Genomic DNA, 72,089 nt, shown 5'->3' with positions numbered 1-72,089 from the left:
TACTCTTCGAGGTAATGTAAAGCAGCTTCTTATTAGTTACTCTAGGCCTTATAAAGCTGTTTCCCCTGATACAATAAGCAGATGGATTAAGGCTGCATTGGTTGATGCTGGAATTGACACTTCGAAGTACAGTGCACACAGCACTCGATTAGCATCTACATCTGCAGCAAAAGCAAACAACATATCTATCGCCACAATTATGAAAAGTGCGGGGTGGTCCCAGGAGTCCACATTTACTAAGTTTTACAACAAACCAGTGGAACCTCGTGAGTTTTTCGGAACTGAGCTCCTTAAAGCTATATGTAGGGACACCTAAGATAGTGTCTTATATTTGTATGTTTTGATGGCTAGGAGAGAATGGTATTAAAGCAGGTTAATATTGCTATAAATCATTATGTTTAAGTTCGCACTCACACTGCTTTAAAATCTCACGTGACACCGAAGCGACTAATGACCAATGACGAAACAGAATACCTAAATTAAACGAGGCTTACCTGTAAGGTGAAGTTTGATTGGGATCTTGTGAGTCATTGGTCGGGAGCAAAGGAGTCATGTGCCCACCCATTTGTTATTAACCCACCCATGATTGGGTGTAAGTGCTCACTTCTGTTAAAGACTGATCTTCCCAGGCTCGTGCGCCTTCTCATATGACTCCTTCGCTCCCGACCAATGACTCACAGAATCCCAATCAAACTTCACCTTACAGGTAAGCCTCGTTCAATTTAGGTATTTTATCTGCACATGCAAACAGAAGCCACTGCGTTCAGATAAACTGTTGAAATGCCTCAACCCATTTTGTCAAGATAGAAAGTTTTTTCATTTGCCCTGCTTATACTTCAAGCGGATGCTGAACAATGCCATGACAACTTGGGAATGTATGGTGTGTAAATCAGGATAAAAAACTGAACAAAGGTTGTTAATGACTCTTTCAATACATCTGATGATAGTGTTGTGATAACTGGTGTTTCAAAATGCTCTTCAGAAAAGTCAGCATCATTTGCAAAGCTGAATGATGGGCATTACCAATTGATTTCATCACCCAATGGATGGCTTGACTGTGATATTATCCATGAAGTACATGTTTGTCTAAGAAACATTAATCCAGATGTGGAGGGCTTTCAGAGACCAAATTTGGGCCTTGTTAGAAACTTCAATCAGGTTATTGGGGAATTTATTCAGATTCTGCATACTGGTAATGCCCACTGGGTATGTGTAAGCTCAGTAGGGTGTGAAGATGGCACTGTCAACTTGTATGACAGTTTGTATCATAACATTATTCTAAATGAAGTACAAGAGCAGGTACTCAATGTTGTTGGACGTTCAAATTTGACTAGCATTCAAGTTGTCCCTGTGCAACAACAGACAAATAGCAGTGACTATGGAGTATTTGCTGCCACCTTTGCTGCATGTCTTGCTTATGGTATACACCCTGAAACAATGCAATTTGATGTCCCTAAAATGAGAAACCATTTATATCAGTCTTTAAAATCTGGTGTATTGAAAATCTTTCCTAAATTTTAGACTATTTAAGGTACATCTACAGTTAAAACTTTTTGAAGAGAAAGAACACCCACTTTATTATAGCGAAAATAAAATAGTTGCCCGATGCAATGTACCTGCATATTTGAATGCCCAAGATGGAGGGTAGGGACCCAGTCTACGTTGAATCGATCCCAATCTTTCGCAGCTTCTCCTAAAACGGCTGCAGACCCCATCGCGTTCTTAAATATCATCAGTTAAGTCATCTCTACTTATCGTACAGATCCACATTCTTCTTCGCTCAGAGGTAACTTCTTCGGTGTACTCTCCTTGACTTTAACAGGTGGGACACGAAAAAACCTTACTTTTTCGACGTTAGACCACTTTTTCCCTGTTTTGTTCCCACAGCTAATGATAAGCCAAAGGACCGTGATAAAGAAAATATAAATATTACACTATTGATTTCTCAAAATCGTAAAATGTGCTCCAGATGTTTCCTGTCACAATATTCACAGCTGATTATCATGGAACACCAACATGGCGGATGAAGTCGGTTACCATAACGATAAAGAAATTTGGTCACGTGAGTGAAAACACTCTATTCAGAGATAAATATTTTGAAGAATTAGCATATCCTGGTATATTCCATGGTCAGAAAAGATCAGAAGATAAAGATAGACTTGTTAGTGACATTTGTAAATCTGAGTTAAGACTGTATGATAGAAGAGCTGCCATGTGTGTTGATATTCTTCAAAACAAAGAAACTTCAAATGAAAATTATTTTAGGGAAATCGAAAATTGCACTTAGAAAGTGTAAAAGGGAAGTCAGCAGATCAATAAATGCAGGAGTTGTCAAGATGGCCGTTTTCATCGTCTGCGGCTTTCAGTCGAATTTTGCGAATAGCTCTTTAATTCTGTTTTGTGTTCTGTGTTTCTACCTACATAAATATGGGAGTGAGCGTCTTACAAGAAAAGTCCTGGAAGAAATCCTTGATATGAAGCTGTTACCACTTAAAGCAACAATTGAAGAGTTAACCAACAAGATGGCTGAATTTCGTAAATTCATCGATGAAGCAAACACGAAATAGGAAGAAACCAACACTCGTACGTCTGGCATCGAAAAGGTTTTAGTACCATCACCACCGAAAACAAAGCCTTAAATAACACAATACTTCAACTGGAAGGGAAAATGACTAACTTAAAGAAAACTTGTGACGAGCTCAAGCAGTATTCAAGGCGGGAGTGCCTTGAGATCCATGGCATCCCTGTGCCACCGAAAGAAAGGGATATCATATAAAATACCAATGAACTAGTCCTCAAAATCGGAGATAAGATGGGTTTTTCAGTCAGTCCTGAGGATATTTCGGTAAGTCATCGTATCCCAACTAGCCAGAAATATCAGGGACAGTGATCTGCTCCTGCTATTATAGTCAAATTCGCATGGCGTGATACAAAGGAGTTGTTTTATCGTGGGCGAAAAGAGCTGAGAGGTTTGAAAACTAAAGATCTTGGCTTCGCAGTCGCGAATACTATCTTTAAAAATGATAATCCAACTGAAACAAACAAAGAACTCTTTAAGGCCACACTTAAAGTAAAGAAAGATTACGATATGATTACATCTGGAATTAAAATGGGAAGATCTGCGGAAGGACCGAGACAGTTCAGCTATCCTCATAAAAAGTGGAGATCTAGACAAGTTGAAGAGATAAGTACAAATAATGTTATGCCCCCATATTCTGTTCTAAATTCATAGGGCCCAACTGCCGTTCCAACCAGAATGAACTGACTGATAAAGTTACTGAACTTAAGAATTTACCACCTTTGAATGTAATTTGCCCTGTTTCCGCTATTCCACAACTCACAAATATTGATGTGGATCATAATATGCCTTCGGATCAGAACTTTAACTATTAAACTACACATGACTTCCATTCCAATTATGATATAAATGACTTCTCAACACACTTGAAGTAATTTGCTGCTTTAAACTGCAATATTAGAAGTCCGCAGGGTAATCTTGAGAATCTCCTTCATATGTTATCTGAATTGCAATTCCCTTTTTCAGTGATAAAGCTTTCAGAAATTAAATTTAAGGTTGATAAGCATACCATAACAAATGTTAATATTCCAGGCTATGATTTTATTTCACAGCCAAGCCTCTCTTAAATGCAGGAGGTGTTGACTTCTATGTAAAAAATAATTTAACTTTCACTCTTCTATCAGAATTGTCAGTTGCAAAAGTAGATTTTGAAGCTCTCTGGAGAGTGATTAATTGTGATGGTCAATCTAATCTAATCTGCGGAGTTATATAAAGACACCCAAATGGTAATTTGGAAAATTTTATGGATTATATCAACAAGATAATTGAAAAGATACATCTTCAAAATAAGTTCTCGCTTATAATGGGTGACTTCAATATCGATCTCTTGAATTCTTGCAAAAAATCAGATGATTTTAGTAATACTCTTGCTTCCCTCTTTTACCAACCCCACGTTTTACAACCCACTAGGATAACCGATCACACTGCTATTCTTATTGATAATATCTTCTTTAATTCTATCGAGCACTTTACTATTAGTGGGAATATAGTTTATGATCTTACTGATCGTTTGGCTAATTTCATTATTCTGAGTAATCTGGATGCTCTCCCTTCTAATATAAAAGTATATAAAAGAGACTACTCAAATTCTAACCAATCAACCTTAATCAATGAGACGCAGTCTATGGACTGGCATAGGTCAATTCCACGTTGCAGACGTGACATTTAGAGGCAAAATTTGGGTATTAAATGTCTCCTAAAGTCAGATCCACACTATTTGAATTGAAATGAGTCATGTCATAAAATTACCCCTGAAGTACCTCTTTTATTTTGCCTGAAAACATTTTGACTATTTCTTAGAGATCCAGAGAGAATAATTTTTCAAAGTGTGTTGCGGATGTGACTCTTAAAACAACCATTGATTTGAATTGCTTTTGCTTACTTCAAATTTCCTGTGAATTGAAAACCTTTTAAAAAACTGCATATACTAACTAAATGCAATAGTAATTGTGCTTCATAAATCTGAAAATATATTATAGAAATTACTTGTTACCATGGATTTATTAACAAAAATGTTGTGTTGCGGACGTGACCAAAATTTGTTGCGGACATGACATTTTGGGGATGTTCAGGAAAGAGCTTTTCATTCACCCCTAATAACGTTCAGAGTAATATGCAACTGAAGTAAAAATGCTATTTTTATTACTTTTATCTGTAAATTGGGAAATAAATAACAAATAATATATATAAAGAATAAAAATGTTGTGTTGTGGACATGACCAAAATTTGTTGCGGAGGTGACATTTTGGGGATGTTCAGGAAAGAGCTTTTCATTCACCACTAATGACATTCAGAGTAATGCCACTGAAGTAAAAATGCTGTTTTTATAGCTTTTATCTGTAAATTGGGAAATAAATAACAAATAAAATATAAAAGCTTTGATAATCTAGGTCATTTTGTACGTCAAAGGGCATTTATATATTTTTGGAAAATTGTAAAAAAGTGATAGCCTTGCACATATCATAATATGTCTATGATTATCATTTTCTGTCATGAAATATTAACATATCTTCTCATGTTTGAAAATTTTATGAGGTTTTCTGGGTTTTTACAAATGTGTCATGTCCGCAAAGGTCACGTCCGCAACCTGATATCTCTTAAATACTTGACAAATTTGAGCAAGCTGGGGTGTCAAAATTATCATAATACTTGACAATAAGGGCAGCATAAATAAGACCTGAAACAGTTGAGAACCTACATAGAAATTAAATAAATGTTGCTCTGAATCATACCCTGGAGGTCACGTCCGCAACACTTTTTATGTCTTTGTACGTCTGAGGCATTAAATGTTTGAGAATTTTTTCTTTTGGCATTCAAAGGCTCATCCTAGTGGGTAGTTAAGATCTCAAAATCTGATTCATGGCAATCAATTTCTTTGAGATATAGTAATTTAGATATTGGTATGTAAAATGGCTTATTCGGTTAATAAAAACCCTAAAAGACAATGGCATCACACAACCTGCGCGTGGCCACTACTGCCAATCTAGATTTGGATTCTTATAGAACTATGTAAAATCTTTCATTAAAAGTAAGTTTGGCTCTCATATTTTGAATTTGAAAATCGGTCAAATTTTCATGTCTCATGTGGAATAGCCCCATAGTATTTTTACTTCTGATTCCAATCCATTTGATATGTTCTGGTCATTCTATTCCATAATTTCTGAAATAGTAGATAAATACATCCTCTGAATAAATTATCTAAGAAAGAATTAAAATTTCAGTCCAAGCCATGGATAACCCAAGGATTAAAAGTATCTAATTATTAAGTAAAAAATAAATTTTATAAAAAACATTCAAAGACCAAATCTTGTTACTTTAATTCACTTTAAGTTTAAACTTTATAGGAATAAATTAAATCATCTATTAAAACTGAGCAAAAAACAATATTACAGTGATTATTTTCTTAAAAACATTAAAGATAGTAAAAAAATTGGAATGGTATTAAACAAATTATCCATTTTAAGCCTCCAACTAGTCATAGAACTCACTACAGAAAATAATGTCATAACTGATCGTTATATGAATGCTGATATGTTCAATAACTTTTTTGCTAACATTGGCAAGGACCTTGCTTGCTTAATACCAAATGTTGAAATGTCGCCTTTAGAGTATTTAAAAACTCCTTCCTATAATGGTTTTTTATTTCACTTACAACAGCACAGGAAATTGAATCTGAAATCACTAAACTGAAATCTAGCAAAGCCACTGGTCCCTGATGGTGACCTTGTTACTGATTTTATTGATCAGATAATTAATTGTCAATGGTCAGAAGATAATCGTGAACTACAGAAACTAGTGAACAGGCAACTTTACAGGCATTCTCACACCTGTGGGAAGAAATCAAAGAATGAATGTCGATTTAATTACCCACAACCTCCTATGAGAGCAACTGAAATTGTTTATCCTTTAGAAGAAGACATGCCACAAAATAAAATAAAGCAGCATAAAGGCACTTGGAAATCAATCAAGAAGCAATTAAATGATTTCACAGGAGGTCAATGTATAACTTTTGAGGAACTTTTTCTCAAATTAGAAGTTACCGAAAATGACTATCGATGAGATGTGAGGTCATCGGTAAATGCTCCAGTTGCATTTTTAAAAATCACGAGATATTGTTAAGAAAATTGGAGTTCAATGGCTTACGTGGGATTGCAAACCAGTGGTTTAGTACATATCTTACAAATCGTTTGCAAACAGTCACCATAAATGGTGTAACTTCTACCTCTGTCAATATTTCATGTGGTGTTCCTCAGGGGTCAGTGCTTGGACCAATTCTCTTCTTGTTATATATTAATGACTTTCACCATTGCTCTAAATTTTTTATTTCCATTCATTTGCTGATGATACTAATTTATTTTGCAAACACAAAAATCTCACTTCTCTATAGGCAAGTATTAATAATGAACTCTCCAATGTTAATTCCTGGCTATGTGCAAATAAACTTTCTCTCAATAGAGAAAAGACTTGAAATTTTTCATCTTCCCCAAACGAAAGTAACATTCAACTTCAACTGAACTTTAAATGAGAAAAAGTTGCAACATTATTCCTGTATTAAATATTTACGAATTTTAATTGATACAAATTTATCCTGGAAACCTAAAATTGCATGTATTGTAAAGAAAACTAAAAGAAGTGTAGGGATCTTGTCTAAGCTTGGCCATTATGTTAACATTGATATTCTTACTAAGCTCTACTACTCTTCAATCCACCCAGTTCTGATTTATGGTATAATTATCTGGGGTACAGGCAGCCCAAGCTCACTACTAGAAAAGCGGACGTGACTCTTAGAGTGTTGCGCAACATTAAAATTTATAAAGGTTTGTATGGGATGTTATCGGTTTGCCTTAAAAGAGAGAAAAAAATGTCTTGTTTTGAGATAAGATGGACTTACCTTATTGCCTTGTTGTTTTCTTTGTTGATTACCAGAGTCTCAGGCCATTTTGAAGCGTTTTCGGCGAGTTCGCGCTATTTTGGTGTATTTTGGTGTACAGTATTTGAACACTAAAATAGCACGAACTCGCCGAAAACGCTTCAAAATGGCCTGAGACGCTGGTAATCAACAAAGAAAATAACAAGGCAATACGGTAAGTCCATTTTATTTCAAAACAAGACATTTTTTTCTCTCCTTTAAGGCAAACCGATAACATCCCTTACAAACCTTCATAAATATAAAACGTTGCGCCACACTGTAGGGGTCACGTCTGCTTTTCTAGTAGTGAGCTTGGACTGATACATATTCAACTACACTTCAGCCTATATACATTTTACAGAAAAAAAGCAGTGCAAATCATAACTTTTTCCTCATTGATGAACATTCAACTCTGGTATTTAGATTGTTGGCAATTATGAAGCTCTCTGATCTTGTTACATTTCATATTGCACTTTTTATGCATAAATTTCATAACGAGTTATTACCTTCCTATTTTGATAGCTTCTTTAATTCAGTTATTAGTATCCATAAGTACAATACACGAAGTGCTGTAAATCAATCTTATTACCTGCCTCGAGCTAGAACTATGGAATTTTTAATATTCGCTTTTCAAGGACCAAAAGTATGGAACTCTCTTGGGCAAGATATAAAGTCAACCCCTTTCAGCAAATTTACAAATAATTTTAAAATGAATTAGTGTGCCAATATTATTGTCACCCTGGTTTTCTGAATTCCCCAGAGTAATCAGTTTCTTCCAAGCTATTCCTGTGATTTATTTGTTGCTCTAGGCGTTTTTGTTTTATTATAATCGTTCAGGATTTCATTTCTAATATATACATAATTATATATAATATTTTTTCCATGACTTGACTTGTAAATTTCGTTTATTCATAATTATTTTTAGTTTAATTCTGTGTGTGTGTGTCCCGACCTTAATATTATAATTCATTCTATGTAATTTGGCTTCCTAGCCTTGTTAGCCTTCTAGTTATTTTAGGAAGCCAACACCCTCTTAGTTTTAATTTTTTATTTAATGTCAATTTAATCTTCTCAAGAATAAGGGCGAATAAAGTTGTTGTTGTTGTTGTTGTGGCTGAAAGATAAAGGTGCCATAGAGCAATTGATTCATCTAGATGAAGGATTTCAATTTCTGAGAGCACTAAGAGGTTCACCACCATAATTATTTTGAGAAGGCAAAGAAAGACTTGTTTGCAATGATAAGACACCCAGGACCACCCTCTTTGTTCTGTATATTTTCCGCTGCAGAAACGCAATGGATTCATTTCCTAAGAATACTTGGTTAGGTAGTTGATCGCAGAGAATACACCATCACAGAGCTTGAAAATGTGAAGTAGGATGAAAAGTGCAGGTTAATTTAAAGTGACCCAGAAACAAGTGCCAGACTTTCTGATTGTCAGATAAGCCATTTTCTGACCAGTTTTCTCTACAGTAATGCTTAATCATTAGGAAACCTCTCTGACTGGTTCTACAAAGTGGAATACCAGCAACAAGGTTCGCCTCGCATTCACATGCTTATATGGCTGAAGGAGGCACCAGTATTTGGAGTTGATGATGATGATCTTGATACTGATTTTATTGATCAGATAATTAATTGTCAATGGTCAGATGATAATCCTGAACTACAGAAACTAGTGAACAGGCAAATTCACAGGAATTCTCACATCTGTAAGAAGAAGTAAAAGAATGAATGTCGATTTAAGTACCCGCAACCTATTATGAGAGCAAGTGAAATTGGCTCTCTTGCCGAACGTTTTTTGCCTCTATAACTCCAATAAGTAAGCTTATCCAGTGGACAAACATCATTTAGAAAATTGAAGAGCATCTTAAATTGACCACTCGAAAGACCAGTCAAATGTTTTATAGCGTTTGAGTCATTTATAGCAATTTCATATGAAACAGTACTGACCATAGTGACATGATGAATAACATTACTTGAGAGCTTGGTCTTTAACTCATTTGTTGTTAACAGCATCTCGATCTTCGACTTCAGCTCTGCACTCGACGCAGTTTGTGTGCTCTTGTCCTTCGTTGGTAACTCCTCTCCTCTAAAATAATTTAAATTGGCGTCACTTTGGAATAAATGATCAGTTGTTTCTCCTACAGAGTCGATTTTGAGTTGTTTTCTTGCCTTCTTCACTTCTGGTTCGTATGGTTGCTGTTTTAGCGCCTTTCACTTACCTCGTAACTTAAGGTCAATTTCTTTCTTGGACAAATTCACCTTTAAAGGGTCAGAAAACTTATCAGTCGGTCCTTTCCCACCTGGCCAGTGTACTGCACAAATGTATGTATTATAATTAACATTTTCCACAATGAAATTCTCTCTACAGCACGCATTGACCCATCGTTGACCCCTTCGGCTTTGGGCAAGGTATGACTGCTATCTGCACATTTTTTATCATTTCTTTCAAACAATCTGGTAATCTTTCAGGATACCTTGAGTCGTTGTTACATTTTCCCCAACAAAAATGCCTAGTTGCGACCATTTCTTCTTTAAAAGCAAATATTAGAGCAAAATCAGGTTCTCGATAGTCGTCACGTTCCACAAACCTTCTCCTAGTGTTTGTACTAAATTGGCGGGGTGTCCAAACGTCGCAAATCTATTTTTTGACTGTTCGCACAGCGCTATTCTTTGCCTCAAGTGCATATGAAGTCTCGTGAAAGGCTGATTAATACCGGGCCTCTCTTCATCAATTGAATTCCCTCAGTAACTACATGGCATTTCTACAACAATTACAAAATGATGCATTAAATTGGAGAAGATTTGGCTGCCTCTATCAAGAGGATTGCACAGAATAATGAAAAACCACCTCAGAAAACATCAAGCACCAACTGATGCAGCATCTATCATCAACTCTCCTCCATTGAATGAAGTTCACTCAGAACTACCATCAAGAGGATTGTACAGACTGATAAAACACCAATTCAGAAAACATCAAGCACCAACTGAAGTAGTCTCTGCCATCAGCTCTCCCCCAATGAATGAAGGCCAGTAAGAACTGGACAAAGGAGGAATTTTGATTTTTTACTTCAAGTAACAGGTACTCAATATGACAGAAGAGCCTCCTGCATACCTATATTGTACAGATTTCCAGTGGGTTTCACACCTGTCTGAGCTACTTCCCACAAATATCGTCAATCTTTTTAAGGAATCACCTACCAACCACAACTTGAGAAATTCAGACTTCTTTTATTCATAGGATAAATTCTGTAAAATTTTGGAAGCACTCATTAAGATACTTTGGGCCTTTCCTTTGGTCAAAATTATTGATTAAGAACAGAGCCAGAACTTCCTTGTCAACATTTAAAGTAAAAATCAGGAGGGAGAATCTGACTACATTAATTACTTTGGATATATCAACAAAGTTGAAATGGTAAATTGGCCACCGTAACGATTACAAAAGCTGACGTTTCGAGCGTTAGCCCTTCATCGGAGCGAATAGAGGAATTGTGGGTTGTGTGTGCTTTTAAAGGCAGAAAATGGAGTTACGTTATTGGTGGGAACCTGGCAACGAGTATAGACAAATTAACATATTGTGAAAATTTCATTGTAAGCTATATATTTATGCACCCCTTATGTATTTGTAAACCTGTACTAAATATCTCGGTGTGATTTTTAGATTTTATTGTAATTTTTAGTGTCCCCGATTAGTAGACCACAATAATAAATTTATTGACTAACTTGATTTCTGTTGACAACAATGTTTCAGGAAACCACTCTTTGCTGCAATGGATGCTTGCATGCAGGATGTAAAGGAGAGTGGATGATCAAACATAATCTCAAGATCAAGGACATAAAGTCTGAGCTTCTTCTTATTGGTACTCAAACACGGTTGAAGAAGGTGGCTATTGACAACTTGGCTGTAGGAGACTCTTGTACATCCCCCAGTACAGACACAATTAGAAACTTGGATGCCTGGTTTAATACCAACTTTACAATTGGCACACATTTTACAAAAACTTGTAAAGCAGGTTTCTTTTAACTTTCTTAATATTAGCAGGATAACACAATTCTTAACTCAAGAAGTCACAGAGAATTTGATACATGCGTTGGTTACACACAGCCCTGACTATTGTAATTCTCTACTGTATAGATTATCTAACTGTCTTCTATCTAAGATGCAATGCATTCAAAATGCTGTCACAAGACCGGTATATAGAGCACCCAGATAGTCACAGTACTCCTTTGTTAACAGAACATCACTGGTTAAATGTTAAGCATAGAATTGACTTTAAGATAACCTTATAACCTAAAAGGCTGTTCATGGAACAGCAACAGAATATAATTAGAATTTAGTCTCTCAAAAACAGAACACAACAGAACTCCAAAACAATGCTATCAACACCATAAGCTATAAAGATCTTGCCAACTTTTAATGACCATTTTCCCTGCTGGTTAAAATACCTTTTAACCAGCAGGGAATCTCCATTCCACTGCAAATCTGCTTAGTGTCTCCCACGCCTGGATGTTTCAGTTCCAGTCCACCACAAGAGAGAACATACCACACTCAAGAAATTTGTGAAAAAAAAAGGAAAGGTTTCTTGTGTCCAGTACCCCTTCTCCTTACCGAATATCTGGCTACCAAGCTAGAAACAACCCAATGAACAAACTGTCGTTTGAAAAGGGCTAGATATTACAGAGATGGGCAGAGCATTTCAAAAAATTTCTGAATCACCCTTAAAACATCAACAATGAAGCCATAGACTCCCTACCACAGATAGAAACAAACAACAGTCTCGATTAACTTCCAACTGAAGATGAAATTTCCAAAGCTGTAAAGTAGCTCTCAACTGGCAAAGCCCTAAGGACTGCTGCAATACCAGCTAAGTTTTACAAAGACAGAGGGCCAATCATCATAAACAAGCTTACAGAACTCTTTCCGTCTGTGTGGGAAAAAGGAGAAGTGCCACAACAACCCAAGATGCCAATGTGGTCCACATCTACAAAAGAAATGGCAAACACAAGTCATGACAATCACCGGGGAATCTCCCTCCTGTCAACAGTAGGCAAGATACTCTCTTAAGTACTCCTCAACTGTCTCCTCCAGTATCTCAAAACTGGTAGGCTTCCAGAAAGACAGTGCAGATTCAGAGCTGAACATGGAACCACAGACATGATCTTCGCAACGCACCAATTCCAAGAGAAATGCCAAGAGCAGTTCAGCAACCTCTTAAAATTGTTACACATTTTAGTGACTCTGCATCATTTACTGTTCTCTTTATCATAGCTAGAGTTGTTGGTTGAGGATCCTTGTTTATTAAAAGGAACATTTCCTACATTTTATGAAAGACTTAGAGAAGAACTGTTAAAAAACATTTCTTAATCACTGTTAAAGATCACAATATAATTGCTACGAGCAAAGCAAGTATAGCCTACTATTTGTGCCAACCTAAAATTTTCAATGATTTTCCTAGGTTGTGACTTCAAAAAACATCATTCAAATCAACAAAAACTAATGCATGGTCAACCATCCAGTTTGTTTCTTTATGGAAATAATGCCCCTATGTGTGGCATAATACATTCGGTTGCTCAAGAGAAGCTTAGTTGCATGAGTTGTGGATCAAAGAGAGTGATAATTAAGTGAGTTGTGATGAATTTCTTTTGTATCCTTGACTGGTAAATATTAAGTGATACTGTTAATACAATTTTTTTACCATACTTCTTTTTATTTCAGCTTTGTATTGAATCAGTTTAGAAATATTTCTCAAGCTGTGCATGTCAAATGCAACCCTATTCATCCTTACAAATATTCACCAAGGTCACAGGCAGTTTAGTGATGTTTCTAGAGAAGATAAAGTTCCTCTATGGGTTCTTCTACACTTCTTTTGCTACTTTGTTCTTGTTTGTGTTCCCACAATCCCCACAGATACTACTTTGCACAACCTTTAATTCTTATTATATGCATGTCCTTACTCAGCATGTTATAGTTATTGTGTAAATACTTTCCTTCAGATCAAACCATCAACAACACAATACTTTGGCAAAAAAAAAAATGGAAAAGAGAAATACAGGTATGCAATGCTGTGATACTTCTGATTCTGTTTTTTTTTTTAATATGTATTTTCTCAAATATTCTTCTGTAATTACAATAACCTCAACAGTGAACAACCCTATTGACAACCCAAAGCCAAATTAAAATGATAGTCGATCAGATGATCTTGTGATACAAAACAATATCACAGAGACCAATCTCTCCTGATGAAAGTGACTTTCTAATATCAAAAGAGCTTGATTGCTCTGCAGCTCTTACAATGACATCTCTTCAAAAATTTGCACCAGATTATCTCCTCAATTTAAGAGCTGAAGACTAGCAGCTGTTTCTCCACCAAAGTGATCTGCACTCAGGTCAGCTGAAGAAGCATGAGGCGATAAATATACAAAACGAAACGGGGTCAATTAGGCTTGTCCTTTAGGAGGAATACATTAATACCTGGGAAGACATGTTCAAACACCTGAGGTTAAAGCTCTCACAGATAGATAGGTGTTTAACACTCCAAAGACTTACTGAATGATTTTGATGATATCATAGCTTCAAGGATAGTAACAGTTTGATGTAAAGTCGTGGGCATACAGCAAGCTACCAACAAAATTTCAAGTGTTTTAAGCAATAAAAAACTTATCCCTCAAACACTCAGATAACATAATGGGAGATTTCAAGTCACATGGTGTTTCAAAGTTAGAAAAATGTCCTGTAAAGTGGAATCCCCACTTACTGGTTCTCACTGAAAATAACCAAAAGCATTGATTCACTTTGCCATACCAACAGCTTCATCACCTTCTAGCCGTATTGGATCCAACTGGACACCAAACAATATCAAAGAAAACAGAGTATTGTTAAGCAGTATAATGACATTGAGTATAAAAGTCTTGTCAGTAGAATGATAAATTACCAACAAGGTGAGCTTTGATATCTTAGTGTAAAAGAGAAGGACTAATACACTCAATTTAGACATGCCTTTGTTTACATTTTCCAATCATGTTGCTGCACTCTTACTTCAGTGATTGTTTACATTGTAACAATAACTTTCTTGATGGACTTTAAGTCCTTTATTTTTGCACTGTTAGTTTAAATTCGTACAAAAGATAAATATGTGCACATTTGAATTGTTTTCAAGATTATAATGCAATTTTTAACCCAGAGACATTGTTACCCAATGTGATGACATTGAGTTTAATATAGTACCTTGCCAGCACAGTGATGAGTTAACCAACACCGTGACCTTTGATATGTAATCGAAAAAAAAAAAGGCACTGGGACATTCAATTTAGACAATTGTTTTCATTTCCCAATGTTACTGTGTTTATAGGCTGATAGTTTCGAAAGAAACTGTTTGGGGCGGCGTCTGTGGGAGTAACGAAATAATTTGGATATATCGACAAAGTTGAAATGGTAAATTGGCCACCGTAATGATTACAAAAGCTGACGTCTCGAGCGTTAGCCCTTCGTCGGGGCGAATAGAGGAATTGTGGGTTGTGTGTGCTTTTAAAGGCAGAAAATGGAGCTACGTTATTGGTGGGAACATGCTTAGGTCTGTAGAAAATGGAGCTACGTTATTGGTGAGAGCATGCTCCCACCATTAACGTAGCTCCATTTTCTGCCTTTAAAAGCACACACAACCCACAATTCCTCTATTCGCCCCGACGAAGGGCTAACGCTCGAGACGTCAACTTTTGTAATCATTACGGTGGCCAATTTACCATTTCAACTTTGTTGATATATCCAAAGTATTTCGTTACTCCCACCGACGCCGCCCCAAACAGTTTCTTTCGAAACTATCAGCCTATAAACACAGTAACATTGGGAAATGAAAACAATTGTCTAAATTGAATGTCCCAGTGCCTTTTTTTTTTCGATTACATATCAAAGGTCACGGTGTTGGTTAACTCATCACTGTGCTGGCAAGATACTATATTAAACTCAATGTCATCACATTGGGTAACAATGTCTCTGGGTTAAAAATTGCATTATAATCTTGAAAACAATTCAAATGTGCACATATTTATCTTTTGTACGAATTTAAACTAACAGTGCAAAAATAAATGACTTAAAGTCCATCAAGAAAGTTATTGTTACAATGTAAACAATCACTGAAGTAAGAGTACAGTAACATGATTGGAAAATTCAGGTCTGATTTTCGCTATTGCATAAATAGCGCTCTCTACTGCGAGGATCGTGCATCATACGTATCTACAACCGCAGTTCAAAATATATGAACTTCATATATTCATTGTATCTGATTTATCATCACGGGTTTATTACAAATCAACTTAACGGCCTGCTCCCAGTTGGCTTGTTAGCTCGATTGGTAGAGCGCTGCACTAGTATCGCAGAGGTCAGTGGTTCGAATCCCGTACAGGCCTGATTTTTTTTTTTTTTTTAGGTCTGATTTTCGCTATTACATAAATAGCGCTCTCTACTGCGAGGATCGTGCGTCATGCGTATCTACAATCGCAGTTCAAAACATATGAACTTCATATATTCATTGTATCAGATAAATATGTATAAGTTTGATTTCTTTTCCCCAAAATGATACAATTTTCATACCAAACAGAGAAATTGTTATCCAATAATTTATGATATTGAGTTAAAAAATCTTGTCAGTAGAGTGATGTAACTTTGGTAATATTTGCCAATGTTACTGTTTTTCTCAATCCATGTACTGCCACTTTCACCAGTTCATGTATGCTTATCTCTGAAGCTATTATTGTCATTTACACACTCAGGTCCAGCAAGCCCAGTGAATATAAGCCCAGTTTACAGTCCTCTGGTAATCCACCTTGCACTTGTTGACTTACCCATACAAATGCACAAGAGGTCTGTTTCCTGTAGTCTGCTGGATGTTGTTTAGGCAACACAAACTTCATTGCCCTGCACCAAACAGCCTACCACTAAGGACAACACTAAAAAGATCCAAGAGACCCTCGGAAAAATCTATGTGCGGATAGACTCCCTAATTGTTGTTCTTTGTAGCACCAGGGATACTCATTCACCAGATAAAGTTCAGGAGCCAGTTACTCCCAAGTTATTGTAAACACAGCTTTTAAAGCAATTGTATCATTTACACCTTCTTCAGAAGAGAAGGATCCAGAGCACAGCTGTTTGGGGCTGATGAAATCCATACCCTCCAATCTAATGCAATGACTTTGATAAACTTTGCATTTCAATCATCACAGCAAATTATCCAGCCCAATAAGCTCCAAGGCAGAAAAATTTTTCCAGTTGGTGACAAGAAGCTGCCAACTCCAGGAAAAATAGAGAAGATAAAAGAAATTGTCTTCCACTATTTTCTAACCCTGTTGAGCAAAACATTCCCATGAAATTTTGTGAAGTTAATCCAGAAAAAAAGATTCAGTGTTGTATTGAAACTTTTCTATTATATTTCAGACATTTTCCAAATTTAAAAAATAAACACTATTTTTATGCAAAGAGTAAGAAAGTGTGAAGAGCAGCAAGACCACCACATTATGTCTCACACACTGGAAAATAGACCTCGACCATTTTGATACTGAAACACAAATTGCAGTGGTTTGTTTACGACATGCATTTGCAAAATCATGCGTAAGTTGAGTCTCTTGTCTATCACTAAATGGAACAATAATAACAAACTAATACAGTCCTTAGATTTTTGGCTCAATGTGATGTCATTTTAGTACAACACTGACAAGATCCTACCATGTATAAGTTTGTTTGCAATATGTTACATCATGATAGTCGAGTCTGAGTGATTAGACCAACAAATTAGAGCTAACAAACATTTATTTATTAAGGTAAGTATATGAAGAGATAATTGGTTTCCCCCTGGAACTATGAAAGAATGGAACTCATTGCCTATCAATATTGTAAACATAGACAAATCTACATTATTTAAACAAGTACTTACATGTAGTTTACAATAATCTAATTTTAATTAGCACAATTTTTATCATTTATTCTTTAAGTTATTAATTACGTGTATTTTATATTTGTTAGATTTCTACTATTAATTATTATTTATCCCTCCCATACTCTTTTATTTTTTAAGTCTTGTTGTGATGGGTGCTCCCTTTGCAGGACTCCCCACTTGTAAATGTTGAAGAGTTCCATCAGAACTGGAGGTAAAACAAGCGACTAAACTTAAGCCACAATAGGCAATATCTAACTGTGCTTTGCTGGAGCTTGACCCTTGTTCAAACACAGGGGGCCCAGACAAGCAAGGAGTCTGGTTGTTTATTCGAAATATAAAGGAATGTATGGGAAAATATCAAAGAGTCTTCTTATCGTAAACTTATATCATGAAATGTCTGAGTTAAAGCTCAAAATAAATGTAAAACTACCTCACTTGCTGTGTATTGTCGTTTCTGTGGCTCTAAATGGCAAATATGAGCGATTTGGTGGGTTTTGCGTCGACAGTTACACTATACGTTAGTATAACAGTCGACGCAAAACCCACTAAATCGCTCAAATTCGTCATTTAGAGCCACAGAAACGACAATACGCGGCAAGTGAGGTAGGTTTACATTTATTTTGAGCTTTAACTCAGACATTTCATGATATAAGTTTACGATAAGAAGATTCTTTAATATTCTCCCATCATTCCTTTATATTTCGAATAAACAACCAGACTCGTCGCTTGTCTGGGCCCCCTCTGGTTCAAAATGGCGGATTTTACCGTGAAATGTATTCAAACAACGATATAATAGTACGCAACAGCCGATACTTTCAAAATCGAGGTTCATTCTTTAGGACTTCTTGTAATGAAATTGTACGATTTCCTCTCCTTTGTTACTGTATAATAAAAATAATTTATATTCTTCGTGTGCAACCACATGACAAAAATCGGTGACTTAATGATCGGTCGCCATGTTGGATGACAGGCTAAACAAAGAACATGGCGTTTGTGGCTTTGAACACGAGTTATTTCGAAATTTAAGAGGCACCAGCAAAGGAAAGATACAAAGAAAAAGTAAAAATATGTGGCTTTGATCCGTATTTGTTGGAGCCAGCCGATTACAAACAAGATTTGGCGTGTTTACCCGTAGTTGAATACCCAGATAGTTTAAATAGTGAATAGCAAACTATTTGGTACTTCAGACTTCATGGTATTCCAAAGAACAAATGAAAGCATACAAGAGCTTGGAAGCTTTCAATTTCTTTATATCTGGCTGGGTTGGACAATTACTAACTAAAGAAATCAAAGACTACGGAATACTCGTCCATGCGCGAGTCAATCATTCACAAAGAGCGGGAGAAACTGCTCTTAAACCTCAGTTTGTGAGCGAGAAGAATGGCGACGTTAACGTTCTCGCACACTGCAATTGTAAGGCAGGACTTTGCGAAGTATACTCGCATGTTGGCGCTATTCTTGGCTTGACCTTCACAGGAAAAAAAGTCAAAAATTCAACCCAGTTTTTACTTGGTTTAAACTGGACTTTGTTAAATCCGGCATCACATAATATCCATGTTTGGTTTTAATCTGTTTTTTTCCTGGTTTTTCAGTCAAGTAAGAAATTTCACAGATGTTTTCCCATCCTGGATACTGAAAAACCAGTTGCATGCTGGATTATGGGGAATCCAAGAAACTTCACTTGGTTTACTACTGGATTTCTTCTAAATCGTAATTTGGATAAGATCAAAACCAAGAGTGGATTTCACAACTCTCTTTTCCTTCAGTTAGCTTGTTAGCTCAATTGGTAAGAGCGCTGCACTAGTATCGCAGAGGTCAGTGGTTCGAATCCCGTACAGGCCTGATTTTTTTCAGGTCTGATTTTCGCTATTGCTTAAATAGCGCTATCTACTGCGAGGATCGTGCATCATACGTATCTAATACCGCAGTTCAAAATATATGAACTTCATATATTTCATTGTACTGAAGGAAAAGAGAGTTGTGAAATCCACTCTTGGTTTTGTGAAATCCACTCCTGGTGCAGCGCTCTTACCAATTGAGCTAACAAGCTGACTGTTAGCTTGTTAGCTCAATTGGTAAGAGCGCTGCACTAGTATCGCAGAGGTCAGTGGTTCGAATCCCGTACAGGCCTGATTTTTTTCAGGTCTGATTTTCGCTATTGCTTAAATAGCGCTATCTACTGCGAGGATCGTGCATCATACGTATCTAATACCGCAGTTCAAAATATATGAACTTCATATATTTCATTGTACTGATTTATCACTTTCACGGGGTTATTACGAATCAACTTAACGGCCTGCTCCCAGTCAGCTTGTTAGCTCAATTGGTAAGAGCGCTGCACTAGTATCGCAGAGGTCAGTGGTTCAAATCCCGTACAGGCCTGATTTTTTTCAGGTCTGATTTTCGCTATTGCTTAAATAGCGCTATCTACTGCGAGGATCGTGCATCATACGTCTCTTTTCCTTCTTATCCAGGATTGGTGATAACTATGGGTTTTCATAAATTCCGCTTTAGAAAAATACAGTTCTGGATATCTTGGTTCCTTATCTGGATTTCTTCCAAATCCTAACTCGGATAAGTTCAAAACCAGGAGTGGAATCCACTGATCTCATTTCTCTGTTATCCAGGATTGGTTATAACCATGGGTTTCCAGAAATCCTGCTTTAGAAATTTACAATTTTGGATACCTTGATTCCTTAACTGGATTTTTTTCTAAATCCAAACTCGGATACGATCAAAAACAGGAGTGGGTGTTTTTCCTTATTATCCAGGTTTGGTTATTAAATATGGTTTCTTAGAAATCCTGCTTTAGGAAAAATGCGCATCTTGATTTCCTTAACAGGACTTTTATGAATCCAAACTTAGACGGGATAAAAAAAAACCAGAGTACATATTGAAATATGGATTTTTTAAGGTATTTTGCTCTAGATAGATAAAAGCAAATCTGCAAATTTTGTTAATTTCCTGAATAATGAAAAGCAGCATTTCTGCATTAAGCCGTCTAATGATCAATTGATTGTTTAAGGACATGTTCCTTACACATCATCCTTGTTTTGCCAATCTGCAAAGGCTGGCTTTAATTTTATTCTAAAATCCAAAGTTAGAAATTGAGACAACCAAGAGGAAACTTCTAAATCAGTTTTCTTAAAGTAGTGCTGGTTTGATTGTAACAATATCTTGCTTTACAAAATGGAAATCTTGAAACGTGTTTCTGAAGAGTTCCTCCAAGTATTGTTCACCCATTCACCATTCGCAATGGACAAAAGGCTGTTGAAATGAATTGTCTCCTTCCTTTGTGGCCTCTTTTACCCAGAGTTGGTTAGCATTAAAATTAGGATGTTTTACATAAAAATAACCTCCCACAGTCGAGGTATGGTAGTTCACTTCTGTTATTAGTGCCCACCATGTCTCATCCTCCTCATTACCAATCACACACACAAAATCACATACATACATACATGGTTTATTTGATAAAGCAGGTTACTAGGTAGGCAAGACTAAAGTCCTCGGATGTGGACCTGCTAACTAATTTAAAACTTTTCACTTAATTAAGGAATCGAAATATGTACATATATATAGAAGTTAATAGAATACAATAATTAGTTCAAAAATATGTATAAATATCGTCCTTATTCGTAATTGATGAAGATTCCTTTGAATAAGATATACTGTTCAAGATCAGTTTGTTTTTCTTCAGTTTTTCTTTGAAAGCTTCAAGGCTGGACACCTCCTTTATGCTGTCCGGGAGGGTTTTCCAAGCAAGGGCAGCCCTATGTTTAAAGGTCAATCGTCCTGTTTCAGTTTTTGGTCTTGTTACATTTATGTTCAAGGATTTTCTAAGGCCATACATTTGGGCACTTTTTGTAACTAGTTTATTAAGTAGATCATTATTGAGCCCATGGAATGATTTGTAAGTTATTGATAGGATCCTTTTTGTGTAGAAGTGGGAAAGGGGAGACCAACCCTTTAGATTTCTCAAGTCATTTATGGTTGATTCCCTCGGTAGGTTATAGATTAGCCGCGCATCTCGTGCGTGAATACGCTCAAGTTTCTCCAGTAAGGCCGAAGAGCATGATCCCCAAACAGCAACTCCATATAGGATTATGGTCTTGAAATAGATAGTCTCCAAGGTGGACTTAGGTAAAAACTTAATTCTCTTCAAAACACCTAGCTTCTTGTTAAATGATTTACACACAATTTGAACATGGTCATTCCAGGATAATTGCCGGTCAATCGCTAGCCCAAGGCATTGTGCTGTGTCCGTAAATTTTAGGAAGTTTTGGCCACTCTTCAATTGTGGCAGTGGTCCAATGAAGGCACGCTTTGAGAGCAGTAATGCCTCGGATTTAATCTCATGAGTTGTCAGTCTGTTTGAGGTACACCACGAAAGGACTTGCTTCAGGATAGATTGTAAAATTACTATTATACTGTCAACATCCTTGCCAATAGTAAAGATGGTGGTGTCATCTGCGAACATAAATAACTCACCATCGGAGATGGCATCAGGAAAGTCATTCACATAGACAGAAAAAAGCTTTGGACCTAAAATGGAGCCTTGAGGAACTCCATACTTGATAAATCTGCGATTCGACTTGGTCCCTGATAGTTGTACAAATTGACGACGATTACTAAGGTAGCTGCAAAACCAGGACAGGAAGTTACCCGCAATACCCATTGCCTTTAGCTTTTCTTGGAGGATGGTGTGGTTAATCGAGTCAAACGCCTTGCGAAAATCAATGAATAAGATGCCAACTCTGAGGCCATTATCCAGGGCTTCTTTCCATGTTTCGGTGAGATGGAGTAGCAGACCTTCTGTTGAATAGTTTTCACGAAAGCCCCACTGATTATCGCTTCACAGGCCGAGAGATTTGATGTGAAGGTCAAGAGAGGTACTAACTATATCTTCCAAAATCTTCCCTGGGATGTTCAGCAGTGAGATAGGTCTAAAATTGTTGACATCGGTTGATCTACCTTTTTTGAAGATTGGATTGACTCGAGATAACTTCCAGTCTGTTGGGAATGTGGCATCATCAAAGCTTTTCTTAAATAGAGGCCGCAGACTATGAACGACTGGGTCACCAAGCAACTTGAGGTCCTTGGCCAAAACAAGGTCAGGGCCTGATGCTTTCCGCGGGTTAGCAGCCTTGTTGACTTTACTCTTGACCTCATCCCAATTTAGGTCAATAGAGGATGTAGTGGGTGTAACACGGTAAATGAACTTCTGTAGCAGTGAGCAATCCAAAGGCTCCAGGTTATTAGTGAGATCTTCACAGATGTTAATAAAAAAGTCACTGATGAATTCGGCTTTTGAAAAGTTGTCTGTAATGATTACATCGTTTTCGTCTATAATTGGTCCAATCGGCTTGGCTTTATGTTTTCTAAGGACCTGATTAGTTAGTTTCCAAAAGTCTTTTGGGTTCTTTGACTCGTTGAACTTGCTGTGCCAATAGCTGGACTCAGCATTCCTTAGAAGCTTTTTCACTTCATTTATCTTATTCCTGTATTGTAACCACTTTACTTGATCTCCTCCTGACGCCTTGGCATTTTTTCAATAATTTGTATCTAAGGTTCATTTGCTTCCTGATTGATGAGTTTATCCAAGGTAGGGATTTATCTTTCACTTTAACTTCTCTAACTGGGAGATTTCGGTTCAAAACATTGTTATATAGGTAGTTCCAGGTATACAAACTGTCGTCAATGTCATCAAATATACTAGCTATGTGCCAAGGAGCTTGGTCAAATTCAATTTGACGATATACTGGGACAATCACCTTGGGGAGGTTCACACTTTCTCTAAAGGGTTCTACCACAGCATACTTGTTCCCTGCAGTTTCTGGAAACAACATGATCTCTCGTTTGAGATCATTCAAACCTTATACACAAACACAAGAGCCTTCAGGTTGAATATATATAGTATCACTTATCGGATGCCTCAAAACAGTACCACCGGGATTAATAATGAACTGAAAAGTGTCACCAAGAACAACTGATCGGTAAACATCATTAACCTTCACCAAAAAGAATTTCTCAGTCTTTGAAAATATTTCAGACCCTCTTTGGAATGCAGCAACACAATCTCCTTTCCTGTAAAGCTTTCCACCCACTGGTTTGCAATGCATGGGGAGAAATACACTGTGGAAACTCTGAGCAGCCTCATCAACATCATCTGCTGTAAAAGGCTGTAGATACTCAAGAATGGTTTGTTACTCTAGACGAGACATCATGCACAAATGGTCAGAACCAATAAGCATTCCTTGGTTCACTTTGTCTGCAAGGGGGCCACCAGAACAGATTTTTATAAGGAACTTGGCCCCTTCCAAGGATGACGCAGTTACCTATTAAAAAGTACAGTCAAAAAGGGTGTTACAGCTACCTGCCAAAACTTGCAAAAACAAATATAATTTTTCCACTGTATTCTGCAGTGTACCTATAATTGGCTGGTGAGAACACTGATTTCAACTTAACTCGTAAGAAGGGAGCAGTTATCGTACGTGCCACTTTTACCTCAAGCAATAGACATAACTATGTCATTACTTGCTGTTCTTTAACATCTCACTTGTTTTAACTTGTTATATCATGTGAACACATTCCATATCTAGTCCACAGGATTATAGAAAATCAAAATATGTAATAACATAATGCTGACAGTTATACCAAGTCAGGTTAAATTGTTACAAATCAAATCAAATGGAAATGATGTAGTTTTGTCATACATGTACCAACAAACCTTCCAAAAATAAAATTAAAACCAAGAGTAAAGTTGAACCAAAATAACTCATGCATCAGCAAAAAAACTACCTTTACCCATACATTTCAACTTGTCTCTAATGTTTAACAGCAAAGAACTTTATGGCTTCCCATGGCCAGTGCATGGAACTGAAAAAAATGTAGTTGTTGTTTTAGTGGACAGTATATATGTGCATTTTTATAAGCATTCGTGTTTGGGTAACTGTCATTTTGATAAAAACAGAATTACTACTAATTCATAGCTATCACTAGTTTACTACAATCACCTTCTCCTTGTCTTTAGCCCATGTAAATCTGCACCTTTCAGAAGAGATCAGCTTAAGGTCTGATTGAAATTTCATGAATTCTCTTTGACTTTCTCTCCGGGCAAAGGATTTTTCCATGTGCTTCATGTTACTGCTTTGCTGCACATAACGCTTCACAGCTCTTTCAAATCCAAAACACCAGAAATTGTCTGGTGCTGAAAATCTCAGAATGTCTTCAGGTAAATGTGTTATGTAGGTTTATAACACATGTGTTAGCTCCATACTGCTCTTCACATGACATGCAATACCTCCAAGCAAGGCATCTAAAGTTCTCAATCATATCCTCAGTCCAGCCATTTCTCCCTGAATTGAAGACAAACTCTACCATTCTTGGTACAGGTGCCCACAGCTTCAATTCAATCTCAGGGAGTAATCCATATAACACAAATTCTGATGTTGGAAAAGCCAGTTTCTGGTACTCCTACACTTTAAGAGAACATAATTACAGCCACTGAAGTGTAAGTGCGAGGGTCCTTAAAATATTTATTAGTAATTACCACTTACTGCCAAGTGTCAGTCCTAAAATTAGTTTTAGTTTGTCAGTTGGTAAAACCTGACTTGTATCTGGCAACTAAATTTATGGGAGTACAAAATTCTAGACAGAAATATTATTATACCGGAAAAAGTATTAAAGTTCCAGAATTACATGACTGTTCATAGCCTTTGAAAGATACAAGTACTCCTAAAAGCACTATGTTAATTAATGGCAAGCAGTCCTTTTATTGCCAGAGTAACATAACAGAAAGCTTATAGATGTGCTTACATGTCCAGTAACCCATTGAATCAGTATCCAAAGGTAAACGAGATGCACGATAATCTGCAAAATAAAATGTGACTTTATTATTGTGTTCTGCAAAACTAAATAACCAATGATCAAATCTCTGGCATTAAGTCAACAACTATCTTCACTTGAAATGAAGGTTAAATACACACTACTTCCCTTTAACCACTGTTTGTTTCATAGTTTCAAAAATTTTCATTAAGTTTCAAGTTTTTACATGTACCTTTGGTCCATGGCATTTTTGCCAAGTTGGTGTCAAAGTCTTTTTTGTTAAAAGTGCCATTAGAAATCCATCGCTCAATGTTATTCTTGACCACATTGAGAGTCAACAGGTGCATAGCATCAAAGACTGTGTCCCTGAGAACATCAAATCCAAAAAGGCCATAAAGCCTGTGAAGATTTGATAAACCCAGCAGACCATTTTCCTTGCTTATTTTTGGAAATAGGTTGGTCTTTCTTCTTCTTCTAATACCTTCATCACCGGCAATTCTTCCTCAAGCAACCTTTTTGGGTAAGGGTATCTGTATTGCTTCCTGAAGTTTAAGTAGTAGTTGTGATTATGTTCACCCAGCCATGTGCCTACAGTAAACATGCATTAACCATAACTCCCAGTTAACAGACGTACTTGCAATGCTCTTATTAACATATTATGTAAACTGACAAGGATGGGTATCACAATTCAGTTCAGCTGAGTTTAATACTCTTCACACATGTCTTGCAAATAAAGATGTGCACTAACAGGGCATAAAATTGCGCCTAATACAGGCGCCAATGCGACTAAATTTTTCACTTTGGCGACCAAATCCTGAGACTTAGTCGCCAAGTTGGCGACCAGAATTTCTAATCACACCTTACCTAGAGATCTAGTGGTTGTTGAAGATTTGTAAAGATAAATCTGCAGCAAAGTTCCTCGTTAAGCTTGTTTCCAAAACGCAGCACATGCACGATTTCGAATGTAAATCTACCGTCACTAGACGCCATCTTGGATTTAGGTAACCTTTCTTTTTGTATATTACCCATTCTAGTGTCCTCTTTGTAGCTCGTGTGAATTTTGCGGGCTCATTTTTAGTCACGTTTGTGAACATGATATGTCTACCGCGTGAGCTCATTTGGATTTAAAATGAGCGAGGAAATTCATCGAAGCGTGGAAAGTGATCGAAGTGATCTTTTTGACCAGTTAAACTATTGTTACAGCACTTCCTCGGTCGAAGATATTTTAACGTTTGCTTATGCATTGGATGAAAAATATGTTGAACAAAAAGAGTCCATTAGACGACTTCAATTCAATGGCCACGTGGGTCTACCGGCAGATGAAATGGCAATGGCATTGATTCCCGAAGAGCTGCCTGTGCAGCCAGAAGAACATTTAGTGGCTGTGAAAACTACGGGCAATGGTGACTGTCTGTATAACGCTGTGTCGTTGGTTATGGATGGTACGGAATCGAATACAAGCCTTCTTCGTTTACTCGTGGCCCTGGAACTCCTGTTGAACATGGACTTCTACATCCAACATCCAAGACTTACCTCGTTTTCCAACACTGATTCTCGCCATCACGACACGCTATTTTCTCTCTGCTTGACAACCAACAGCGATCAGGTCTTTCATGACAAAAGCCGCAGTAGAGAAGAGGCGATCTTGTCCGAAGCGTGTGTTGCAAGTAAGTCATACAAGTGGAGCGGTTTTTATCATGTTGCGGCATTATCAAGCGTACTATGTAGGTCTATTTGCTCAACATATCCAGATTGCAACACCTGGATTCGTGATTTTCTACACTGTGAAATAGGTACAAGAAATCCTACCGCCTTGTTATCTTCTGAGCCGCTGTTTATTTTGTGGTCCAGAGAAGGAAACCTTGATAACAGAGCTGGTGCGTGGTTTTCTCCAAACCATTTTGTGCCCTTGTACACGACAGGAAAAAACAAGCAAGATTGTCAGCCAAAGTCTGATCAGGAAAAAAATATTCAGGAAAACACTGAAAATTTGAAAAGTGGAAAGCCGTCTTGCAAAGACACGACAAAGGAGAGTTCTAAACCAAGTAAACGATCCGGCACCAGCATTGCTATGTCAGAGAAAAGAGGAAGTCTGGAGGACTTCGGTTTTAAACGAGGATTAAGTGAACCAAAGAGACCTAAGGTTGAAGAGCCCAAACTGTTTTCCAGATGCACAAATGAATCACCAACAGGAATATTATTAAATTCCGCTCATTTACAGAAACAAGCAAGCAAAGAAAAACCAAGCGTAATGCGAAAATTTATCCCTAAATGGAAAGAGGAATTTCCCTGGCTCTCGTTTAATACATTTGATAATAAAAATTAACGGTAAAAAACTACGACGTTTCGAAGTCTGCATGACCTCATTATCAAGTAAAATGTTAAAACTGATGTAAAATTGTAGCTCAAAGATTATATACAAATAAAATGTGATAACTTCATTAGAATAATGAGCGTTCATTGTTATTGGTGTTTAGCATGTCAGATCGTGCAGTATATGTTTAAATAAATACTTTTGCACGTATTGAGTCAGACTGCGTGTTTAGCTTTGGTTTTTGTTCGCGAATGAATAACATTTCGTGAATTAGGCAGTCCATTTTCCCGCGGCATTTCTTGAGAACGGAAAACATTTCCTCTAGGCTAGTGGACGCTACACTGTGGGCTTCTTTCAGATGCTTGCCAATGACAGAGGCTTTATGTTCTTCTATGCGTTGATGAAGATGGCGTGTGGTATAACCGATATAATCCGCATCGCACGAATCACATTTAAAAGTGTAAACAACGCATTGGTGGTTAATTAAAGCGGGCTTCTCTTCTTGTATCTTGAGCTTTCCCTCGATCTTACGACTCGTGAAAACTGGTTGTAGGTCAGTTCCGATTTTCCGGCCAAGATCGGAACTGACCTACAACCAGTTTTCCGACCAATTGGAACTGACCTACAACCAGTTTTCACGAGTCGTAAGATCGAGGGAAAGCTCAAGATACAAGAAGAGAAGCCCGCTTTAATTAACCACCAATGCGTTGTTTACACTTTTAAATGTGATTCGTGCGATGCGGATTATATCGGTTATACCACACGCCATCTTCATCAACGCATAGAAGAACATAAAGCCTCTGTCATTGGCAAGCATCTGAAAGAAGCCCACAGTGTAGCGTCCACTAGCCTAGAGGAAATGTTTTCCGTTCTCAAGAAATGCCGCGGGAAAATGGACTGCCTAATTCACGAAATGTTATTCATTCGCGAACAAAAACCAAAGCTAAACACGCAGTCTGACTCAATACGTGCAAAAGTATTTATTTAAACATATACTGCACGATCTGACATGCTAAACACCAATAACAATGAACGCTCATTATTCTAATGAAGTTATCACATTTTATTTGTATATAATCTCTGAGCTACAATTTTACATCAGTTTTAACATTTTACTTGATAATGAGGTCATGCAGACTTCGAAACGTCGTAGTTTTTTACCGTTAATTTTTATTATCAAATGTATTTCTAAACATTCTCTGATTAGAACTCTCGTTTAATGCTGAAGAAAATATGATGATTTGCGACTTGTGCTGTGCATATCCAAGTGCAGCTTAACTCATTCAGAAGGTGACAAGAGTTTACTGTTCACACATAAATAACTATCAAAAGAGAAAGCACACCTTCAATAAATCCAGTTTCAATATCGCTGACCAGGGGTTCAAGAAAAGGATCAATACGTTTGGCTGTGCTTCCGCAGATCATAAGATGGCACAAATCCTTAACTGCGTAAACTTCATCTGTTTGTAGGCGGTCTTCCTTTGACATTGTTGCCACTGACACATCTATGGCACCTATTCCATAAACAGGTAAATGCTGTGGTTCAATTTCTCTTTAGTTTGAAAGTTTTACAAACCAGATTAATTGGCACTTTCCTAAAGCTCAGATTATAAATACATGTATTTCAAGTAATAGATCAAACATGAGGAAGAGCGTTTTCTGTGATTTCCAAACACAGAGAAGTAGGTTGGAAAAACGAGGCGCAGCCAAGTTTTTTTTTAACCAACTTCAGGGTGTTTGGAAATAGGAGGAAATACTGTTTTGAGTGTTTGATATAGCTTCTCAAACCATTGATAATTCTTGGAGAAATTTGAAGCAAAATTTCACAAAATTAATGATAATTAAGATCACATTAATTTTCTAAATATCCTTCACGGTTTGCTTTGTTTTGATGAATTATTAATGAGTTTGAGAATGGTTTTGACAAAAGAAAAAAATATTAACAGCTGATTTGAAAAAAAATTCAAATCAGAGGAAACCTTAAAACTGCAAAAAAATTACATAAGATGTCAGTAGGCAGCACTTGGTGGAGCCAAGCAGTCTGGTAACAAAGCTATGCCAAAATTACAGGGAATTGCACTCTAATGTTCTGTCCAAGGGCACCCTTTCAGAAATGCCCAGATCTGCCCCAGAGTGTAAGGTAATTGACAAAAACTCACAAGTTATCTGACGTCTAAAATAGTTATTTTGATACAAATTATCTTAATTCTATAAATCATATATACATCTGTGTGTCTGCAGCGTATGTCACACTTTTCATTCAAGCTGTATCATCAACAATGGGGGAAATATGCTGGGTAAGATTTCAATAGTACATGCAATACAATAATTGCCTTACCAGTGCTGCGTGATTTCTTTCCAAAGGGCTGAAAGCCATCCCAGTGTCCTTAAAATTATCCAAAATGAAAAAATCTACTGTTTTCATTAACTTGAAAAAGGGGTAAAAGCCTAAACAAACATAATGAAAATGGCACCACTTAAATTACAATGGAGGTGATAATTACAAATAGTATTGTTGTCTTGACCAAAACAGATAATAAATAAGCATGACAAAGATCATAATTTTATAAGTGTGTAAGACAGCTAAATGTTCATTCATTTTATTATAATTATTATTTTTTACACATTGAGCATTTTATCATAAACTGAATAAAGGCTGATAGTTTCGAAAGAAACTGTTTGGGGCTGCGTCGGTGGGAGTAACGAAATAATTTGGATATATCAACAAAGTTGAAATGGTAAATTGGCCACCGTAATGATTACAAAAGCTGACGTTTCGAGCGTTAGCCCTTCGTCGGAGCGAATAGAGGAATTGTGGGTTGTGTGTGCTTTTAAAGGCAGAAAATGGAGCTACGTTATTGGTGGGAGCATGGCAACGAGAAAAACATGAATAAAACTACCTTAAACTAAACCTTACCTATGTAGGCGATGTTTCTTGGGTCACCATTTACAAACGCAGGTCGATGAAGAAATTTGGTACAGCAATTCTCACAATACAGTTCTCGATGTCCATCGGGCAGAGTAGGGGCTTGCAATACATCAGCAGCACTCAAAATATTCTTGCAACCATCTCTTTTACATCTTTTGGGCAAACACTGACTACTATCTGGATCCCAGAACAATGCCAGTTCAGCAAATCTAGTTAATGGTTCCTACTTCTCCACAGAAGCGACACGTTTCAGTTGCAGACTGCATGATGTCCCAGTGATGCTTATGACTCGCACTCAAGCAAATGAAATATTCATGAGCATCCTCATAGCCTATATCCTTGAGATACTTTTTTGCTCCTCCCCAGTCCTTAGGCCATGAACATTTCATTTTGTGATCATCTTCGTCAATATCTTTCCCTCTGCAGTACATTCAGCATGCATAGCATAGCAGGTCTGTAAATGTAGCTAAAAAAGCACCTGTTTTTTACACCAAGTTCAATTGCTTCAAAAATGCCCTTTACAATTGCATACTTTAACTTCTGGTCTTCAGTTGCAGTAGCAGCTATTACACTGTCATCCCCACTGTCAAGATGTCCAAGCTTATCAGTCTCATCATTTTGATGCTCTAATTCTTCAGTGGTTATTCCAGTGGATGGATCTACCAAAAATAATTGAATTAAATTTAAAAACTAATTACTTTTGATGTTCTGCATGACCCATGATACCCGTTTGGTTTTGTTTTGTGTATATGTTGTGGTTCAATTTTATGCTTGCTTCCAATTTTAATTTCGTTTGTTTCAAACTCATTACTATACATTACCATACCCAAAAACAATAGGAAAATAAAATTTGAACTAGGGAAAAAAATCAACCACAGAAAATACATGCAATTGCAAATGGTCACGAGCAGAAGAGAAGTATACAAGAGCACTGCTCCTTTGATTAACACTTTTCAGAGAAACTTGGGTATGGTGAGCAACAGTGGAAAAAAGCCGAGGAAATAAAACAATTCAGTGAATTATATTTTATTTAATTCGTGCGCTTTAAAAACTTAGCTTGCTCGCAGTCAATTTAAGTGAACTCGAGTACACGAGTTGCAGGTAAGTGATTGCATTATAGTTGGAATGCCTTTCAATATATTCTACTTGCGACTCCATCTGGCAAACTAGAAAATTAAATTCTTTCTCCGATAAGTTTTAACACATACCTTCCAAGGAATCTGTGTGTACATGTGAGCCGGTAAGTGAGGTGAAATCACTATTTGCTTCACGTTCACTAACCTGAGTTCAGCCACCGTTTATTCTAAACTCCGTCTGAGCAACAGTGCACGATTTCTTGTGCGAGAGTGTACGCCGATTTGAGTACGCGCTGTGATTGGCCCATTCTTACGTGCCATCTGATTGGTCATATATCTCGGATCCAGGTCTACTCAAGTGTCATGATGTTTGTTTTGAGTCGTTTCACGTGTTTCTCACCTCTCACCTAGCTAGAACTCGAGTAGAAATAGTTTTTTATTGATGATTGTTCTCTTATATATGGAAATAATATGTGTTTTGTGTTCTTGCAAGGACCTACAGCACACTGAAAGATATCATATTGACGGAAAAGCCAAATTCGATGTAAAATGTGAGTTGGAAAGCCTCTCGATTGCTTACGGACAGAGAAAGTTTATTTGCAACAATACTTAAGATTTATTTTAGACAAAGTTTTGTGAAATTTACCCCAATTGCAACCTACAAACCGATAAAATATCTTCAGCAGTGAACCAAACAACAGATCATCAATACTTTTTGATCCATCTACCTCAAAGACCGGTCTAACCATCTAAAAAACTGAGACTGTTTCGGCAAATTTAGAGGGTTGGTTTATGGTTATCATGCATCTTTCAACCTCAAATTAACTATATGCGCCGAAATCGGCGAAGTCATCAAAATATCTTAAAGAAAGGAAGCTTGGTCTGAATAGTACACTAAAACAAGCGTAGGTTTGAAACCTTAACACTGCGAAAGTAACGAAAGTGGTTCGCAAACCTTTACGAAGCGCTGAACCTGAAAGAGCGTGATTTCTCGTGTGATCAATTTCCAATCGCGAGCATTCAATAGAATCTCTTCTTTCCAAAACTTCAAGGAGTTGAAACCTGCAATAACGACACACAAGTTGAAAAAGAGTTGGAAATAGTTATTACACAGAGATTTCAAACAACTACAAAGTAAAATTCGAAAGCTACTGAGGATCATGATTGAAATCTAACGCAACTTCCTACCACACCTAAGTGATGCCGCCGCATGATCGCGCTAGACGATTTAAGAACTAAAACCTAAAATGTAACTTACCCTGACATCTAAAATTTAAAAACTACTTGTAGATTACAATTACTCGATGAAAAAGGGTAAGCCCTCCTCGGGCTAGGTCGACATGTACAGCACTGACCTACACAAGGCTTTGCGACTTCAGTTCAAATGCTGAACCCCAACAAATCACGTATCCCCCTCCGACTTGGGCGTCGAAACCACAGTATTCGGTCAGCGGATTCGTTCTCAATTCATTTTATTGAGAAATACTTTTATTATTACTGTTATTAACGTTATTTTCATTCTTATTAATATTTTAACACCATCATGATAATTTTCTACCTCATAAATCAACCCAGAAACGCAGACTTATCTGTGGTTTTCGATTCTCAGGGGGCGAAGTAAGGCGACAAGCGTAAATACCCTCCATGAAAAAACTCAAGAACGCATGAGCTGATACAACTACAACAATACCACAACAACAAAGATTAGTGAGGCTGCCAATACCTCTATGACAAAGATCAAGAAAAAATTCATCGTTGTAACTACGATTCAGTTACGGCAGGCTTTCAAATAGACAAATTATTTCTCTTTGTCATGATTTACAACAAAGTGGCCGGTCTCTTATGGCGGACTACCCTTATAACCTTATAGTCTTCATATCACCGCCTAGGTAGACAGGTCTCAAAGGTACATCAGTTACAGCAATGTAAACTATTTCTTTACACTTTTGTTAAGTCAGGCAGGCCCGTTAGAACCTCTCCAAAACCACATAGTTTAGTTTTTTTTTCCCTCAAATGCTTCAGTGTTGCTTTCAAACCCAATAATCATTATTCGTTCCCATTAAACATTTTATTCCTTATTCATCATAACTTACTTTTTAACCCCTGACCCAATGTTTCACCCGTAAGGCCAAAAGTATTTCCCTCGTCGTCTTTAATGGCTAATTCTGTTCGATACTTCCTCGAACCAGTTCTCAGGGAGTGATTTTAGTCATTTCATTTGCTTAGTGTTTACGCGTCATCTGTCTTTTCTTTTTTGAGCTTCCCATAGGTCTAAGTCGAAGTCTGGTTTGTGGATGGTTTACTTTTCGTGCATGCCGTATTCCCGAAAATATTTATGTCAATTAAAAATGTTTCACAATTGAGCTTCAAGAATCATGCCTAGGGTTAGGGGTAGCCGTTGCGTTGTATCCAGGAGAGAGAAACGTTCTTCCCGGGCAGGAGCGCGGGCTCCGGTTCCCGAACAGCGGCTGGTAATCGAGCTTAGAGGAACGTGAACAGACCGTCAGCTGTGCATTGGTTTTTATAGATCGTGCCGGCATGATTTTAGACATAATTTGAGAAAAGTGGCATAAATTGTCCCGATTTATACAACGGAGCACTGCTTGTAATTGCATATTTTCTTAATTATCGAATGACAGGCTTCTTGACTCTCAAATTAAAATACACGTTGCTTGATATTTGCAGCCTTCAAAGCTGCGAGAGTGCTGTGCCTTGTGACCATTTGCTGGTTGTGGCCTACACGAGCTACCGGGCTTGATCGCGATCTCGTGATCTCGGGGTCTTGCGATCTCTGTGACCATTTGCTGCTTGAGGCCTACATGACCTACCGGGCTTTATCACGATCTAGGGGCCTGATAATCTGTGGTGAACTGGACTTCGCTCGTTTTCTTTTTTCACTTTTATTCTTCTGACGTACCTCACACCAAACTAAAAAAAAAATGTCGTCCACATATGAACACATTTGTTGCTCACTTTATAGGTTGGAAATTCAAGAGAAATACGTGAGTCATAGGTTTACTTTTTCCTGAGAAAAACAGACGATTGCTGAAAATAGAGTTAATTCGAGATGCAGAAGTGTGCTTTTCTGATCGAGAAAATTAAACCTTCTAAAAGTGACATTCACATATTTTTCGTAAGAAATCTATATCAAAGAAAACCTATGAATTACTTGTACATTTTACCTTTGTTATTAAAATGAAAATACTTTACTCCTTTCTCGATGCTATGAGATGGGTCATTTCTCGTGAGAAAATTCGCTAATATTTTCCAGCCATGTGTTAAATTCTACGAAATCCTCCCGCTGACGCGAAAATGGTCACGATGAACACCATTTTTCTCAAAACGACTTTCTAAATTTCTTGCAAAATTGCTTTCAAGACTTGAGTCATTAATTAATCACAGAGCATAATCTAAACTAACGTTGGACTTTCATGTTCATGGAGCAACGTGCTAGGCTAATAACCTCGAAGTTTCCGCTTTAACAGGTTCTGTTTCAGATTACAGCAATGTTTCAGAAAATCCCAGAGACGTTTAGTCCCGATTACATTCAGACATGGTTTGATGCTACTCTCGTTTAAAGCGAGGAAATAACAGTTCATCGAAGCACGTCTGCTTGTCCACCCGGACAATGTGTGAACTTTAATATATGATTAAATATTTTAATTTTAAAAAGGATTGTTGGTTTTAAAAAGATTAACACTCTCTTAATCTCGTCTGGCTGCTTTCCCTCGATGAATTTCCATTGCAGTCGAACTCGGGAACCGTGAAAAGCAGAAATATTACCTGAATAATTGTCTCTTACAAAAAAAGCCATCCAGGTGCCTCGCGTGTTCTCAACTTTATTGCGATTGGTTTTTACACAAATGTCCAATCAGAATCAGATAAACGCGTTTACGCTTTTCTGGTTTCACAAAGAAACCTTCGGACCACCGCTGATTTAACCTGCTACTACCTGTAAAAGCTAATTTTCCAGCAATCAAAGAACAAATTCAAATTCACTGCGGTAATTAAGCCTCAGCGTCAGTTCTCGACAAAAATCTGGACTTGATAAATAGCCACTGATACTAAAAACCGGTAAGGGACCTCTACGTCTGTTGACGCGAGTCTATACAAACGCTTTTCAGTATGATCTGGGAAAATTTAAGTTAAATTAGAGCGATATTGTTTAACTTTCTTAAATAGTTTATTTTGCATTCTTTTGAAAGGAGATTCTATTAACCTTATTGCATTTTAATCAGTTAGGGCAGAGGAAACTAGACTAAACAGTTAAACCCATTTTGGCCTCAAAAGATCTATTCTATGGTCAAAATCTAGTTTGAATACATGGGATAACTTTCCAAAGAAATTGGGGTGCTGTGTCGGTGGAGGGTGTTACTGAGTTAATTAAGTGAATTGGATGCAATAGAGAGATTTTAGAGCTGACCTTTCGAGAACGAAGGTTAACATTCGAAACATCAGCTTTAGAATTTATTTAAGGTGGCCAATTTACATTATCAACAGAGTTGATACAACCGAACGCTCGGAATTATATGGCAGCCAAAAAGTGAAATCAACGGTAATTTCTGAAAGTCAAATTAAGAAAAATTTTCCGGATCATTGTCAGTAGTATTTTGAGAGAGACACTCAGTTCTGTGCGTGTTGGGGAATGCATCTCATTCTCAATAGATTCTTTGGCTATTTTTAAACAATTCTTAAAATTTTCAGATCTTAGAAAAACCATATCAGAAGCTGAAGGTGTCAAATGGACACGTTCTCTAGTTTTAAGCACGTTGCTAGGGTATTGTAGCCTTCGGTAGATTACAGAATGAAAGACGACGCTATCATTGTAGAGTGTCGGAAAATTGAGAATTGAGATTGACGCCATGAAACGTCCTCTGCGAAGGAAATCTTTACAGGCATCGTGTATGGCAACAAGGTTACAGACCAGTAGTGAGGAGAGAGTGCGATTCTTTCTTGAACTTATATCTTGCTAAATTTTCCTAGCATGGTGCATTTTTTAAGGCCAACGCATCAGCTAGACATTATGTTTCACTGTCTTTACAAACTAGTTCTGTATTGGCGGGTGGCAAAATTAAGCCTCCTACTACCTCGCGAACCATGTTCGGTTGGTTAAAAACACTTATTTTCGCCCCTGCAGTGGCTACAGCTGTACATGTACATGATGAAACTAAAAAGAAATGGTGGTCTAAAATGATTCGAAGAGGTAACTAAATAAATCAAGGTTGCCAAAATTTAAATCATTAGTCAACTGTACTTAACCAATAATGATAGTAGAAACAAAAAACATCAGAGAGTAAGAAAATTTTCCAAATGCAATTACTTCCCACTTTAAGTAAAATCCCTCAATGGAGGTTACAATAAATGATGTAAGTACATATGAATAGATATGCAAATTATATAAGTGGGAACAGGCGGAGCATGTACCCAAATTAGCCCTTTACTCCCAAGATCAGATTGTCAATTCTCCCCTCTAGCTGCTACAAGTTTCCTTGTAAATGAGTTGTAGCGGCGCCCGTGCGCCTCAATTTCCGCAGTATTTTTATCTTCTTTTTTTCAACTTTTACCGCATTTTACGTCACTCTCCGCTAGTTATCACGTGGCTCTAGCTTCTATACGGCAAACACTTGTGTAATTTCCATAAGGCTCACAGAAATTCGACGGGCAACTTGAAACAACTTTGAGTAACTTTCAGTTACATCAGGGAACCTCCGACTATTGCTGTTTAACTCAGAACCTACAAGGGCGTTCGCCCCAACACTTCCTACCAAACAGGTCGCTTTAAGAGTTGGCACAATAAATCTCAGCCTTGTGGAAACCGTGAATCATAAATGAAGTGCTTCCAACGTCAAAACAGGTGTTTTTCTAACCTTGGGAAAGAAAGCTTTTTAAAGGCCCATTTCCAACCGAGATGCCTCGCGCGCCCGGATCATTTTTCATATATGAAAAATACGCTATTTTCCTCTTAGTTGCGGAATCGCTTTGATATCTTCTTCCATCTTACTAATTAGGGCTTTCAAAGTTCCATCTTGAATAATGTGCGAACAACAAACTATCGTAATATCCATATCAGTAAATAGTTTTTAATTCTTACATGTATCACGGTGAAAAACATCATTTGAAAAGTTGATGCCGCCGAAGAAGCGGTCTAGAGGAAGGCCGAGTCTGCCCGGCTCGGCAAAGGTTATTCGACTTCGAGAGTCTGTGTATGATTTATGGAGGGCAAGGAAAACAACCATGGGTTTCGGTAATACTACAGACAGAGCTTTTGCAGAAATGTTATTGCAATGTTCCTACGATGGAACTTGAGACTCCGAGGAGATTTTTTCGAGGTGAGAATAATTATTTGACTGATTTTTACTTGAGATCCTGAGATATGTATGTAAGTGATCTCATTTGTAGAAGTGATTATTCTATAATTGAAATGCGTAAAGTAAATCAGTTTTGGCCAATATTGGTTATTTGTTTATATTTTATTTAGTGCTGAAGCCGAACAATTTCCTTCAACATCAAGTAAGCTTTGTACAAGTTTTATGCACAGACTCGATTTATGATTTTTCAGTCTCAAATATTTAGCTACAAATTTGTTTACTGTGTTCTTCACCAAATCTTTGTTTTTCTTTTTAATAGTGTTTGTGAATGACTATCAGAGTTCGCCATTTAACAATAGCGCGATTCCAAAACAAAAACAAACGACTGCAAAGGATCTCGGATGGAAATGGGCCTTTAACTTGTGGGGTAGTCATTTTGTCCACACTAAAAAGTACATCAGACACCACTATGTTTACCGAGAAACTCCTGGGTCGAGTCGGGCTACCCTTTCATGTAAGCATACTTGTAGCTCTGAAAAAGTGTCAAAAGAACTCAACTCAAGAAGTCAGCAAATTTAATTGTCTAAATTTCAATGGTTTGATGGGGGCAACGTCCCTAAATTGTACGATATGAAGTCTGATTATCAATCATTCGTATCAATACAATATATAAGAAACTTAGAAGTGAAAAATTTAATGTAAGAGCTCGTAAAATACTTATATTGTTAAATAATTAGCCAAAGTTCAAATTTCCAAAGTCTAATGTGAAACACTCACTTGACATTTTTTCTTTATTTTGACTGGCGAGCGCTGGCTGGGTGGTTGTGTATTATTGGCTGATGACTTAAACGTCCTTTTAATCTTTTTTTGGCTATACTTATCTGTCCGATTTAGCCTCTCCGATCATGTACAAGTATTTCGATAGGCCCGTGAAATCGGACAGTTATAGGGGCTGTTAAGAACCACTAAAGTCCTAGCATTTCGTTATCGATCACTAAAACCATAGCATTTTGTCATAGACACTGGAACAAACTCGAATAGTTTACGCGACCTGTTCTAGCCGGTCGGGCGTGAAGAGGAATACCTGATAGATTAGCAACGTATTATGCTCTGTAAAGTGTAAACTCCATGAAATCCACTTCATTTATGTTTATTGACGTAGAAATAACCAGAGGAACCAAGACACGATGAAGACAACATACATTTGGTGTTTTTTTTTTACTGCCCTGGTACTGTCTGAGAGTGCATTTGCGAAACTTATCTCTGGTAAGTGCTAAGTAATGGAAGAAATACAGGGTGTTACGAAAACTAAGACCCCGAAAACTAAGACCCCCCGTCTTTTCATTGATTTTCACTTTTCCGGCGGGTCAGTAAGTCCGCGAACAGGTGTAGTACCCGTGTGATGTTATAATCTGATCTCTACAGTGTTATATTTTGAGTTCAGAAAACTTAAGCGCATATCAAGCTCAGCTTCACTCCACTGATACTCATTGATAAAAAAGTTTTTTCATAAACTCGTCATTTTAAAATCAGTCTTACATCGTTTTCTGAAATAAGTCAGACTCCTTGAGATGTGTGTCAGATATTGTTCCCTATTTGATTCTGCATATGCATATGTCTGCTTTTAAAAGGATCTGCGACTTCTCTTCCAAAGAAAAGAAGCGTTCAACCACCATTTTTTGCTGGGGGTATTCCTCCAACGGGGCTTCCTGGTACTACTCAAGACATGGCCTTACACCAGCAGACGCTGCCTGATGATCCTCCAAACACTCCACCGTATTTCGTTTCTCTCTTTGATCCAAGCACCAATACTCCCTTTTATTCAGCTTACAAAGTTACACCTATTCAGGCAGGGAACCTTGGGAATGAAAAAAGGCCAGGTGGAATAAAGTTTAAAGACCCCCCAGGTATGGAGATAGTTATGAGTTAAATGAAGATCGATTCAGTCTGCAAAGTAAAACTTATTCAGGAAAGGGACCTTAGTGAAGACGAAAGGCTGGGTGGAATGAAATGGAGAGATTCCCAGGTTGCAGATAGTCATGAAAACCAGCTAAAGATTGGATGGTGAATAGTAGTACAATATTATCAAACCAACTCACACATATCCCTGGGATTTTACAAATTAATCGAGATCGAGCTTCACGTTGTTCTCAGACCTTGCTGAGAGCGTTCGCTTCGGAATGTATTTTGTAGATTGATGACTTTTATTTAATTTTTTTTCCTTAAGCATTCTAACATTTAGAAGCATACGTAAACAATCAAAGCAGAAAAGACTGCGTAATGAAATCATTTGAAGTCATCCAGTTAATCACCTAGTTTTCGAACAGTCTTCGATCTGCTAAAGAGGTTTCACGCACAACAAAAAGTAGAAAAAAAACGCATCACGAACATAAGATAAACAACTTAAAGGTTCACCTATCGTAAAAAGCAAAAAATTCATAGTTTGCGGAGTTTTAGTTTCTTATTTTCACTGGTCATCAACATTAAAAACACTTCATCCCGATTCACCGAGTAATCCGTTTCCGCTCCTCATTGGACTAACACTCTTCCCAGAGCACATATACATCCTGGGCGTTTCCAGTTTTACAAACCAAGCAAACAAGCTCTAACAATTATAAGGAAATGCTATGCGGGGCAAAAATGACAACTGTCCATCCCCGAGAGACTGCCTCACCTATTTCTTGTCTGAGGAACAAACTATTGAGTGATCTCTAGAATATTTGCTGCCTACCGGAATACCAAACCAGGATACATATCAAATAAGAGTCTTCATACCCTCACGGTTATACCAGAGGAAGGCATGTAGGTTTAAAAGCCTTGTCTGCGATACTACTTTGATATAAAAAATTGTCACTATCTTTTTGTCTTATGGTTTAATATCATCTGTGTTCACAGGCGTTCCTGGTGTCAGCATTGCCTATAAAGAAGCAATCGCAGATACCACACAACCAGGCAAGCCAAACCAAGCATTAACCAGAGGCCATTTGAATCCCTCAGCGATAAATTCCTTCGACAAAAGATTCATGACCGCTACTTATACTTTTACAAATGCCGTACCTCAGTTTGCAGCGACGAACTTCTATTTGACGAATTTTGAGTCAAGAGTAGAAAATTATGCTAAGAACAACTGCGGCAGGAAAGATGGCACCCTTTACCTTTTGTCTGGCACATCAGAAAATGGCCTAATCATTAATCAAGAAGGAAAACCTGTTCAGGATCTTTCAAATCAAATTCCTAAACCCTATCAGAGGGATACATTTGTGCAAGGTACAATAAAACTTGTAACTCCTCGTTCTACTTGGACAGCTGGTTGCTGTATATGGAAGAAACCAGGTGAGGCGAGAAGAGCAGAATCTTTTGCAGTGATGAGCAACAATCAAAACAAAAGAACGAAGGTTCTCCTAACAGAAATGAGAGTGCTCGACTTAGAGGAGCTCCTAAAGACACCACCATCAGCAGCAGTGAATTTGTTCCCAGGGGAAGAGGAATGTAGACGACCTGAAAACAATATACCACTTTAAAAAGAATGGAAAGAATGAAAAGAAGAGGAAACAGACTGTTTAGAGTCAAGTAATTTAGTTAATGTTCCTCCTTTCTGTCATATATGTATTTCCGTGATGCTAAAAAAAATAAACTTTCAAATCTATTTATGACAAATGGTCTTTCTATTGGACTAGGAAAATATTGCGTTGGCAACAAGACATCGAGATGATAACGACAGATCATAAGAAAAACTTTAGAACTGTACTGCTTTTTATGTTCGGACGGCTATGGTGAATTTTAGATCAGATTTCCAGTTCACTCTTGTCCTTGCCAATCCACCCTAATCGAATCCTATCAACTCCAGTTCATTACAATCCTCCGAGACTCACTCCAATCCACAATAGTCAGGACCAATTTTCTCCAATCCATCTTAATCCACGCATATTTACCCCAGCTATGATGGAAAAAAAGAAACAATGTATGACAAGCCAAAGTAACTGAGGTCTGTATAGCTTATATGGGTACGTATCTCTTTGAAATATTGCGTTCTCGTCAAAATCGCTGAAAACTAAATACTTGTCTGAAGGCTCTAATAGCAAAGTATTTCCTCTTCACTTTCGACCAGATCACGTCCTTTTTTCATTGAACTTAGTTTCCTGCTTTGTTTCATGGCAAAAAAAAAGGGGAGAAGAGAGTCTGTATGAAGTTCATATAATGCAATTAATTAAGTTCAAACTTAAGTCATATTTGAATTTCATCAGTCCTCAAGTTTAGAGCAACGCACCACATTTTGGTGGTACATTTTAAGTTTCTGATATAAGCATTTTCCGACAAAGTATAAGAAAGACAATCAGCTAAAATAACTGACATTTAGTAAGCTCGCCTATTTTTATTTTTGTTTTGAGACAATGAAAATTACAAGATGAAAATGTAACAAAAACATGAAAGTTAACTATTGGTAGAGGTTGCCCACAGGTAATATAACTAAACATCAATTCCAAACTGATTGATAGAGAATTGTGAATTGATAAAAAATCATAGAGGAAAAAAAAATAATCGGGTACAAAACTAAAATATCACCTGCCACGAAGGCTCGCTCACTCCTCAGAAACAAGTTTAAAAAGGTCTGTACAACTGAAACAAAATATGTCGAACCAACTTTGTGATCAATGGTCAAAAGTACGACGGATACGCATTTGGCGACGACAGGAATCTTCTCAAGGGATGTCATTTAAAGCTTCTGGTGATGCTAGGGTATTCTTATCAAGTGCTGAGTTATCAACCGCTGGGAACAATTGTGAACTTTTCCATTGTGTTTTTTTGCTCACCAAAGGCCGCTATGAAAGGAAATTCTACCTGAGCCCTTGTTCCACGTTTCTGAACTTTTTTGTGCTTTTCCATGCTGTAGGTCACAATTTTGAAAGTAGAAGATTTGCCTAACAATGGATGACTTTGGATTTTCGTTATTCGCTGCCTCTTCAGCTCCCAGAGCTTTAATAACTTGAGCATGACCAAACCTTTCATCTCCAAGCAATCGGGAACCGTTCTTCTTCTTCTTCTTCTTGAAAATTGGCAGGCAGCGAAACATTCTAGACTTTTTTTAACGTGTTTAATGATGGGTGCTCTTGATTTGCTGAATACAGTTAAGTAATCGATGACGATAAGAATGTTTTCAGCAACAGTGACTATGCAACACTGGTGATATGGTTTTAACCACAGGTGGCCCAAGCTCTGTCACAGGCTCTTTCACAGTGAATAATTAAAGACTTTGTATAGTGGTTTAGTTGGACTTGCTTTTCAGCTCCGTAAATGTAAAGCTGTGTGAAATAATCAAAGAAATAAAGTCTTACCTTCGTAGAGAGTAGTCTGTGTTATTCTCCTCGCGATTTGAGGCCGTTTTGATGTGTTTTAGCTTGACGCCCTAAATTACCGTGCATAAAATACGGGAAGGTCGGAAACTTCTGTTGACACATGCTCGCCAAAATCGCTCGAAAACAACACTTAAATACTTTCCCTCAAATCAAAACTCGGCAGCACGAAAGCCAAATAGTTTCCCTTTAAGTTCACCGAATAAAATCCCACAAAAGTCGGTTTATCGAGCAACCAATCCAGCGAGAATTTCAAATTAACGGCCGTTCGGAATTCTTCTAATGCGTGGAAGGAACTTCTTGTGCAGCTGAGAGACCGTTAATGCGCGGTCAACCTGGAACCTAATCAATTCTCTCTCAACGGGTCCTCCCCATAGCCTTCTTACACATTCTAAGGTACCCAGGGTAAACTCATCGGCGTGACTAGATCGTCGATACCGTCCATCTTCACTGTTTTCAATGGATTTTTATAGATATCCTCTTACCCGGGGTACCGCTTTTTTCGTCGGAAATAAGTTCTTTAATTAGTCCTCTTTCACTGGAACTTGTTTTTTCGAAAAGATGATTTTTAGAAATTTACTGCGCATTGTGTTTGCTTTCTTGGTTTCTCCAAAATTTTGACTTTTCACAGGCACGTGTTACACTTAAGTGTCAATGGGTTTAATCTAAACTGAATGAATTTTTGGCTAAAAATTTTTAATATATGTAAAGAAATTTTATTGCAAAACTTTCACTAGTTGAGAGCTCCACTTTTAGGCTTGGCTAAATCTATATATTAGATGTTGATGTAGTCTTTGATTGTAGTAACAGTGATAAAGACCGATTAAGATATAGTGAGTATAATATGTGACGCGAATCATTTTATGTGGAGGTAGCGTGGCCGAGTGGTCATTGTGTCGGACTCGCAATCCGTTGCTCCCGGGTTCGAGTCCCGCCCTGACCACTACCTGGATTTTTTTCACGGTAGCTCCAAGTTCAAATACTCGGCCATGCTTGTAAGTAGCCAACTGGTTTGCCTCCGGCCAGCTGGGATTCTTAACAATGTTATGTTCAATTTGAATTATTTGTTTATAGCTGAAATTTCAGTTCTGCAAGTGCTACTCGTGATTAAAGACCTAAGTCACCCTCCTACACTATACAGACCTCGAAGCCGGAAAATAACGTAAATTTATCAACAGACATCGAATCGTTAATTATGCAACTGGTTTAGGAATAAAATGTGTAACTTTTCTCCTTTATTAAGTCTCCTTTCTCTAAGATCACCGATACTGTTTCACAGTTGAAATCTCAGAGACTGCGAATTATGATTACACCTCACATTTTTTATAATCACACTCTCCAAATCTCTCCCTGCTAACCTTATGAAATGAATTTCCATATATCGATAGCTAGAAGTAAACTTAATCTTAGTGTAAGTGCCTTACCATCTTACAGCTGTTAAACCTTTTAACCTTTGCTGGTGATTTAAACTGATAACGCGTGTAAAAGCGACTTTCGAAACAATGTAAGGAACAATTTTCGCTCTCCTCAGTCATTTTGAGCCTACTCTTGAGCCTCACAAAGAGTTCGTATTCAGTTCTCTACACATCTGGACTTGGTAAGTGACTGTGACACATTTGAAAAAGGAATAGCTTTTACGGTTAAATTTTTTTAACAACTAACGGTTGAAATTTGTCAATTGTAACGCCTAACGGCTCTATTTTTCAGTCGTCTTACGGCTAACGGTTCACCCATTGAGAACCTCTTGTAATTGGCACTAAGGAAACTCATCATAGTCTCACTTGTCTACACCATGTATATATATATATATATAGTAAGTGTAAAACGATGAAACATGAAGCAAACTTCTCACTGTTCCAGCTTTAATCTGGCGACGTTTCGACCTTCGGCCTTCTTCAGGTGGAACGTATTTACATAGAAATTAAAAACTAAAAACTAAAAATCCTAGTAGGTTTACAGAATGACCTGAATTTATACTAAAAGTAAGAAATAAAAATAGTATTCCGTAATGCATTCCAGACCTAAATAATAGGATATAATAATGAGTAAAAGGCAAGAATGTGCAATAGGCGAAATAACCAGGAATGGTTGCGAAGAACTCAATTACATTGTGTAAATGATGCCCTAATTAAGTATTATAGCAGACGCAATTGCCTACAGATAGCCTTCTTTATTTACCCTTTTCTAGTTCGCACCCGGCACACTGTAAAAGGGCAATTCCCTACGGAGTTGCTTTACGCATTAGACGTAACTGTTCTACTGACGAGTCCCTTTACAAGAGATGTATTGAATATAAAGGGTATCTTAAATCCCAGGGTTATAATGCAGATTTGGTTTTTTTATTCTGTGTATATATATATATATGTATAACTAACTGCAGACAGTACTGTTTCGGCCTTCTGGGCCTCATCAGTGCAGTGCTGATGCTAGGATGGAGGAGAACCAATATGGTCACCTCAAACGATCCAACCTTTGTGGTATCGTCTAAGTCATGCCAGAGTGCTCAAACTAGAGTACACTAGCGAGCATGCGCAATTGCAGAGCAATGACTCATCCTAGTTAGAGTGCTCAATTTGGACATGAAAGCAAAGCTTTGTATACGTGAGTTATATATATATATATATATGTATATATGTATATATATATATATATATATACAGCCTATAGAGCTATTTATCGTGCTCATGATGGATTCCTAAGCAGTTTTAGTAAATTGCTGTAAATGTTCAGGTTTTCGCGTTGTCGAAGCTAGAAGTTTACCGTGTCAGTAAGACACTGAGTTTTTTCTAAGGCGGTTTAACTTCCACTGCTGGGGGTTAATTCTTACAAAGTGAAGTTAAAATTAACTAATGGATTTAATGTTTCTGAAGAAGGCGTTCGAAGGGAGGCAGTTCATTCTAAACGGGAATGAAAGAGATAATAGGATTAGGCCTCTTTCGACTTCTTTCGAATTTCAAAGTTATAAATTAAGAACTCCTAAATTAGCCGATGGAATAACTGATTTTCGGTAATAACCAATATTTATACAACTCGACTGACTTTCTCTCGTGATTTCCCCAGTTTACGAAGATCTTTTGATCTTTTGGCCCCTTTTGACCGTTTTAAAGTTTTTAAGCAAGAACTGCTTACTAGACGAAAATAACAAAAAGGAACATGTTGCTGTCTGTGGAGTGTTAGATATCTAGTTCGTGTATACCGGTTAGTACGTTATCTTTCCAACATAACTAAAACTAAAAAGACTCAATAAGGTTTTGTCATTCACTGTGGTTAAATGGTCAGTTTCAATTTGTCATTAAAAGTACGTTCCTGTATTCAGGTTCTTTGGTTACATGTTTGTTTTGCAAACAATTTAAGATTTATTGAATGTCCATCGGTAAGCATAATACCAATTGTGTGTTTCTTAATTTTTTTTTTTTGAAGGACACGTAATTCACAGCAAATAAAAACCCCTTTTTTACAAATGTAACATGAAACCATACACAACTGAAATAAGTCTCGGGGGTATAGAAAATAATCGAATCTATATTTTGGTAGTTTTCCCAGCGTTGTCTATATTACAAAATTTTTGGGACCAGGTTGAGGACCGGAGATCCATTTTTATTTACAACCACAGCATTTTTCCAAACAGAAGCGGATTAAACATGTAATGACCCAGTAGAGTGCTCATTATCTTCTCATGGTCCTTCTGCGAATGGCGAAACTCTATACTTGAAAAAAAAAAAACCGAAACAAACAAGCAAACAAAAAATGAAATTTGGGCTTTTGTCATTTAGTTAGTGTTTTTAATTCGTGATAATCAACACAAAAAAAAAGCTTGAGGGATGCCTGTTCGATTTAATAATGATTTTTTAAGACCCTAAGAACAACCTGTAAAGAACTGACTGCAGTAAGGTTCTCAGGCCACCAAAAAACTAAATGAGATATACCGCCAAAATACCAATGACGGGTGAACACTGTTTAAAAAAAAAAAGACTCTCAAATATAATATTGAATTAAATTTCCGTAAATTTAAGAAATGTACTACATTTTCATTAACAAGAAAACTTTAAATTTCAATAGCAGGCCATTTCCAAGTTAGTTAAAGTAATTCTTTTTAGGTTTTCAGGGTAGTTAAATGCATGTGCGACACAGTAAATGTAAAATCGTAAAAGCCGAACTTACAAAATATGTTTCATCAGACGAAAAAACCCTTGTTCTCAGAATAAAAGTTCGCATTAAGGGAAGTCAAAACATCTTTTACTGAAGCTTTCCACGACTTTCCAAGAAAAAATCGGACGAAGTTTAAAAGATAAAGCAAAAACAAAAGAGTTATAGTTTTTTATAGTTATTTTTCGAAAAATACCGTTTCCTTTTTTAAGTTTTGAATTATTGCTGATTCCATTCTGTAATTTTCTCATTTAAAAGCTATTAAGCAGGTGGCAAAGGTGTGTATCTGTTTTAAATAATGCTAATTTCAAAGTTATCATGGACCATGGTCTTAAAACGCATCATCAGCTTTTGAATCATAGTCAAGAGCTACTAAATATAAGTTTAGTTCATCATTGTGGCTGTATCCTCGACACATCCTTTATTGGTAAGCGACCAGAATTTAATATGACTTGTTCTCATTATTGCGAAAACAACATTGAACTGCTCTTTAGGCTAGATAATTCGTTTTTAACTCTTCTAGTAGTAGTTTATTATTTTCTACCTTTTCTCAAAGAAAATATGTCGAAAAACTCCAGCTTCTTTTAAATCGGTTCAAATAGGTAATGTCATAAGAAATCTTCAAACTGGTCTCTGATCAACCCTAACTGGATTGTATTTAGCAATGAAAATTCTGCCAAAAATGGCAATAACGGTTACCATTCAGTCGAGTTGACAGGCTAGGAAGACAAGGTAATCGAGGTCGTGATTGATTTCCAATTCCAACGGTCTACGGTTTGTGTTCATAATGATCGCGGAGATCTTAGTTCATTGATGGAATATGAAAATGACTGTAGGCATCCCAAGTACAAAATTTTTAACGAAGAGCTTTTATTATTAATTCGCACCATTTGTACCATGGGGATAAGTTCTCTTAGGTTACAATCTCTTTCTTTCAAAGAGTTAATCGCAGTACTAATAGTAAACCTAATAAAACGAGACACACGATGAAGTTTCAAGACTACGCAACCTTATTTCAAAGTATAAAACTCCCAAATTAGACAATGAAATTAACGATCCTCGGTAATGACCAACATTAGTGCATTTCGATTGACTTTCTCTTCCGACATTTTAGAATTTGAACGTTGTAAATTAGTAATGATTCCTAACTTAACCGATGGAGTCATTGACCCTCAGCAATTGCCAAAATTTATACATGAAATTTATATATGAACACCGCCCGCCTAGATTAGCTCGCTATTTGCAGGCGGTGTTCATTGTACGTAATTGTTTTGGAAGACCTAATAAACTTCTTGTTGTAGTAGTAGTTGTTGTTGTTGTTGTTAATGTTGTTATACACTTCGATTGAGTTTCTTAGTTCTCGAAGATCTTTCCGGCATTTAGTCCCTTTTGACCTCTTCCGAATTTCAGTGTTAAAGTAAGAATCCCCCGAATTAGCCAATGGAATTACTGACCTTCGGTAATAACAAGCATTTATAGTACTGAAACTTAGCACGTAAAACGACGTCTGCTTTGCGTTACTAACGTGTTCTAAAGTCATTGGTAAGTGACCGTAAAACAAACTGACGAGTGGTCTTAAGTAACCGACGCAAATTTAAAGCCATCACATTAGTCAAAATGAATATTTCTCAATTTTTCGGCAATGGTTAGCAAAAGACAAATCTTACTCGACTTTCTAGTGTTATGTTTGATCCGACATTTTCCCCTGAAAACGTTTAACCTGGTGAGTTTTGATACGAAATGCAAATTTTAGAGTTTTAATGTTAGACAAGCTCTTACAGACACTTCACTAAAAGTTTCTCCACTTCTACTTGTTCATACAGATTCTGCAATGAAGACGACATATATTTGGTGTTTTGTTTTTGTCGCGTCTATTATACATACGACTGTAGTCTCAATACGTATCTACGTTGGTAAGTGGTAATTATAAAACAAGACCTTCATACATATCTGAGTATTTGTGAAAGCAAAATTCTTTGGATGGTTTTAAAACTTTCCATCTTAACTGTTACTAAATTAGTTTTACAGCCAGTAAGTAGTTGAAAACCAGGAGTAACAGTCATAATAGTTATTTGGTTAGTCCCCCTCACATCAATTAAAGGAAGGAGAAGTTGTCGGACGGCAACATCTGTCAAAAAGAGTAGGTGGCTGCCGGTGGAATCTTTTAAAATCTGGCTCGTGGCAACTGATCACACACATAACTTGTTATTACTATGAAATTACTACATAACTAAAACTTGGACTCAATAAGGGTTTGTCAACCATACGATGGTGAGTTATGTTACTGTATCGCGGGTCGTCGGTTACATGTTAATTTCGCGAATAATTTGATTTTTCGGTGTCGTTGTTCAGGGTTGATAACTTTAGGATCACACCAAAATCAGGAAACTAAGATTAGCTAGGTTCCATGATGATACGTCGTGTTCTAATCATACTTGTACACGATTACTTTCAGAAAAACCGCCAGCTGAGAGGAAAACATCGGGGATTTCCTTCCATTGGAAGAGAATGGTGGAAACACCATCGTTTTTCGTCGGAAATAAGGCTCCGACAGGCCTTCCTGATACTCCAAGGAGAACAAAAATTGAGCAGAAGTTACCCGGCGAGGACCCACTAACTCCCCCTTATTTTGTCTCCTTCTTTGATCCACAAATGAACACTCCCTTTTTTTCAGCCTACAAGGTTACTCCCGATCAGGCGAAAAAATTTGGCACGTTCTAGACGAAAAATGTAAACACAAAAATTTGGAGGAATCCGCAAGGTATGAAATGAAACAGTTACCCCATACAAACAATCAAAGTAAGCTTTGAATTTTTTTCCGATTTGCACAGCACGCAGAAAGTAGACTTGCAATGACGCACGAAAATAGTGAAAGTAGAAAAATGAAACGTCGCTCTGTTTCTCAAAGTTCTTGAGAGTTTGTGTCCACCTACTTCAGGGAAGAGTACAAGTTAGGTAAGGCTTCTTAATTTGCTTTATGATGTAGAGTCAATCATTTTTTCCACAAGCACCCTTTATTTTAGATTATTTTCGTTTCCAAAACGAATCATTTGTCCTAGAAGTCCATTAAACCCTCATGACTTCAACAACCTATATTTGTTTGAATGTTTCCGAAAAATACTTTTTGATAGGAAATTTAAAAAAGGGCCAAGAAAAAATTGGAGTATATAAATCAGAAAAATGAAGCAAACAAAAGAGAATTATGTCTGAAGTGGTCCTTGCCCAATATGTACATGTATATGAATTACGTAACAACTAGATGAGTCCGCTAAGGCATTGTTGAAATTTCCACATCTAGCGGAGATGAAAAACTGTTTTTCTTTCCTTTTGTTGGTTTGTTTGTTGTTTTGTCCTTTGTTTTTTGTTGTTTACTATCGCTTGGGTACGTGAAAAGGAAGAGTTCACTTGTACGGCTATGAGCGGGAGAGTAGCGCTTTTGCACACGTTATTTTTAATACGTAGGTACGTTAACTGAGTAAACTGTAAGGTTCCATCTTTCATTTTTGCTGCCCGCATTGTCATTGTCATACAAGTTCTAAAAAATCAATTTTTTATTATTCGTGTCGGTAGGTGTTCCTGATCTAAATAACACCTACAAGGAAGCAATTAAAGAGCAGCCACCAAACAGAGGACATCTAAATCCGCTGCAAATAAACTCTTTTGACAAAACATATATGAAGGCCACATTCACCCTAACCAATTCTGTGCCTCAATTTACAGCATCAAATTCAGGAGCATGGCAGGTGTTTGAGACACGAGTAACCGATTACGCCAAGAGCACTTGTGGCCCAAAAGAAGGAACACTGTATCTCTTGACAGGCAGATCTGAAAATGGCCTTTTCAAGATCTCTTGAATAAAGTACCAGTTACTTACCGTAGAAATAAGTTTGTCAAAAACGCTGTAACCCTTGTAACTCCTCGCTCAATTTGGACAGCGGGCTGTTGTGTATGGATAGATCCGAAGACAAAGGCAGAAAAAACTGAGTCCTTCGTCGTGATGAGCAACAATCAGAAGGAAAAGCAAAAGCTTCACCAGACAGAAATGAGCGTAGTTGACCTTGAGAGGCTCCTGAAAGCACCATCATCAAAAACAGCCGTGAATCTCTTCCCAGAAAACGCAAAGTGTCGAAATGCTGTGAACAATATATCACCAAAATAATGAATCTAAACATACATTCACGGTGAGGATAGGAGCACATTGCGGGCTGCAAAAAAAGTGCGCCTCTTTAATCACAAAGAACTGATATGAAACTTAACCAAAAGGAAATCTTGTATTTAACAATAAAAAAAGAAGTTACACTTCCGTAACCGTTTTGTCGTTCATTTCCTCTCTCAAGTTCATCAGTAGAATGCATGCTTCCTAATGTGGGCATCCAATGATCTCACGCCACGATTGGAAGGATAGAAAGAAGCTGTTCTGAACAGAAATGTCAAGTTTGGCCTTTAAACGCTCCTGAGGGGATAGGGTCTAAAAGTACTTACGAGTGACCACGAGTGACCACGAGTGACCACGAGAGACCACGAGTGACCACGAGTGAGATTAAATCAAAATATCTCAGTTTTCTTAGTGTGACTTCATTACGGAATAATTTTCACTTAATTTCATGTCATAATGACTTACTCACGGAAACTGAAGTTATTCACTGTTTAAATGCTTAGCGGACGATTTGAAAACATGAAAAACAGATGCGATTGACCACTTTCAAAAATGGCTGCCGGTTTAATATTCTTTTGTTTAAATTTAAATTAGCCTTTCTGGCCTCGCTTGAGATAATGTCTTCTTTTGAATTTTGTACTGGAGAACGAGGTCAGAAAGGCTAATTTAAATTTAAACAAAAGAATATTAATCCGGCAGCCATTTATGAAAGTGGTCTATAATATTTAAAAACTTGCAGTGTGGACTATACATTACAGATTGCTCAGTTACGATAGGTTGAAAACAAATACGATTTTAAAAATAGCCATAAATATCACATGACCATTTTATTGGCTCTATTTTAACAACCCAATGATGTCAATGATCAACCCTTCACTTTGGAAAATTCCATTCAACTTTCTAATGTACTGCCGACGAGATGTCTGGACAGGTAATTCACTGGGTTTTGCGTCGTAAAGTCATTACTCCTAGCCTCAAAATAATAGTTCGGCTATTTTCTTAGCTTATATATCACTTGGGTCGTGAACAATTCATATGAATATATGTTTATCATGACAAATTTCTATTACACCTAACCTCCGTATGATTCTAAAAATAGTATACAACAAAAACCGTGGGAACTAGGCAGCTAGACACCGTGGGGAGCATTTTGGGCGTTTCCGTGCGCTTTAGAATGGGTTTGCGCGTTTCTTGTCAAGTTCGGTCTTGGCTGACTTATTAAACAAGAAGCGTAAAGACTTCACACGCACTGAAGTTGTATTTTTGTTACGGTCGAGTAGAGGAAGAGTAGATGACAGTGGCGGAATGTTGGTTGCGTTGTGTCTCAAAGGAAACATTCAAATCAAACGCTTAGCGTGTTTTCAAAAAGTTAATTAAATAACACGGTGATATGATAAAGTATATGTTTTCCAGTAGTTATGGCTTTTTAAATATATATTCTGGAATTTTTTTCAATTATCAGACGTATGCCGCGGAAAATATTAGTCTCCTTTCTAATAGGTATTTGATGAAATGATGTGAATTTGACTGCGTAATGACGTCCTAGTAACAAAACTGAGATATTTTTATTTAATCTCACTCGTGGTCACTCGTGGTCACTGGTAAGTACTTTTAGACCCTATCCTCCTTCATTGAAAATGCGAATTGTGACGTGATGAGGACACAAAATAAACACACTTAGCAAGAATTAATGATAAGGGTTACAGGATAAGGATTATGCTGTATGACTCTAACTACATTTCCCATCGTTTCTTCAGGAACATCGCGAGGACTCAAGTGTAAGTACCAAAGTATCTTCTCAGTCAACAACAAACATATGAAACATATGTGTGAACTGCGGTTATGAGACGTATATGAGAACGATTCTTCGCAGTAAAGCACTATTTGAGCAATAGTGAAAATCAGACCTGAAAAAAATTTCAGGCCTGTACGGGATTCGAACCACTGACCTCTGCGATACTAGTGCAGCGCTCTACCAATTGAGCTAACAAGCCAACTGGGAGCAGGCCATCAAATTAATTCGATATAAACCCGTAGATGATAAATCAAACAACAACAAACATATGAAACATATGTGTGAACTGCGGTTATGAGACGTATATGAGAACGATTCTTCGCAGTAAAGCACTATTTGAGCAATAGTGAAAATCAGACCTGAAAAAAATTTCAGGCCTGTACGGGATTCGAACCACTGACCTCTGCGATACTAGTGCAGCGCTCTACCAATTGAGCTAACAAGCCAACTGGGAGCAGGCCATCAAATTAATTCGATATAAACCCGTAGATGATAAATCAAACAACAACAAACATATGAAACATATGTGTGAACTGCGGTTATGAGACGTATATGAGAACGATTCTTCGCAGTAAAGCACTATTTGAGCAATAGTGAAAATCAGACCTGAAAAAAATTTCAGGCCTGTACGGGATTCGAACCACTGACCTCTGCGATACTAGTGCAGCGCTCTACCAATTGAGCTAACAAGCCAACTGGGAGCAGGCCATCAAATTAATTCGATATAAACCCGTAGATGATAAATCAAACAACAACAAACATATGAAACATATGTGTGAACTGCGGTTATGAGACGTATATGAGAACGATTCTTCGCAGTAAAGCACTATTTGAGCAATAGTGAAAATCAGACCTGAAAAAAAAATTTCAGGCCTGTACGGGATTCGAACCACTGACCTCTGCGATACTAGTGCAGCGCTGCACTAGTATCGCAGAGGTCAGTGGTTCGAATCCCGTACAGGCCTGAAATTTTTTTCAGGTCTGATTTTCACTATTGCTCAAATAGTGCTTTACTGCGAAGAATCGTTCTCATATATATCTTCTCAGTGTTGGCTCACAGCTGACATAAAAATTGATGACCACATTTTACATGATTCCTTCATGTATTTTTTCGGACTTTTCATTTGAGCTGGTACAGTAGAAAATTGTCATCGTAATTCTATTTGACATTAAAATACAAGGTTAAATCCGTGCATTTAGCGTTACTTGCTCATTTTGCCACCTAAAGGGCACCAGAGTGCCACCATCAATTTACAGGTCATTGTGACACGAGGAGAAAAGAGTTGAGTTGTAAGCCCTGGTGCTAGGCCATGATAAAAAATTAGAAAAAATCATTAAAACAGATCTTTAACAAAAGCCTTTTGCAGCTTTGGCTCGAACATGTTAGTGTTTTATAAAGCAAAAGTAGCTCAATCTATTACCTCAATGCCTTAGTAAAATAAAAGAAAAACTCAGAGACCATTGTTGCTAAAATAACGTCTCTACTGTGACTAAACAGGAAAAATGCACGCTACTTGTCTGTAACCGAGTTATCTGACAGGAAGATCATGATTTTCTGGGAGAAGTTATGATTATTGTCCCCCTGAAGTCGCGATGGGGTTTATCAAATTTGATTTCCGTCTTCATTTGGGTTGGCGCCTCCTCCAAAACTTAGGTTTTGTCAGTTCTTGTAACAAAAAAGCTAGCTTTTTTTACCACGGCTTTTACCTTTTTTTCTCGTAATGGGCGTATTAATAAACCCTGAAGGACGAGCAGAGCTTTTTTCACCTATTATGCCTGGAAATCACCAAGAAACTGCATTATGCAGTAAATGGCTTGAACCCGGGGGTAACATGTGAAAGTGTAGTGTGATCGTCTGGGTTAGTGTATTCCTGAGAAAGACTGTTGTCGGCTGTCAGGACAAAGTTTGCGGAACTGGCTTATTTTCCTGACACAGAAGTAATTATTGAGAGTCCTTTCTTCAGTACTCTTCCTTGACTGAGTGGTTAATTCTGAGCTGAGCTTTCCTTCCCAAATGAATTCCATGCGAAGCTTCACATGGAGTAAAGCAGAAAGATTCGTAGTAACATAATGTATTCTAAGTAGCATAAAGCCCACTTAATTTTTAACGAGAGCCTTTTTTTCCATGATGAAAAAGAAAGGAAATGAAGACTGGTGCTAGAAAAATTATCCACCCTTGGGCTTCCATGAAATTCATATTCGATACTCTCTTACCAAGTATAGAGATAACAATAACACAGCAACAATGAAAATTTAAACCTGGTAGCCTCCACGGATAATTTAAATTGTGGAAAATATTGCTCGTGACAAATTTTAAGTTCACGGTCCAATATTGACCTCTTACTTCATCCCTATAAAATTACCTTTAATTTAAAGGAAGTATCCAGTTATTCCACCATCTTTTAAATTTAAATTGAGAAAATTTTGCAACGTTATCCAACTCATAATTAAAAATAATAGAGCTGATCCTATTTCACAGATTCACGGATTTCGTTTCACAGAATTTGTGATTTCTCAGTGCGGTGATGAGGAGGAAGACTTATCTATGTTTTGTTTAGCTTTTACTGAACTGGTACCTAATTTCAAGTTAATTGGATAATAAGATAATGGATTTTTTCCAATAGAAAATACACCTTCAAATAAAAAATCAAGATCCTTTAAATTTCTGGTTTTATGTTTTGAATACAACTCTTACCCTTTAGCCTTTGGCATTGATTACTATTACCGTATTCACTTTGTTGTTTTCAATATGATGGAATTTCGCAGGCTCTTGAAAATACCGGGCGATGTAACACGAAGATAATAATAAAAATGATAATAATGATAATGATAATAATAATATAAATAATAATAATAATAATAATGATAATAATGATAATAATGGACAGGTAAAAACGAGCGATATAATATCCCGACGTTTCGGCGACTTCATGACGCCATTATCGAGGGTACAAATGAAAATAAAATTAACAAATGCGAGTTGAAGAGTTACAACTAATTTGCATAGGGGAGCTGGCTACACAAATACTTTCAGTTAGCGCGGATAGAATCCGTTTGCACGTTCAAACTCGGTGTTAATTGTTTGATGTAAAGTATCTCGTTGACAAGACAATTGAATTTGTTCATGCACTTCTTGAGAACTTTGAAACAGCTAAGAAGGTCCTCAGGGACAGCACCTGCGCGGTCGTTGTCGTAGTGCTTGCGTACTGAAGATGACGTGCTCTTATGGCTATCCACGCGGGAAAATTCGACTGTCTTGCCAACAAGATGCTTTATATCAAACAATTAACACCGAGTTTGAACGTGCAAACGGATTCTATCCGCGCTAAAGTATTTGTGTAGCTACCTCCCCTATGCAAATTAGTTGTAACTCTTCAACTAGCATTTGTTAATTTTATTTTCATTTGTACCCTTGATAATGGCGTCATGAAGTCGCCAAAACGTCCGGATATTATATCGCTCGTTTTAACATGTATTACTAAATAATAAATAATAATAATAATAATAATAATACGTATGATGCACGATCCTCGCAGTAGATAGTGCTATTTAAGCAATAGCGAAAATCAGACCTGAAAAAAATCAGGCCTGTACGTGATTCGAACCACTGACCTCTGCGATACTAGTGCAGCGCTCTACCAATTGAGCTGGCAAGCCAACTGGGAGCAGGCCGTACAGGCCTGATTTTTTTCAGGTCTGATTTTCGCTATTGCCTAAATAGCGCTATCTACTGCGAGGATTGTGCATCATACGTATCATATAATACCGCAGTTCAAAATATATGAACTTCATATATTTCATTGTATCTAATAATAATAATGTTTATTCAAACCTTTTGCAAAGAATGCTAAATTACAGGTTTATAAATTATATTTAACAAGAATTATGGGAGAAAAAGGGTAAAAACTGTACAAATTGCTTTAAGCTTCATAGAAGTAAAAACAACATCTACATAATAATAATAATAATAAAATTATGATAATATTTATATAGAAAAACGAGTATAATTAAGTTGGCAGGTATTTGACTGCCACAAAGTTCTTAAAACGATCGGTGGACTTTTTGGAGTGATACTGAGTTCGATTTGTTCTTAAATTATAGCGGTCTGAAGATTTGCGAACGTCGGCATACATTGCAATATATAGTGGGTTGTCATCATTATGAATACGACGTATAAAGGATTCACAGGCAGCACTACGGCGTGCATCAAGGGTTTCAATACCAGCTAGCATTAAGATATCTGAGTGCGAATGACCTAGCCAAATAACGGCGAGAGAACGCCTCTGCAATGAGTCTAGGTTCTTAGATAAGTAAAATGGTAAGTTGGCAAATGCAGCAGAGGCGTACTCAAGTATGGAACGTATTAGGCAGCAATAGATGTAGACGATATCTTCCACTGAGACAGAACTTCTCCTGAGCTGCCTTAAAGCAAACAACCGCCTGTTAGCCTTCTTCAGCAGATAGTCAACATGCGTCCCCCAGGAAAGGTCATTGGACAAGCTGACGCCTAACAGCTTGAACGACGAGACCTCTTCTATAACAGCGCCCCCCGATACGACCGGGGGCGCCTTGTAACTATTATACTGAAGGAGACTAACGGTCATGCACTTACATTTAGTGGGATTAAGGCGCATGTTATTGATGTTAGCAAAATTTTGGATGTCATTCACAAGGATGTTAAGCACAGAAGGAGAATTTCTTGGCAGAATTTCCATGATAGTTAAGTCATTAACAAACTTGATACGCAAGCCCCAGGAAGACATCAGGTCATTAACCAAGCAAGCAAACAAAATAGGCCCTAAACGTGTACCCTGTGGTATACCGCCGCACAAAGCTTGGGAACTAGACCTGACCGTACCTACGTGTGTGACTTAAGATCTACCTTGTAAGAGGCACGCAAGCCAACGTAGCAAATTGGCGTCTAGATTGAACTTAGATGGTTTTTCTATAAGGATTTTAAGTTCTATTAAGTCAAAACCCTTACGAAAGTCCGCGAAAAACAATCATACAGCACAGTTCCCCTTATCGAGGGCTTCGAGAATCAAATGGAGTGGGTAAATAAGGGCTTGTTCCGTACTTTTCCCAGCAACCGCAAACTGCTTGACGTCAAGATCCGCTAGTATGGAAGGGAGGATCCTGGTGGGGGTGAGCCCTTCTAGAAGCTTGGCCACTTGACAAGTCAGGCTGATGGGACGGATGTCCTCTTCTATTTTCATAGGTGGTGACGTCTTAGGCAGGGCGCGAACAATCGCCGACTTGAGAAGGGGAGGGAGGTACCCCTCGCTTAATGACGAGTTGTAAATGTCGGCAATAGCGGGAGCTAATTCAAAAGCGAAGGTCTTAAGAATTGAGTTGGGAATCCCGTCAGGTCCCGGCGCTTTCTGGGTCTTGATTCTGCGGTGCGTGACAAAGGCCTCCCGTTCGATCACAAACAGATGACTTGGTATCTCATTAACATGTATGCGCGCGATATGAGTCGATATAAGGGGGAGAATCCCGACGTGAGAGACACAAAGAAGTTTTTAATATTTTTTTGCAAGATCATTAACTGCATCTACGCTATCTGTATCTATAAGTTGACTATACCACAAGCTCCCACTGCATGAAACACCTGATAAGTTCTTGATCGATTTCCCTCGCTTCTCAACATGCGTGCTCTTGAGACTTTTAACTTTGTTTTTGTAGAAGACCTTCTTACTGTGCCAGCGCGAATAAGCCGCTGAACATTATAACACCAAAGCTTAAACAGAAAGGAGTCTTTCCCATGCTGGGCAAAATATTTCTGCCGTTTCTTGATCGCAATCTTGATCGCGTTGGTTATGCAAGGTTTATCTGTTTGATGGACCTTAAATGTTTTAAGCGGGAGGAAACAGTCAACAGCGTTCATAAGAGTTTGATGAAAAAACTCAAATTTATCAGCACACGATCTTTAAGAGAAAAGGGTGTCCCAGGAAAACGTCGTAAGCCAAGGGCCAAACTCCCTCATACGACTATCACGCGTATCGCGGCGAGTTAGCCGGTTCTTTTAGCCAGGGTGGTCTTAAAGACACACGAGTGAATATACACGCAAAAATGGTCGCTGGATCCAAGTTTCGGAAGCTGTTGGGGAACTGGTAATAGCTTGTGCTGGTTAGTTAGGCACTAGTCCAGTATGCCTGTGTCTCGCGTGAGAACTGATGCTATTTTGTGAAAGCCCGCACGTGCGCTTGATATAGGTTTCCGAAACATTGGTTGAGTTTGGATTGAAGTCTTCTGAGATTATGACTATACATTCTGGGTGGTCCCGAAGGAACGCATCTACGACACTTTAAAGATGGTTTTATAATTTCTCATTGTCTGCAACCATGGCATTCGGAGGATGATAAATAACTCCGAGTAAAATTATATAGATACGGCGAGGGAGCCGGTAAGGTCTTATTTGAATCGATCAGCCGCTTACATGGGATATTACATTTGACATAAGCGGCTACACCGCCAGCATGGGACGGCCGGTCATTTCGAAACAGGATATAATCCCGTACCACATATTTACAACAATATCAGGAATTTGCTCTGACAGCCAAGTCTCTGTGACACAAATAACATCAGCGTTGTTATTTTCAGCAGTGCACTCCAGTTCATCCACTTTCGGCTGAAGCGATCTTGCGTTACAAATAAGGACCGACGGTAAAGAGGTGGGGAATCGATGGCTAGTAACAGGAGCTAGTTTGCTGGCTTTCTTGACCGGGATAAGATTATGTAAATTTCCACAATGAAATAAAGATTTATCGAAGCGGCGCGGAACAATGACTTGAATATTTTGGATAGCTTCACTCTCTTGCCAGATCGCCTGCCCCTATATTTAAAGTGCTACTGAAGCGAAAATCAATCCACTGTAAAAAACGATTAATTATTACTTCGATTCCTATTTAATCAGATAAAAAGTTTTTAAGCCATGAAAACATTTCCTTCATTGTATTTTTGGAGCGCGAACACAGACAAGTTGCTGAAAAAAGTGCGTCCGGGCGATTTCCTAATTAGTTATGCATGTGACGTCACACGGTTGACACATCAAGCGTTGGGGAAAGTGCAGCTCATACATTTCACAATGGCGAAGCATGGTGGAAAGACTTGTGCGGCTAGTGCTCCCGGAGGCATCAGTTGTACGAACAATTCTTATAGTCCAAATGTTTCCATGCATTTATTCCCTAAAAATGAGAAAGTAACGGATCAATGGGTAAAGTTTGTGAATGTTCATAGGCCAGATTGGAAACCTTCATCGCACAGCACATTGTGCTCCTTGCGCTTTCACGAGAGCTGTTTTAGAAGGCTAAAATTAAGCAGATTGTTGCCAGCCAAAACTAGCGATGAAAACAGCATGAGCTCTGAAGAAAGTCCAAGCACGAAGCCCAAAGAAAAACGAGTTTTAAAAATGGGATCAGTACCAACTATCCAATGCGCTATCCAAGCACCAGTGATCGAACAAAGCGCTCGTGAGAGGAGAAGATCGCAAGCGGTAAGTGCGGAATGCATGCATTCTTTGTTCTAATAATTTTCATAAGTTAACGTCGTCTTCGACAGTTTCGTTGCCAGTTAAGAAGAGAGATAACGAAAAATCCTTTATATAATAATTACGATTCACGTTGTATTTTAATCCAAGTTACCAACAAGAGTTTTCGGTGTTGGATGCTCATATTAAGTTTGTTTACGTGCGATTTAATGGCTACTTAATGACATCAAAAAGTTGTCCAGCGAGGACCAAACCAGCTGCCTAGAAGGGTTCCATTCAACCTTGAATCAGTTTCATCCTAAGATGATATGTTTCTCATGGCTTGGCTCATACTACAGGTGGGATCATGTTATATCAGAAAACAAAAATAGTATCACCAAAAGCTGGAGATGCATGTCATCTCCTAAATTATGGTAACATTTCGTTATGGAAATCCTTACCCTCCCTTCAAACTCTTTCAAAATTTGTGTTCAGAGCCAAAATAAAATCTAACTGCTTTGATTTACTCTTGCATCAAAATTTCTGTTATAGTCCATGATGTAGGTTGGTGTGTTTTACGTCCTAAGCACATCTTAGCTAGTCTACATTTTAATGAGAACTTGCTGAGGGAGCCCCAAAGGACAAAGGATGGAAAGAAGTAATTGTTAGTAACATACCCGAAGAACAAGTTTGGAGAAGAAGCTCAAGAAATAAGAGTATCTCTCATTTACAGTAAGTGTAATGATATGCAGCAGTTAATACCAGAGGATACTGATACAAAGTATACACTAGCTTTCACAAGTATTTTCTACTCACACTGCCAAAACTATGAATCTAATGCTTTTTAGGTCATGAACATGAATTTTAATCCTTTGTTTTCCCCTTGTTTTTCCCAGAATATGTGGACGAGGTAGGGAACTGGTGTTTTGCATGTCCCTTGTGGAAAGGGATGCAATCCTTTCTAAGTATAAGGCGGGTCTACCCGCACCTTTGAACTCAAAGTTCACTTACAGGCAATGTAGAGCAGAGGCTATATAGAATTACAACAAGAGAAAGCAGACAGAAACAGCTCTATATCCTTCAGGTGAGATTTTGTGAAATTGAGTACATAATCATACATTGTATCATTCAAGCCCTACCCATCAAACTATGGTCAATATTTTGTTGCTGGATGTTTGCCTAAGTAAGGGTTGGCAAGCTCAGGTATGTAATTCAATGGGGCTGCCACTAAAATTTCAAGTTGCAGGATAAATACAACAATTATGCAGAGAATCAAACAGCTTGGGGTTTCCTTTGGTTCTATTAATTTTTTTTTCCTATACAAGAAGCCAGAGGCCAACTTCATACTATAGAAGCCTGGAGGAATCCCAGGCTCCTGCCTCTTAAATACAACCCTGAATCTGGAAGGAATTAATATTGCACCATCTACCAAGAGAACACTATATCAACAAGAAATTTTTTTTTTCTACATTAAATAACATATTCTACTTGCAGCTGAAATTCTGAGTGAACTTCAGGCATCAAGCACCCATGCTAACCAACAGCCTGCCAAGAAGAAAAGAAAAACACCTACACGCAGAAAGTGCAAGCTGCCAATGAAAAACCTTGCAAGAGGAAGCTGTTCTGGTGCTAGTACCACTAAAACACATATGCCAGTCGATGAACATAGACATTGTGATTGGATATCAAAAGAAACTTTAAATAAATTTTGTTTGTGTTTATCATGGCCAAATCTTGAGACTAAAAAATAAATTGTACTATATTTACACTTGTCACAACAGATTCATGTACTGTGACAGGGATCTTGCATGTGGTATGTAGCATTGGAAAATAAAAGATCAACAACTTGAACGCAGGGAGGTCATGACTTTTGTAAAATGTGGTGGCTCCTAAAAGAGCCGTTGTTGTACAGAGTTTTTACTTTGTTGCTTAATTTTTCCTTTGCTCTGCAGTGATGTAACCTCTGGTGGAGGCAGTCTGATACTTCTGCCTAATTCTATTGTATAATTATACAGGCAGGAAGTGGTTTAGTGTTGTTCCAACCAAGGGGCCCAAATATCCATCGCACAAGAAAGCGGTATGCAGTGGCACGACAGCTCCTAAGAAAGAAGAAAAGTTTACAGTTTTTATGAGTTATAGCACTTGGAGTAGTATTTTTAACAAAACCAGTGTCATCTCCTCCTCCCCTCCACCAAAACCATCAAAAACAAAGTGAGTGAAGTTGACACAATTGATGTTAGAGTGATCAACAAAATATTGTTTTCAGGTTCCCCTTTTAATTCTTACAAAAGACTTTTACATCTGAAATTATTGCTTAGATATTACCAATAATATCGGAGCATTATTGCTGTTAAAATGAAGTCGGTCTTAGTCCAGTTACACAGAAAACATTCTGCAGCAACCTAACTTGTAAGCTATTTTTATGTACTCGAGTAGGTGAGCCTCATTCACATTCGGTCGATGCGCTTGACGGAAATGAGGCGGTTTTATAAACATAGAAATCCTACTTACTCCTTTTTCGCATTTAGAGTTCCTCTGGTTGGAAACTTGTAAGCCTGGCCATTCTTGTCCTTCATCAGAGGGAAAACCTGCTCAAGTACTGTGGCGTTTGTTAGAGCGTCGAAGTCTGGATGGTCGAGCACGCAATTACCTTCGATGCCTTCAAAGGTCAGTTTTGCCATGGCCGCCGTGACTTCCTTACAGCAATGAAACTCCAAGGCATTCCACAGAAGTTCTGTATCGCAGTTGTTGCAACGACTCTTGAATTCAGAATAATGCAAACATCAGGAAAGACTGATAAGCGCGAGCCCGAGACAACTTAGTATTATGCAAATTAAACACACTCGCGTGGGCGAAAACAAACGAAGAGAAGGTGTAATGTCGGAGTTTCGCTTTAAGTTTTCACCTACCATTCATCTACGGTTAATTATTTGATTCTCGGACCTAGACTCCAATATCGCCGGAGTCAAACCGTCTTCGTCTTCTTCATCTGGTTCTTCATAGCCTTCAGGTGCTTCAGACTCGAATCGGTATGGCTCCACGAGTCCACCAATCACTTCGAAATCTCTCTCGTTTTCGCTTTCTCCTGCCTCCGAAACATTCCTAGAACTTGAGTTGGAGTCCGAATCGTCAGAACTGGACATTATATAAGATATAGTAGCAAGCTAAGATGTATTTGCCGAATTGAAGTCGCCAAGAACTCGAAGATTTACTGTGGATTACAGCGTGTCAACCGTGTGACGTCACAGGTGTTGTCAACCGCTGGGAACTTCGAAGGCTCAGAATTAGCGAAATGGACGCACTTAGAAGTACTCTTTGAGCTCCGATCTGAGAAATTTTTGGACCGTTATTATACGTTTTTATTCTTTAAAACCACTTTTCTATGATTGAAAAACCTTTTTCATTTCAAAAAGGGTATTCATGAAATTCAATTCAGTAGCACTTTAAATATCCCACAAGCTCGGAGGCTACCAAAGAATGATCGATCGAACTTCAAAACATAGCTCCGGCGTAGCGATAACAGCCCACCTCTCGAATATGGGATGATAAGGAAATGGCGGTTATGCGAGTTTCCCATGTCTTCAGAGTTGGATGCTGAGATGGCGAATGATCTTGTAAAATCCACGATAACAGGGCCAGGGTTGAGGGAAATATCCGCGAAAATCGTCAAGTCAATGGGAGGATCATGCCCTGGTACACAGCGGGTTGTCATTCCATGTTTGGACCATTTAATTGAGGGAAAACGTGACGAGTAGAAACCATAGTTCGAATAGAGACTTCGTTTAGCAGGGACTTGACCAAAGTTGTACAGTAAAAGCGAGACCCAAGGCTGCCAGAACTTAACATATGAAGATACCTCATCCACACCGACTCGTTCATGAGAATAAAGGTGACTATAGATGGCTACCACAAGCACAAACGCCAATTTCCGAGAGCGAAAAATTGTCGTGGCCGCCGTGATTGGCGCCTGACACGCGTCTATCAGAGATCAAAGATCAAAGAGTTCGGATGTTTACCCTTGTCCTGGGCCAGGGTGATGAGTAAGAATATGTCAGTAAAACAGCTCTTCAACTAATGCGCTTTTTCCAGCTCTAGCATGAAGATATCAGTGCTCGGTTAGAGAACGAAGAAAAGTAACGAAAATTTAATTGTCCTCCTGAAGTCGTAACAAGGTTTAAAAAAATTGGTTTTTGATTGTTCTCTATATAAGTTGGCTCCCAATCCAAAACTTGGGTTGTTTCCACATTTGCAACGTAAAGCCTTTTTGTTGCTACGGCCTTTACCATTTTAATATCGTGCAACGGAAGTATCACTTAAGCCCGAACAACGAGCAGAAATTATCTAGTCACTTATGATTTGGTATCGCCAAGACATGAACTTTGGTAATGCACCTCCCTGTCAGTTAGGACCAAGGTTGCGGGAACTGACTTAATCATTCAACACAGTAATCAATGAAGTCCTTTTTGTAGTACTCTTCCATGACTGAGCGGTTAATCTTAATTCTAAGTTGAGGTTTTCATCACCAAATGTATTCCAGTTGAGAGAAATATGGTAATCGTTTTCAACTCCTGATTTAAAAGAACGTGATCCTATTTTACAGTTTCAGAGGTGTGATTCAACAGATATTGCGATTTTTCAGTGCATTGGAGAGCACGAAGAGTTATACAAGGTTAGGCTAGCGTTTACCATACTGCCATCAAGGTGTTAGTGCTTCTTGAAACAAAAATAATTCAATCTCTTTCTTCAATACTGTACTAAACAAAGGACTGAAAGGTGACAATTTTGTCGATTAAAATATTGTGTCCACCGTAACTGAACAGGACAGATGCAAACTACTTGTCTGAAACTGAGTTTTCTAGAAGGAAAATTATCATTTGATCTTTTTAACTACCTCAGCCATCTTAAGAATTCTCGGTTTGCTTCGTTTTGATTTTTTCTTTCCTCTTTACCATTTCTCTACCTTGATAAACAATTAGCTTTCCTTTGGAGTAGAAAAGATATCGACAACCCAAAGAGCAACATAAAATAATGAGAATTGATCACAGTACAATAATTTTAAGAAGATTAAAACGTAAAAAATTCTCATATAAAAACAGTTGTTTTCAAAACCTACCGAATGCCTGTTGTACTCCTCAATACCAAGGTTTTAAGTTATCAAACCTTTAATTTTTCCCGAAACGAACAGGAAACCGGCCAAACATAAACCCAGAATAATAACACATGAAAGTTTGCTGTCGGAAAATTTAAAATGAGGATAACGATTTGAATGAAAAAATAAGGACTAAAAATTTCTATCTTAAATATTTAATTTTTAGTATAAAAAAATTCCACTATCTTAATTTATTGAGAATTAGTTACCAGTATCGTAAACACTAATCTGACCATGTATGATTATAAGTCCTTTTCGTCCACTGCACGGAAAAATTACAATTTCTGTTGACCTAAATCTCTGGAAATAGGAATAAGGATAAAGTTTTTTTCAACTCATGAATTGAAAAAGACTTCCACATTTTCTTATTAAAAGCTTTAAAGCAAATGGAATACTGACTTGATATTTCTTTCAAAATAAAACTAATTTTACAGGGATGAAGCAAGGGGCCGATGTTGGAGCATAAACTTAAAACCTGTTGCAAGAAACATGTTTTACACTATCCTTAAAGACAACCTGGTTTGGATTTTCATTATTGCTGTACTCTCGACACTCATACAACTACTTAATGGGAGAGAGGAATAACGGCTTTCGTTCAATTTTAACGGTTTTTCACAACTTAGAACAGATTATGTAAGCCCAATTCTGTCTCCTTTACTCCATGTGAAACTTAAACCGGAATAGATTTGGAAAGTAAAAGCTCACCTTAAAATTAATATCACAGAGTTCTGAAAAACCCCGGTTTTGGGGGAAAATGCGAATCATGGAAAATGAAAACATGATCTGCTGAAACTTTCGGCGCACCTCTTATACAACACGGCTACAGATAAGTATGTTGACATACCCACTATTCGCAGTCACGCTATTTAAAGTGTTTGATAAACGTCTGTCTGGCAAGGATATATTGATATGCGAAGGCCATACAAGCTTTTTCATTCCCATAACATCCTTCAATTTAGCTCGAGATTCAAAAATGTAACTAGCAATTCGATTGAGTGCATAACTAGTCCAATAAAACACAATTCGAGTTGCAGCACAGCTAGATGTCTGACTTTGAATGTACTTTCTTCGCGAATATTACCTTAATTCCACTCCTGAGCAAAATATGTTTCAGTAATTTAGTTGTTGCTTTGATAAAGTTAATGAAAAACACTTTGGTAATTATATTTTTGAAGAATGGGGGTTGAATAATTCTTGGAACCGCTTTGCACATGATCCTTTTTGAAACCAAAGGTTTCAGTATCCTTCATAGATATAACCGCGCCACTTACAATTAAGCCTCGTTATCATTCGATGGATTTTTTTCCCATTCTCATTGGCTGGGAGCCCACCATGTGACCTGCAAATAACTGCCTACAAATGGTCGTCATTATTATCATTTAGCTCGTAATGTCCATTTAAAGATTTCACAAAGACTCAAGTTATTTATTTTAATAAATGACTTGAAAGTACCAACACTGAATTTTATCATTCATGCGCGCTGCAGAAAGTAAGAGAATTTCCCAAATACAGTTACACAGCACGAAAACGCAAATTTACGTCGGCTTAAACGCGATGTAAATGCAACGTAACTTTGGATTTACGCGACTATACGCTCACGTAAACGAACTGTAAAGTTAAGCTTTACGCTACCTGTAATCAATGGCGTAAAGGTGCGTAAATGAACACTAAAATGACTCACTCAAGGTTGGCGGAATTGTGACGTAAAGCCGCTTTTAGACAACGGCGTAAAGGCAGTTTTATGGTTCTCTAAAAATAAATTTACCCTTTTCTATAAAGCATTTTCTTAATCCGCCAGCTTAAAGTTGGCGGAATAGTGACGCACGGTTAATTCATTCACGTATCGTTTGTCGAGAATGATCATTTCGGCCAACTTGAGGCACTTCAGCACGGCGTAGCCAGTTAAGTCTCGTTTGCGCTCTCAGTTTGAGCTCTCGGTTTGAGCTCTCGGTTTGAGCTCTCGGTTGGAGCTCTCGGTTTGAGCTCTCGGTTTGAGCTCTCGGTTTGAGCTCTCGGTTTGAGCTCTCGGTTTGAGCTCTCGGTTTGAGCTCTCGGTTTGAGCTCTCGGTTTGAGCTCTCGGTTTGAGCTCTCGGTTTGAGCTCTCGGTTTGAGCTCTCGGTTTGAGCTCTCGGTTTGAGCTCTCAGTTTGAGTGTAATTTTTTTTTATGTTTAAGGCGGACGGCCGGGCCCCCGATGAAGGGAGGTGCAGTGCCCGCCGACCTACATGTCTAAGCCCAACCCATGGCTGGCGTGCAATGCCTTAGGGATGGGGTCCACCAGAAACGAGGGTCACCAGACGCCAAACTCGCTGGGGAATCGAACCCCACCTCACCTAAAAATTACACACTCACTCCAAGGAAGAACGCACTCACAATAATAATAGCAGACAAAAAGATAATAATAGCCCCTAGCCAGCCAAGGGGAGGCACTGGAAAAAACCAAAGCGATAATCATAGCCCCTAGCCAGACAAGGGGAGGCACCAGAAAAAACCAAAACAATAATCATAGCCCCTAGCCAGCCAAGGGGAGGCACAACAAAAACCAAAACAGCTAAAAAGCAAACCGTAGGGAGTCACCATACACGGATGCAATAACACCACAGGCACACCACTGCCGATAGAAGATGCGACGACGCCTGTTAGACTTGCACCGCCTGAAGGAGATTGGTAGGTAGAACTTCAGGCGGGCCTTGATGGATGCAATCACCGCCACAGCGCTAGGACGAGTATCACGAAACTAGAAATCATTCCTACACTGCCAGATACAAAACTTAGAGACATTGAGAAGATAGACAAAAACACGCGGTACAGAAACAAGGTCACCAGAGTTAAAGCCGAAGAAGACATGACGAAGAGTGATGACAGGACACATAGGAGAAAAACAAAATAGCAAAGACTGCACCCAGGCAAGAACACTCTGAGCAAGTGGACAATAAAAGAACAGATGCTCGAGCGACTCGACCCGGGGCCCACAAAAACACGAGAAGGGAACAGACAAACCAAACGAGGAAAGAAGCCGGGCGGAGTACAGGACGCCGTGCGCAATCTTCCAATTCAGGTCGATAACACGGCGATCAAGATGAAAGAAAGATAAGGCGCGCCACGTAGCAGGCCAGTCGAGATTGGGGTAGATGAACTCAAACTTTAGAACACAATGAGGCTGGACCATGTTCTCAGAGAGAAGATACAGGTAACAAGACTTGGCAGACATGGTTAAGACAGGAGAACAGACAAGAGGACACGGAGAACCATAAACCAGAGAGTTTTTGGACGTGGCGAAAGCCTCGTCGAGTTTACGCCACGCCAGTACCAGAGCTTGATAGAAGGGCGGCAAGACCCTAAAGTCAAAACTAAAAGGACGGGAAAACACAACAAAAGGAGAGACACCAAAAAAGGAATTAAACTAAAAAGACATGAGAGCGACCCAACTGGATGGAGAAGAGACAAATCTCCTCACCCATTGGCCCAGGCGGGCCCTCACCTTAGACTGAACGTCCACCACAGAGAAACCCCCAAAAAGAGGGGATTGAACAACAGCAGAGCGAGAGACGAGCTCCCGCTTGCAAGACCGAAAAAACGAAAAAAACCAGACGAGAGAGCTCCACCTCCACCCAGGCCGGCATGTGGACAAGAGAGGCCACATACCAAACCCGGGAGAGGGCAAGAGCGTTAATACCGAGGGCCTTGCCACGAAAAGACAGAACACGAGAGCGCCAAGACTTGAGAACATAGTCCACCGCATTTATGCGAGGGCGCCAGTTGTCTTCCTCAAGGTTACCGGGGCCGATGAAAACCCCCAGCACCTTGAGCTTGACAGGAGACCAATCAAAAGGAACCGTGGGGTCCGTGCGACCCCTCCATCCATCCAACCAGAGACCCTTAGATTTGGAGAGGTTAATCCTCGATCCAGAAGCCAGTTCATAACACCTATATATGTCAAGAGCAGCCGAGATGCCCTCATCCGAAGTAAGTATGAGAGATGTGTCATCCGCGTACTGAGAGATGGGAGACAGCGGGGGACAACCTGGGAGAGACAGACCCTTAATACGGGGGTCTGCACGAATGCTACAAGCAAGGACCTCCGAAACGAGAACATACAAGAGTGAAGATAATGGGCACCCCTGCCGGACACCACGAGAAAGGCTAAAGAAGGGAGTCAAGTAACCATTAACATTTACAGCACTTTGCACACGAGTATAAAATAGGTCAATCCACGCGACAAAGGACGAACCAAAACCCATGGCGAGCAGAGTGGACCGCATAAAACCCCAATCCACCCGGTCAAAGGCCTTTTCTTGGTCAAGAGATAGGATTGCGACAGGGGTGCCAGAGGACTCGGCATAGCTGACAACATCTCTCAGTAATGCGACATTCTCCCCAATGAAGCGGCCAGGGACCCCGCACGTCTGATCGCGGTTGACGACAAGGTGTATCACGCGGAGAAGACGCCCGGCTATGGCCCGCGAGGCTAACTTATAGTCCACGTTTAGGAGAGATATGGGGCGCCAGTTCTTGGGATCGAGACGATCCCCCTTCTTGAATGACAGAGTAATGACACCTCTGCGCTGAGGGAGAGAAAGAGAACTAGAAGAAGAGCATTCATTAAGGACAGCCACAAGATCAGCACCAACCACATCCCAGAAGCGGAGATAAAACTCCATGGGAAGCCCATCTAGACCTGGCGTCTTGTTGCGTGCCATACCCTTGAGAGCGTCAAGGACCTCAGATGGTGTGAGTGGGCCCTTGCAACTATTGGGTTGATCTTGAGGAAGAAACGAGGACAGATTACCGAGAAGGGAAGATTGGACACGAGAGTCCGTAGGTGAAGCAGTATATAGACCAGAATAATAAGAACCAAGAGAAGCACAGAGAGCAGCAGAAGAAGAAACAATTGAGCCATCAGGCTCTCTCAGCGCAGAGATGCGACGGTTCGCAGAACGTTTTTTCTCTAAACGAAAAAAATACTGCGAGGAAGACTCACCTTCCTCAACCCATTTGACTCGCGCCCGAACGTGGGCCCCCTTCGCCGCGTGAGAATCCAGGCGAGCAAGCTCAGAGAGAGCCGACCGCAGGGGATCCACACAAGAAGTAACCCCCGAATCGACTTTCTCCTGGAGATGTTGAACAAGGCGCACTAAGGCGTCCCTACATGCAGATGTCTTACGGGCCCTACTGGCACAAAAACGGATGGTGAGCCCCTTGATTCGGCTTTTCCCCCTATCCCACAATTTAGCGAGAGAAGGAAAGCGGGGGACAGCAAGACGCCACGCGGACCATTCCTCCCGGACAAGTTGACAATAGTCCTGATCTTCCAAAATTGAGGTGTTCAGCTTCCAGTAGCCAGGGCCAGGTGGGACGACGTCAGGAACAGACACAGACAAACACAAGCCACGATGATCCGAGAATGGACAGACATACACAGAAACAGAGGACACCGATGGGACCCATGCAGAAAGAATCCCCAACATGTCAATACGCGACGCCAAACTCCCGTCCCACCTGGTCCAGGTGAACCCCGGAGAAGAGGGGTGGAGGTAACGCCAGATGTCAGTGACGCAACACGCGTCAAAGAGATGGCTGAGAGCAGAAGAGCTCTCACGAGAATAATCAGAGGGATTAGAGCTGCGACGGTCAAGAGAACGGTTGAAAACACAATTAAAGTCGCCAGCAAGAAGAGTAGGGATCAGAGGATCAATCTTGAGATGGAGATCTTCAAAGAAAAGGTCTCGAGCAGGATTGCAGTTAGGGGAATTAGACATACAACACGAAAAACTTTATCACAAATAGAGAAATGACACTGAAGATAACGGCCACAATCATCACACCATGAATGAAGTAAGGACAAAGAAGAGCGGTAGAGAACGATACAGTCACAAGAATGTACAGAACCAGGAGAAAGAACAGCCGAGTAACCAGAAGAAGAGAACCAGGAAGAACATTCGACACGAGTCATACAATGAGTCTCCTGGAGACAGACGACGTCTGGTCTCACAGGGAGAGACCGCAACCACTGAAGGAGACCAGTTCGTTTGGACTGATCCCTGATCCCATTACAATTTAAAGTGAGTATGGACAAAGCCATTAGAAAAAAAGCAAGAGCACCCATCATTTTTTTTTTAGAGACACCTTTACTACAAGGTAACCTGGCAGCCGCTGCTAACA

At 38.4% G+C, this 72,089-nt stretch overlaps 2 protein-coding genes and 4 pseudogenes across 2 annotated transcripts; 3 read left to right on the top strand and 3 right to left on the bottom strand.

Annotated features, from left to right (window-relative positions):
- The window catches only part of LOC148732933 (uncharacterized), a 1,597-nt pseudogene extending 1,281 nt beyond the window's left edge, over positions 1–316 (top strand).
- An 8,870-nt stretch (positions 317–9,186) lies between these two features.
- LOC148732932 (uncharacterized) lies at positions 9,187–10,112 on the bottom strand (annotated as a pseudogene).
- A 10,481-nt stretch (positions 10,113–20,593) lies between these two features.
- LOC148732931 (uncharacterized) lies at positions 20,594–25,360 on the bottom strand (annotated as a pseudogene).
- Positions 25,361–35,536: 10,176 nt separating this feature from the next.
- Positions 35,537–41,508, top strand: LOC111344015 (uncharacterized). The gene is made up of 4 exons (XM_022951216.2): positions 35,537–35,628; positions 39,025–39,128; positions 39,494–39,769; positions 40,758–41,508. The coding sequence occupies exons 2-4, from the start codon at positions 39,050–39,052 to the stop codon at positions 41,381–41,383; spliced, it is 981 nt and encodes a 326-aa protein (XP_022806951.2). The 5' UTR covers positions 35,537–35,628; positions 39,025–39,049; the 3' UTR covers positions 41,384–41,508.
- A 9,399-nt stretch (positions 41,509–50,907) lies between these two features.
- On the top strand, positions 50,908–51,616 carry LOC148732930 (uncharacterized; annotated as a pseudogene).
- Positions 51,617–62,222: 10,606 nt separating this feature from the next.
- LOC111326043 (uncharacterized) lies at positions 62,223–64,213 on the bottom strand. The gene is made up of 3 exons (XM_088758995.1): positions 63,688–64,213; positions 63,290–63,537; positions 62,223–62,877 (listed from the first exon to the last, which is right to left on the bottom strand). Exons 1-3 carry the CDS (start codon positions 63,688–63,690, stop codon positions 62,775–62,777), a joined length of 354 nt encoding a protein of 117 aa, XP_088615121.1. The 5' UTR covers positions 63,691–64,213; the 3' UTR covers positions 62,223–62,774.
- Between the last annotated feature and the right edge of the window lie 7,876 nt (positions 64,214–72,089).

The sequence above is a fragment of the Stylophora pistillata genome, chromosome 4, assembly GCF_964205215.1.
Source record: "Stylophora pistillata chromosome 4, jaStyPist1.2, whole genome shotgun sequence".
NCBI classification, from domain to species: Eukaryota; Metazoa; Cnidaria; class Anthozoa; order Scleractinia; family Pocilloporidae; genus Stylophora; species Stylophora pistillata.
Note: the sequence above shows the minus strand (reverse complement) of the source record. Positions and strands in the feature narration are given on the sequence as shown.

What these genes read in the sequence shown, in the direction of transcription:
- LOC111326043 (XM_088758995.1), bottom strand. An exon ending in ACTCTAAATGCGAAAAAGGA is followed by an intron (nt 62,878 to 63,289) that starts GTAAGTAGGATT and finishes CTTCTTTCTTAG; the next exon opens with GAGCTGTCGTGCCACTGCAT.
- LOC111344015 (XM_022951216.2), top strand. Translation starts at nt 39,050, where the DNA reads ATGAAGACAACATACATTTGGTGTTTTTTTTTTACTGCCCTGGTACTG. An exon ending in ATTTGCGAAACTTATCTCTG is followed by an intron (nt 39,129 to 39,493) that starts GTAAGTGCTAAG and finishes TGCTTTTAAAAG; the next exon opens with GATCTGCGACTTCTCTTCCA. An exon ending in AAAGTTTAAAGACCCCCCAG is followed by an intron (nt 39,770 to 40,757) that starts GTATGGAGATAG and finishes CTGTGTTCACAG; the next exon opens with GCGTTCCTGGTGTCAGCATT.